The sequence below is a fragment of the Homo sapiens genome, chromosome 18 (assembly GCF_000001405.40).
Source record: "Homo sapiens chromosome 18, GRCh38.p14 Primary Assembly".
NCBI classification, from domain to species: Eukaryota; Metazoa; Chordata; class Mammalia; order Primates; family Hominidae; genus Homo; species Homo sapiens.
The window spans coordinates 43,335,100-43,407,188 of NC_000018.10; positions in this window are offsets into that span (position 1 = coordinate 43,335,100).

Sequence of the window (72,089 nt, forward strand, 5' to 3'; positions counted from 1 at the left end):
TCATTGTTCTACATGTCTATATATGTGTCTGTTAATACCACATAGATTTGAACATGTATATTCTAATACCACATAAATTTGACACATGTAAATTGTGTCAATTTTTAAAATGTTAATTGATATAATCATGTAATATTCTTTTTTAGCTTATTAATATGGTGGATTATATTGATTAAATTTTAAATATAGAGCCAGTCTTGCATTCCTAGAATCCCCATTTGTCATGTTGTAGACTTATTTTTAAATATTGGTGAATTCTACTTTCTAGTGTTTGTATAAAGATTTTGTATCTATATTTACAATAAATATTGTTATTTAATTTTCTTTTTTGTACCATCCTGTACTGGGTTTGGTATCAAAGTAATGTTAACTTTATAAAATAAATTGAGGAGTGTCCCATCCAGTTAGAGATTCTGGAAGAGATTGAATATATTTGTTGTTGTTGTTGTGTTTTTATTTTTCCATAAGTTATTGGGGTACAGGTGGTATTTGGTTAGATGAATAAGTTCTTTAGTGGTGATTTGTGAGATTTTGGTGCACCCATCACCCAAGCAGTATACACTGCACCATATTTGTAGTCTTCTATCCCTTACCCCTCTCCCACTCTTCCCCCCAAGTCCCCAAAGTTCATTGTATCATTCTTATGCCTTTGCGTCCTCATAGCTTAGCTCCCAAATATCAGTGAGAACATATGATGTTTGGTTTTCCATTTCTGAGTTACTTCACTTAGAGTAATAATCTCCAATCTCATCCAGGTCACTGCAAATGCTGTTAATTCATTCCTCTTTATGGCTGCATAGTATTCCATCATTATCTATCTATCTATCTATCTATCTATCTATCTATCTATCTATCTATCACAGTTTCTTTATCCACTGGTTGATTGATGGCCATTTGGGTGGATTCCACACTTTTGCTATTGTGAATTGTGCTGGTATAAACATGCGTGTGCAAGTATCTTTTTTCTAATAATGACTTCTTTTATTCTGGGTAGATACCCAGTAGTGGGATTGCTGGATCAAATTGTAGTTCTACTTTTAGTTAGTTAAGGAATCTCCACACTGTTTTCCATAGCAGCTGTACTAGTTCACATTCCCACCAGCAGAGTGGAAGTGTTCCCTCTTCACTGAATCCATGCCAACATCTACTGTTTTTTTGATTTTTTTTTTTTATTATGGCCATTCTTGCAGGAGTAAGGTGGTTTTCACATTGTGGTTTTGATTCACATTTCCCTGATAATTAGTGATGTTGAGCATTTTTTCATATGTTTGCTGGTCATTTCTATATCTTCTTTTGATAATTTTCTATTCATGTTTTTAGCCTACTTTTTGATGGGATTGTTTGTTTTTTTCTTACTGATTTGTTTGAGTTCATTGTAGATTCTGGATGTTAGTCCTTTGTCAGATATATAGATTGTGAATATTTTCTCCCACTCTGTGGGTTATCTGTTTACTCTGCTGACTGTTCCTTTTGTCATGCAAAAGCTCTTTAGTTTAATTTGGTCCCAGGTTTTTATCTTTGTTTTTATTGCATTTTCTTTTGTGTTCTTGGTCATGAAATCATTGCCTAAGCTAATGTCTAGAAGGGTTTTTCCAATGTTATCTTCTAGAATTTTTATAGTTTCAAGTCTTAGATTTAAATCCTTAATCCATCTTGAGTTGATTTTTATATAAGGTAAGAGATGAGGCTCCAGTTCCATTCTCCTACATGTGGCTAGCCAATTATCCTAGCACCATTTGTTGAAAAAGATATCCTTTCCCCACTTTAAACTTTTGTTTTCTTTGTCAAAGATCAGTTGGCTGTAAGTATTTGGATTTATTTCTAGATTCTCTATTCTGTTCCATTGTGCCTATTTTTATACCAGTACCACACTGTTTTGGTGACTATAGCCTTACAGTATAGTTTGATATCAGGTAGTGTGATGCCTCCAGATTTGTTATTTTTGCTTAGTCTTTATTTCGCTATGTTGGCTCTTTTTTGGTTCCATATAAATTTTAGAATTGTTTTTTCTAATTCTGTGAAGAATGATGGTGGTATTTTGATGAAGATTGCATTTAATTTGTAGACTGCTTTTGGCAGTATGGTCATTTTTCACAATATTGATTCTACCCATCCATGAGCATGTGATGTGTTTCCATTTGTTTGTATCCTCTCTGATTTCTTTCAGCAGTGTTTTGTAGAGGTCTTTTGACTCCTTGGTTAGGTGTATTCTTAACTTTATTGTTATTTTTTTGGCAGCTATTGTAAAAGGAGTTGAGTTCTTGATCTGATTCTCTACTTAGTCATTGTTGGTGTATAGAAGAGCTACTGATTTGTGTACATTGATCTTGTATCTGGAAACTTTGCTGAATTCTTTTATCAGTTCTAGGAGCTTTCTGGAGGAGTCCTTTGGGTTTTCAAGGTAAACGACCATATCGTCAGCAAACAATGATAGTTTCATTTTCTCTTTACTGATTTGGATGCCATTTATTTCTTTCTCTTCTCTGATTTCTCTGGCTAGGACTTCCAGTACTATATTGAAGAGGAGTGGTGAGAGTGGGCATCCTTGTCTACAAAAAAAAAAAAAAAAAATTCCGGGACCAAATGGATTCACAGCAGAATTCTACAAGACATTCAAAGAAGAATTGATACCAATCCTTTTGACACTATTCCACGAGATAGAGAAAGAAGGGACCCTCCCTAATTCAGTCTATGAAGTCAGCATCACCTTAATACCAAAACCAGGAAAAGACATAACCAAAAAAAAAAAAAAAACTACAGACCGTTATCCTTGATGAACATTGATGCTAAAAATCCTTAACAAAATACTAGCTAACCAAATCCAACAACATATCAAAAAGATAATCCACCATGATCAAGTGGGTTTCATACTAGGGATTCAGGGATGGTTTAACATATGCAAGTCAATAAGTGTGATACACCACATAAACAGAATTAAAAACAAACATTATATGATCATTGTAAGAATTAAAGAAAGAGGAAAGAAACACAACAGGTGTCTCAAAAGTCAAGGACAGGTTTATTTTAGAGGAAACAAACCTGAGAGGGGCTTCTGACCAAGTTAGATCAGAGCCCATTCTCTTACAGACTAAGAGTTTTTAAGGATTTCGGGTGGGAGAGTTTATCAGAGGCTTGGACTGCTTCTGTGTCTCTTTGTTGTGCTTATCTGGGAGAGAGAGTTATGTGGCTGTTCCCATACATCTTCCTGCAGCTGAAGGCATACCCCCTGAGTCTGCTTTTAGCTTCTCTCTCTTAATGCACCTGAAGGGAAAGAAATGTGCTTATTAAGGCCCACCATTTTACTGGGGCCCATTGTATGAGGGTGAAGTTTGGCAGTTACCCAAGAGACTTTCTGTCATGTCCCTCTGTGCCAGAGCTGTCTTATCTGTATTTTACTGTCTGCTCCTTACTGGCTGCTTGTAGTTAGAAGAGAAGTGATTTCCTTGAAATGCATAAGGCTAGAAATGGAGCTGGAACTTAAAGTGGCAGTGTTTGTCCGAGATGATGGTGCTCCTGCTCTGTCAATCATCTCAATAGATGCAGAAAAAGCATTCAACAAAATCTAGCATCCTTTTATGATTAAAACTCTCAGAAAAATCGGCATACAAGGGACATAAGCTTAATATAATAAAAGTCATCTATGACAAACCCACAGCCAACATAATACTGAATGGGGAAAAGTTGAAAGCATTCTCTCTGAGATTGTATATATTTGGTCTTAATGCTTCTTTAAATGTTTGGTTGAATTTTCCAGTGAAACTACCTGGGCTTAGATACTTCTCTTCTTTGAAGAATTTTTAAATTATAAATTTAATTTTCTTAATAGTCATAGGGCTATTTAAATTGTCTATTTTATATTGGGTGAGCTGTGGTAGAATTTATTTATTTTGCATAATTGGTCCATTTCAGCTAGGTTGCAAAATGTGTGTGTACATAGTTGTTTGTAGCACTCACTTGTTATTCTTTTGATATCTGCAAAGTCTGTAATAGTATGTCTTGTTTGATTGCTAATATTGGTAATCTGCGGCTCCTTTGTTTTTCTTTGTCGGTCTTATTGGAAGTTTATCAATTTTACTGATACAAACACATTCAAGATAGTATAGTCTTCTCAGTATATTGACTATTTTACTATTATATAATGTACATCTATATCTCTAGTAATTTTATTTGTTCTGAAGTCTACTTTGATTCCAACATAAAACATATAAAACTCCTGCTTTCTTTTTATTAAAGTTTGCATGAGATACCTGTTTTCAACTCTTTATTTTTGAATCTGTCTATAGCATTAAATTTGAAGTATGTTTCTTATAGATAGCATATTATTGGGTTGTGTTTTTAATACACTCTGTCATTCTCTTTTAATACATTTACATTATTTACATTTAATGTGGGTTTACATTTGTCATTTGTTTTTTTTAATTTTCTGTGTATTCTCTGTTTTTTCTTTCTCTGTTTTTCTCTGCCTTCCTGTGGCTTACTTAAGCCCTATTTTAGAATTTCATTTTTAAAAAAGTATTTTTAGTGTACTTCTCTGTACACTATAGACATGTTTTCTAGTGTTTATTGTATGTATTACATTATATACACATTACTTATCATAGTCAACCTGTGTTGTCATTTTGTCAGCTTTAGTGGTATTGAAACCATACCTCTTTATGTTCCTTTATTTTTCTTTTTTAAAATATAATTGTCTTAAAATTTTTCTCTATATTAATTTAGAACTATGTTAGATAATACTATGGTTTTTGCTTCAATCATAAAACTAATTGAGATAACTCAAAAGAAGGGAATCTGATGTATTTCCTCGTATTTGTATGTTTCTCCTTCTTTCTAATATCAGTTATTTTTTTATAATTTTCTTCATATTTACAAAGTGTCTTTTAGCCACTCTTTTGGAATAGGCTTATTGGTATCAAATTCTCTTAGTTGTTCTTCACCTGAGAGAATCCTAATTTTACCTTTATTTCGGAAATAATGTTATCACTAGACATATAATTCTAGATTAATCTTTTCTTTCAGCACTTGAATAATGTTATTCCATCTCTTCTGGCCTTCATAGTTTATGATAACAAATCCATATCATCATAATTTTTTTCTTATAGGTAAGGTATTTGCTCTTTCTAATTGTTTTCAAGACTTTTTTTCTCTGATTTTAGTTTTCAGAAGTTTGGCTATGTTGTGTCTTGATGTAGATCTCCTTAGACAAAACTTTAGGCATTTGCTCAGCCTCTATAGATTTATGTCTTCTGTCAAATATTGGAAGTTTTCAAACATCAAGTTTTTCAAACTTCTTTTCAGTCCTGCCTTTTTTCTCCTCTCTTTCTGAGATGCTAGTGACACCAATGGTACTTACTTATTTTTTCTAATCTCCTGAGTTTCTGCTCTCCCCTACTCCTAACTCATTTTTTTCTGTCATCCAGATTGCATAATTTCTATCATTCTATATTTCAGTTCACTGATTCCTTCTTCTGTTCTCTCCATGCTGGTGTTGGGACCATCCACTGAGCTTTTTATTTCTTATGATAGATTTCAGTTGTAAAAATTTCATTTTATTCTGCCTTATAATTCTATTTATTTGCAGACTCTATTTCTTAATTTTTTTCAACCATTTTTGTAATTGCTAACTGAAACATTTTTATGATGGCTGCTTTAAAAATTTTGTCAGGTAAATTTGACATCTCTATTATCTCGCTGTTGGCATATATTGATTGTCCTTTTTTATTCTGTTTGAGATCTTCCTGTTTCTTGGTATGATAGTGATTTTCATTTGAAACCTGGCTATTTAGTGTATTATGCAGAAGACACTGGATCTTATTAAACTGTCTGTTTTAGTTTGCTCTTTCTGACAATTCTCCAGCAGTGGAAGGGGTGGAAGCTGTCTCTGTATCAGGATTCTCTAGACAGAATAGGATAGATAGATAAATACATACATACATACATATTAGAGGAATGGGCTTACACAATTTTAGAGGCTGAGAAGTCTACAATAGGCCATCTGAAAACTGAAGGTACAGGGATACCAATAGCATGGCTTAGTCCAAGTCTGGAAGCCTCCAAACTAGAGAAGCCAATAGTGTAACTCTCAATCTGAGGCTAAAGGCCTAAGAACCCGGCGTCCACTGGCACAAGTCCCAGAGTCCAAAGGCTGGAGTTTCTAGCATTCGGACATCCAAGGACAGGGGAAGAATGGCATTTTATCTTTAGGATGGAGAGAGGGAGAAGGGGGAAGGAGAGAGACAGAGAGAAAGAGACAGAGACAGAGAGACATATAGTTCACCTTTCCTCTGTCTTTTTGTTTTATCTTGGCCTCCAGCCAATTAGAGGGTCCTGCCCACATCAAGGGAGGATCTTCCTCACACACTAATCTCTAGAAACACTCCGACAGACACACCTAGAAATAATACTTTACCAGCACTCTAGGTATTTTTTAATTTTTTGAATTAACACCTAAAATTAACCACCGGTCTCATTATTACCATGTGAGATAGAAGTCCAGGTTCTCCATCGAGCCTCTGTTGACACCTGAGTGGAGAAGGGGGTCCTGTTATTCATTGTTGAGGGTGAGAGTTGTGGATCCTCACTAGGCTTTCACTCATACATTCTTATGTGGAAGTGCCTCATTACAGCTATCTGCATGACCTCTCTTGACACTCTGGAAGAGGTGGCCTTTTACCACTGGGTAAAAGTTCTGACTCTCCACCCGGCGTCCTTTGACACATCCTCAGCAGAATGGGTGAGAGGTACCTCATTATTACTGGATAGGGACGATACCACTTGGGTGAGGTGGGCGAGTGTTACTTATGGGTAGAAGTGGAAGTCCAGAGACCACCTGACATTGTGGCACAGGGGACCTCATTATTTCCTGGTGAAGATGAAAGTTAAAGACTCCCTATTTGGCATTCTCTAGCAGCACCCCCCAGAAAAGTAGGGCACTTTGTTAAAGCCTGGCAAGAGTGGAGGCCTCAGCTCCCCAGTAAGCCTTTGTTGGTGTTGGGACCACAGTTTGTTTTTGTATTTAAAAAAAATAAAAAAAGAAAAAAAAGGCTGTGAGCAGAGATCATGCCATTGCACTCCAGCCTGGGTGAAAAAAAAAGCACTCTGTGTTGTTTGCCTAAAGTAGAGTGGCCATTGTGTAAATGTTTTCTGTCTTGCTAAGTTGCCCCATTCCTGATCCTTTCTCTGGAGAGAGCAGGCATTCAGGTGCTTTACTTTTCCATGCTTATGATTGTTTTCAGGTTGCGAGCTCCTTCAGCTCCAAGTCTGGTATATATATATGGCAGAAAAAAAATGAATAAAAATAAAGCCAAAAAATGAAAATCCAGAGAATTCACCAGCCATCATAATCCTTGAATTCCAAGGTCTCTAGATGGAAATTTTTGGGTGTTTGTTTTGTATGTAATGTCCAGGATTTTTAGTTGTACTTAGCAGTAAGAATATTAAAAGGCATGTGTATTTCATCTCTCAGAAGTGTTAACTATTTTTACCACAGGATGATGTGGCCAGAATAAACAGGAATTAAACAATCATCGTATAGCCAAATCACTTGTACCTTCATTTTTCTAACATTCATTGGAAAGCCTCTTTCAGCCAATTACTGTAGGTTATACTGGTGATATGGAGATACACACAATACCTGTCTTCAGGGAGTCATATTTTGTGGGAGAAGCACAACAGATGAGCAGAAATTAAACACAATGTAAAATGTGTTGAAGGTGAGATATGCATGGGGCACTCTGGAAAGCAAATTCACTACAAAGGATTGAAGCAAAAAGGAAGAGTTACTTCAGACTCTTAGAGAATCTAAATGAGAATTATAGGACAAATAAATATTAGTTAGGTGGCCCAGGGTCAAGGCCACCAAGATCATGAAGGCTATCTTTCCACATAAAGATAAAGACCTATAAAGCCACAATATCATGAAAGAACACAGTGCAGTTGGGAAATGGAAGTGTTTGCTGTGACATGGGGGAAGGGTATGGAACAATAAAGTAGTGGGGGAGAAGACAGGGCTCTCATAAAACAAGAGCAATTTTTATATATCACGCTATGTGCTTTGGGTGTAAATGACAGCAATAAGAAATGTCTAGACAATCTTAACCATTAGATCAAAAAAAGTATAAAAAATTATGTGTTAATCTAAAAGCACATCTGTATACGAGAGCAACCACTTATATATGCTACTCTCCACTTTTTAAAGTGGAGGTGTCATCTTGTCAGGGAGGCTTTTTCTGACCACCCTCTGTATTATTTCTCACTGTTATCAGTGATTATTGCTTTGTTTGTCTCCTTTTACTACTATTGCAATTCATAAAATTTACTTGTTTGTTGACTTGCAGATGGTTTACTTGTTTACTGTCATATCTCCATGGACTATTACTGTGAATGACATGAATCGGTGCTCAATAAATACTTGTGTTCTGGCATGCAGTTAATTGCTGGCAACCATCATTACACGAATAAAATGCATGGGATCTCTGTGTTATCTTGTTCAGATTTTGATTATCATCTTTCCACTAGGATGACAAATTTTCTGTGTTTCCACCTGAGCAAAGTGGCATATACCTCTCCTTATGGTTATATCATGGTAAGTAAATGTTAATTACAAAAATCATGCATTGGCTTCCTTGCCTCTTTATTGTATTCAGAGGTCCCTGAAGAAAATACCTCTAGCTTATTTGTTGATCTAACAACATGCAATGGTGCAGTACTAAATATTAGTTTTAGTAGTTGAATAATTAAATTGGTTTAGTTGGAAACTACCTGAAGTAACCAAACTGAATGGTACAAGCAAATGTTATGTTATTGTGCCTTTTACTTTATTCCTCTCAGTTCTTCCTCCTTCTACCTACTCATTTTTCACAGTTAGTTCTCACCAAGGAGCAAGCAAACTTTCTGACTTTCACAAATTTTCTACAACTAACAAAGTAACATTTATTCTTTAATTGAATATATCTCCAAAATCCTGATTTTGACTCATAAAAGGGGTCTCACATGGCTGAAGAACAGAACCAGTTTTCCCAGAGATAGAGTGGGCTCCCAGTATTAATAAGAAATGAATCAGTTCCTAAAAACCAACATATAACCCCTCTGGAAAGGTCATGCCTTCAGCTAATATTTTAACATTGGTGCATCTTTTATAAGTGAATAATTCAAAATAACTTCGAATATGTTATCATTCTTCTGGCAAAATATCCTGCTAAATAAGCAGTTCTCAACAAATGGATTAGATCTCAGTTCTTCTCTTTGAGGATGGTTTTCAGGAACGGTGTGTGTAAGCATGTGTGTGAATGTGTGTGTGATTATTCACCTGCCTTTGCCTAAAGTTTAAGTTCTTCCATTATTTATCCTAAGGCCATGATCTGTGAATACTTTTCCCCAAGGGCTAACTATGGACAAGTGCTTAGAAAAGGAAATGAAGAACTTCTTCAGTGAAACTTGAAAACCTAAATGTGAAAAAGAACAAAACAATGGAAAGAAGGAAGGAAGGAAGAAAGAGAGAAAGAAAACAAGAATAATCACTATTCCTTTTAAAAATTCAGAGGCTAAAACAAAATGTTATACCATTTTGAATTTAAAATAGTGGAAAGCATAGTTCTTATTTCATTCCCTGACCTGGCTTGAATCATACAAAGCTGTCAATAGCCTTTTACTTGATTTTCAACCACTGCCACTGGAGGTAAGGACACAGGAAGAGAGAGTGGCTACAGTGGAGAAAATCTATTCTACTCTTAGATGGCAAGGAAGTTTTGTGTTGCTTTAAAAAACTATTTGAGGCTCAGTAATTTATAAAGAAAAAATGTTTATTTGTTTCACAATTCTGATGGCTAGAAAGTTCAAAATACGGCATCTGCATTTGGTGAAGGCCTCAGGTTGCTTCTACTCATGGCAGAAGGGTCAGGGGAGTGGGCTCGTGCAGAGATCACACAGAAAGAGAGAAAGCAAGAGAGAGAGAAAGCAAGAGAGAGAGAAAGCAAGAGAGAGAGAAGGCAGAGCAGGCTTTTCTTAAAAACCAGCTCTTGTGGGAACTAACAGAGTGAGAACTCACTCACCCCCAAAGGGAGAGCATTGATCTGTTCTTGGGGGATCTATTCCCATGACTCAAATGCCTTCCATTAGGATACACTTTCAACACTGGGAATTAGGTTCCAACCTGAGTTTTGGAAGGGCACAAACATCCAAATCAAAGCAGAAAAAAATAAAAAATGGATGAACAAACAGACACCAAAGCCCAAGATATTCCACGTATAATACAAAAACCTTCACATATTTTTAAAAATGATAGCTTACCATCTTCCCTAAGTATGATTCATATCTCCATGTATCAGTGGTTTTCATTGTGTGGTCCCTGGACCAACGTCATTAGCTGCAGCTGGGAAATGGTTAAATATACAAGTTCTCAGTTCCTCGCTCAAATCCACGGAATCAGACACTCATGTGGTGACATCTAGTAATATGTGTTTTAACAAGCCCTCCAAGTGACACCAGTGCATGCTCAAATTTGAGAAACTCTGCTATACAAAAATCAAGATATTTTTTCTTTCTATAGCACTAAATATTTCCATAATAAGGCTTCACTTAAGGTAAATGGTATTTTTCATGACACATTTGGGTGGAAACAGCCAAACATAAAATACTTTAATACCCCGCACTTTGGGAGTCCAAGGAGGGCAGATCATGAGGTCAGGAGATCGAGATCATCCTGGCTAACACGGTGAAACCCAGTTTCTACTAAAAATACAAAAAATTAACCGGGTGTGGTCGTGGGCGCCTATAGTCCCAGCTGCTTGGGAGGCTGAGGCAGGAGAATGGTGTGAACCCAGGAGGCAGAGGTTGCAGTGAGCTGAGATCATGCCACTGCACTCCAGCCTGGGTGACAGAGCGAGAATCTGTCAAAAAAAAAAAAAAAAAAAAAACTTTAACAATAACCATGACAATTTGCATACACGACATTCCAAAACAATCACAACGAGACTAAAAAAAAATTGGCATGATGACAGTTACTAACAGGCCCTGGATCAGAGCAGAGTCCACATGTACAGGCCATATGCAGGCCCCTTGAACATCAGGGTTTTCTGGCCTGTCTTGGCTAATGTGATAAGCCCAATAGTGAGCCATCTTTCTACTGTTCCTATAATTGGACAGCTGCTGCCACTGAGATGAAGGATTTTCCTGGAGGTAACTGGATGAAGCTTTCTAACTCTACCTCTGTACTAAACATGCTAGTCCAATAGACACATCTCTGGCTGTCCTGAAACTATGCTATGCATCACATCAATCTAAGAATCCACAGTGGATTTTGTTGTCTTTAGAAAATGTCATTAGGAAGCTCCTCTTCCTAATGTGATCCTGTTTTCACTGTTCTCACAGCAGTGACGGTCAATGGAAAAATCCAACACTGGAAGTGCAGTTCATCTGAAGAACAAGAAATGTATAACAAACAGTTTTTAACTAGAAAATCTCACACTCCAATTCCTTCATCATGGGTGTCCATTGGTGGTGGAAAGTCAACTACAGTTCTCAAAATTCAACTCGAAAGGTCCTAGTAACCGTTGTTTCCATCTAGGAGATGTTAGCACCAATAGGGAGTTAGCCTGGACACCAAACATTGTCATAATTCACTTTCACCTATTTCAATGTTAGGTTCCTCCCAAAAGGATCATGATGAATTTAAGCTAACAAAATTCTTATTCATTTGTGTTATCAATAGAGAAGTGTTGAAATAATTAGGAAAAGGTCAAAAAAGTACTGAAGGTTGGAGTTTAAGCATTGTTTCAAAGCACGCTCTTATATTTATGTCTGAATTTTATCCCTACAATAACCATCTATGCTATACCATTATTCACCTGTAATAATACATCTCTAATAAATTGGTGCCAAACAGAATTGAATTTCAGCCATTAATACATCCAGAATATTGCCTATTGTTGGCCTAGTATTTTCATTGCAAAGGTGTATGGTCTGAAAAAAGAACTCACTGATCTTTATATGGCGGGGATAAGGGAAATAATTTTCAAATATTTCTGTACTCAGGCATAGTTGCCCTTTCTAGGGAGGAAGAGCTAAACTCACCACTCTGTTGAAGCTTGCCAACTTCAGCAATTTACCTCCATTGCATGTATCTGCTTCTACCAAATGTGCGCTTCTCACTTATTTAGTTAAACATGCAATCCATAAATTTATATTAAGTATCAACTACCTCAAGGAGCTGGGTTAGGTGCTACAGAGATGAATACAGAAAAATAAAATTCACAAAATTTATAGAAAAAAGTACACATCTTCCCAATCAGTGGAGTCCTTTATTTTCTTGGGAATTTATATCCTTTTGACAGTGAATTCCACTGTTATTTTTATATGTCTGCTACTTGATTCTGGAAATAAGTACCTAGGTTTATTAAACTTATTATTTCACTGAAGATTCTCTTATGATATTGCTCACTTGCCCTGGATACCTCATTCCTGTATGTGTTTAGTCCAACCAGCTAGAGAGAAGTTACATAGTGTTTAAATCACACAATGCAAATAAATGCCCACAATATTTTATGAAACTAACTCAATTTCCATTTGTTTACAAATCATTCTTACACATTTTAAGCCAAAGTCTGAGAGGAATACAAAGATAAGTAGGAGTCAGAACTTGTTGTCTAGGAGACTGTAGTCTGAATAAAGATGTAGGCAAGTAATTTGGGAGGTATACAAATAAATACTATTGGAAATCATTGTTTCTTGCTCATTTTGTGGTGGTGGATTTTTTGAGATCCTGAAAGACAGACATCTGGAAAATTGCATGCACACACAAATTTTTAAATATAATCGGACATTTCAAATGAAACATTAAGTCCCAATCATAATCCTGCATTAGAAGAACCAGAGAAGTCCTAAAGGAACATGACAGACAGACACTAATTCTATTGTGGAGACTATGCAAAGATTTTGTACTGTAATATATTTAACGTGATTTAAATGAAATGTTAGGATTTTCTCGGGAAGATATTGGAAATAGAGGAACATACTTGCAACATTTTCAGGGAAAGGTGACTGAACTTCCACAGAACATAATGAACAAGGGGTATTTTATAGGAGCAATTACTGAAATTTTATGTAAACACCGTATCTTATTAGAAGTTGGATACTAGGAGTTGCCATGATTCTAAAGGTATATGGAGACATTTAAGGTTTTCCAGTTGGTGTCTAAGCAAATCTGTAACAGAGGAAACTAGTTATGGAAACAATGTGGAAGAAAGTTTAGAAAATGGAGACTGCAGGTGATTAGGTAGGAAGTTACTTGCAAAAGTAAAAGTGAGCAACAACGATATCCAGAGATCAATAACGAGGAAGTGATAATGACAATGAAAAGGATGCTACTACTACTGAAGACAGTATTAAGAACAACTATATAGGCAGGAGAACATTTCTGAGGTACCAACAAACAAGGGTCATTGTATTGAAAGATATGAAGCAAATCAGAATAAATTGTCCTCATCTGGCTTCCTTGAAAATATAAATGCCCAATGCATGACAGCTATAGCTTCAGTCCATTATAATATTGTCTTTAAGATGAGAGAGATATTTCAATACAAATTATTAATTACTTTAAGTAGCAAATTACAATATATATTCATTAAGTTTAAAGTCTCTCAACTAAAAAATATAAGTCCCGTAACACCATAAAGACAAGTCTTAAAAGACAGACGTAATTAAATTATGTTTTTGCATAATGGATATCTTTGGGCCAAAAGTTCAAGTTGCTTTTCCAGACAAAAAACCACAAATCATTTCCTATAGAAGGTATTTAGAACACTCTTTTTCTTTCTCTAGCTTCTTCAGGTAAATCCAGTTTATTTCAATTAAATACATTATTATTGAGTGTTTAAATATGGAAGGCATTTTGTTTCCTAGAGATAGGGCAGGAAGAAAACAAAATGAGTAAAATGTAGTTTCATTATAAAAAATTAATGGGAAAATTTTTTGACAAAAATCAATTGGTAATAAGACAATGAATTATTTTAATGTGGTTGTTCTCAACTTTATCTACAAATTGGAGTCACCTGGAAGTTTATGAAATACTAATATCTGGTCTCTAGTCTCAGAGATACTGACTTAATTGGCACAGGTTATAGGCAGAATGACAGGACTTTTAAAAGTCTTCCCTGATGTTTTAAACGTACAAACAAGGCTGAGATCTGCTGCTTTTTTATATAGTTGATATTTGAGATTAAACCTTGACAGATGGATAGTACCTTGACAGGCAGAGATAGGAGTGGAGATGGGAAGGCATTTGGAAAGAAAGAAATGCAAGGAAGCCTTACATAGCAAGTGAGTGGGAGATAAACTGAAAAAAAAAAAGCGAAGTAAGGCTATACTCTGGAATGGCCTGTAGAACAGACAATACAGAACCAGAGCGAACACAAGAAAACCTAGGACACCCAGATTCAAGTCCTTAATGTGCCCCTTACTCGTTGGGTAAATTTAGACTCCAACTAACTTCTGAATACAGTTTTCTTCATTTGTAAAATGGAAATAATAGCTATTTCTCAAGTTATATAGAGCTATTAAACAGTTTTGTTAGTTAGAGTCCTCCAGAGAAGTACAACCAGTAAGATATACACATGATTTATTGTAAGAATTTGGCGTATGTAACTTACATATTGTATGTTACCTTATGTATGGAAGCTTCTCAGCCTCAGTAGCTGAGAAGTCCCATGATTTGCTCTCTGTGTGCAAGCTGGAGACTCAGGAAAGCTGGTGGTGTAGTTCTGAGAACCAGAGGGACAAAGGTGTAAGTCCCTGTTGAGAGCAGGAAAAGGTTAATGTTCTAGCTGAAGTAGTCAAGCAGAGAGAAGTGATTTTTCCTTCCTCTACCTTTTTGTCTTTTTATCTTTTTAGATCTTACTGGTCCCCCTACTTTCCCTGGAATAGGCATGAAAAATCAACGTTTTATCTTTCCTTGATATCAGAGAGTCTCCCAACTCTTATCTAACCTAAGTATCACTGGAAAGTGAAGAATTTGGAAATATTATCTGAAAGGGTGAGTGATGTAGGTAGAATGTCAGTGTTTAGGTGGATGGAAGATTTCCTCTTCTTTCATCCCTTCTAAAAGGAATGGCCCAGAGTCAAGGATTTTAACATAATCAATAAGAAAGAGAAATTTTGCCCTATGCCATGTGCATTTTATTGACCACCGTGTTTCAAATGTAAGGAACAAAGAAGTCAAGGACAGATGGATGTGGCTTCTCTTCTCCTGACACTTGTTGTTCTCTTGGGATTCCTGCCAAAGTAAGGATCAGCAGATGCTCTTATGCTCTAGGCTGATTCTCCTGAAAATATCTGTCATAACCAAGATGCTCTGAAGTGGGGGCACAGGAAAATCCACTGAAGAGTTGAAAGCAAAAACTAGAGCTTCTATTTACTTTGATTTTATGTCATTTTAAAATATTTCTAGTTTTTGGAGATCTTTCAAAAATGTTTATACTACACAATATTTCATGTGACTAATGTCAAATTAAATAAGATAGATATATTAAAATGTAGGATCCACCCCCCACTCCCATTTCAAGTGACATTGGTGCATGCTAAAAACAATACAACATTTTCTCATCTGAACCAATCCTTCTTTGGGCTTTGGGATCAACATGTTTTTATTCCTTCTCTTTACTTCTTCTTGCTGGCTGACATATTCTGGACTGGCTTTCCCTAACCCAAGAGGTTCAAATCTGATTCTTTTGTGAAAGCTCAGATAGAATGAGCACAAAGGAAGTCTTTCAGCTTGCTCTTGGTGTGCGTTTATCACGCTTACCAGAATGAGACCAAAAGGTTCCTCCACTAGAGATGTATTTTGGAATTGAAGTTAAGTCTTTAAAGCAGTTAAGATCTATTTCTGCTTGATCATTGTTTTCATCCAGGGCCTTGAAGGAAGACAGTGGTTTACTCAAACTGAAGCAGCCTCGTTCATCTGGGGTGATACCCAGAAGATTCATTGTCTCATGGCCATGGAAAACTAGGATGCAGATACACAAAGAGTGAGCTTAAGAGCAGAAGTTTAATAAGCAAAAGAAAGATAAGAGCTCTCTGTAGAAGAGAGGGGTCCCATAGAAATGGGTTGCCAGTTCCGTGGTGAAATGCAAAGGATTTTATAGATAAGCTTGAGGAAGCAGTGTCTGATTTACATAGGGTACAAAAGATTGGTTGGACCAGGTGTGCCATTTGCATAGGACACAAAAAAATGATTAGGACTAGGTGTGCCATTTGCATAGGGCTTGAAAAGCTGGCTGCCCCCACCCTAATCTTTTATTATGTAGATGGGTTCTCTGCCTGGCTGGTACCATGTTGCCCATTCCTTTAATGTACACATGGTAACAAAAAAAAGGAAGATGGAGCCTTCACGTTGGATATGCTTGGTCCCCAGGTAACACTTTTTTGTTGGCACAGCTCCTGGCATTCACCCGTGCAAGCTTTCAGCTTGCTTATCTATGTTTGTAGCTCAATTTTTCAGGCTCCTCTTTGTTAGGAAAGAAACTATTTTGGGGCTGCTTTTTGTTAGAAAGAAAGCCCTGCCGACAACTCTTTTACCCTCACTATCTGCCTAAATAATTTCTTTCTACCTCCTGTATTAAAAGTGAAATAGAGTTTAATGAGGACCTATTTCTAGATATGGGTTAAGGGAATCAAGAGAGCTTGTGAATCACCCAGGGATGAAGAAACATGAGAAGCTGGTATAAACTAATTGAGGGTACACATGCATGTTCAGGATTCTGCTCTCTTGACCAGAAACCTTCTTCAGCTCATGAAGAAGTTTGACACGAAGCACAAGGGAACTCACCATGTTTTGCCCCTCTAGGTCCTACTTTACTGTGAATAGAGAGACTAATCTCTAAACTCTTAGAAACTCATCTTTATTACATTATTAATTTTGCTATAAGCAGCACCTAAAACTTTGATTAATGTACACACTAGGAAAGAGTTGCATTTTCCCTAAATAAAATATGAAAGTTATGCATGTTTCTTGCATCCTAGTGATTTATTTTTCCTTGATCTAGATGAAAAGATTCCTAGGGCTATTTAAAAAGTTGTACATTAGTGATACGAACACCTTGAGCCTTTATATTAATGACAACATTTTAATTAATCACATATGGATTTTATATTCCATCTTGAGGAACCCTCCATCTTAAGACAACAATGTCTTAGATTAATCCAAATTGGTTAGTCCAAATTGCCTCACAGTTGTCTCAGCTCAGGCCAAATTGATTTTACACATAACTGTTCTGAGGCCAATAAAAGGTTATAATGGACCCCATTTTATTAACATCGTAGGTATGTCTTTCTATGGTTTAAGCTAAGGTATACCAGGAAACCCTTGTCCCCATCTTAGCAAATAATTCTTCCGTTAATCTGTGTCTTAGGCATACCAATACACACTTAACAATTAATTGTTTCAAGTCAGACTAACTCTTATTAAAACAGAAAGTTTTTCAAAGAGAATAGCATGATACTCTTTCCTTTAGCTACTGGCAGAAATCAGAGCCCCTTGAGAGATTGAGAAAATCAAAACAGTATATTTAGAGTGAAGGTACTGAGGAAAAAACTTTGGGGCACCAAGAGCTGGAGAGGAAAAAACAAAAAGAAGCAACAAAAAAGGAACAAAGGAGAAGGAGAAATTGGGAGAGGTTAGGGATAGCACCCAACCCCAATACCCCCATTTCCCATATGTGCTAACCTCAAGATCCTGTGTCACTGAGCTAAGAAGCTAAGATAAACAATATTTCACCATAAATCATCCCCAAGCCAGGTAATCCTATGACCCACATGTGCATGAGACTCTGGAATGACTGCTAGGCAGCTTTCTGGGGGTGGTGGTAGTGAGCAACTCCATCATCTTGAACCCACTGAGGATAACCAAGACTTTAACCTGGGCTAGGCATGTTTGGACATCATAACAAGGAAGAATGGAAAGATCACTTCCAGAGGCAGAGATCCCTGACATCAAACCCCTTACACAGTTCAATAAAAGGCCCAGGCCAGCCTCTTTTGGAGAGCCAGCTGGAGAACTCTTCCTTCTGTGCTGTCTCCCTTGTGCTCAAGCATAAGTCCCAATACATTTTGTGTGAAAAAATATGCATGGCCTCATGTCAATTTCCATTGCATGAAAAGCCTAAGAACCTGTGTACAGTAACATATTTCCAGGTGACCACAAAGGGACCAGGGTAATATCTCCCTTCCCCTCAGGGACTTAAGGGCCATCAGGGTGGCTGAACACAACCTCTCTTATTGCTGATGAGTGGCTTCTTGAACCTTTCATTCAACATCACCATGAGTGGTGTGTCTTCCTCTAGCCTCCCAGGGCTCCTGGCTTCACCTTGGCAAGAAACATTTTTCTTTCTTTTCTATTTTTTTTTCCTTCTGGTGCACCTTTTCTTTTTCTTTTTCTCACTTTACCTTAGTTTTACTGGTTTGAGTCACCTTAATAGACATCCATGGAAAATGGGTTGAAATGATTGACTCCCCCGGATTGATTAACCCAGCAGGCAGCAAATGGGTGGCACCCCTCCCCTGGCTTAAGTGGTCTGGTGGAGAAACTCTGGCACTCTGGCTCTGGATTTTTCAACTCTGTTTAAAACTCCTTACTACTTGGCTTCCCTTTGCAGCTCCTTGTAGGGAAGGGAGGCTTGTGAGCTTTTCATTATTTTTCTTTTTGAATGTGTAGTCCTCTCAGTTCTGTGTGTTGTCTTTATGAGAGAAAAAACAGTATGTGGGTCTAATCTTTGAGTAATTATGTCCTAAACCATGTTTTCTTTTTACTTGTATGATAACCAATCGCATCTACTGTCATTTGGTCACCACTGAGTACAGGCTCCAAATTAACAGGACTTGGACCTGGTGTAAGGTAAAGGAGGTAGAGGGAACTATCTAAGCCTGCATTCAATTTCAAAAGGGGATTGGCTCTCTCTCTCTTCTCTTGCCACATTGATTGGTCCTCTTGTGTGATTTATACTACCACACTGTGTGGGACCAACAGACTTCCTATCTCCTTATTGATGCCTAGTCTCAGGGTCTACATCCAGCCCATGTTCCTTTGACTGAAGGAGACAAATGTATAGTAATGGTCACTGCTCTCAGCATACTCTAAGGTTCTATGCTGAAATGCATCATCTCTAATTGGGGCAAATTTATGCTAGATGGCTTGAATAAAAAGAAGTTAATTTTCTTTTGCAGCATGACCTGGTCCCAGTACACCCTAGAGACCATGAGAAGTGGCCACTGAATGGATTCCTTAATTTTAATATCATTTTGCATGTGCACCTGTTTGGCAAAATGTTCCAAAAATTGGGGAAGTACCCTATGTACAGGCTTTTATAAAACTATATCAGGATCCAAAATAGTGGGATTCCTGTCAGGTATGTGTGGCCTCCATGCCTTGGCCATCTCCAGATAAATCTAAACAATACTTGCTGACAGATCTGCTCTTTCAGTCTCTGATCAGTCCACCCAGTGAATCCCAACTCCACCATCCCATTTGGTTCCTGAACTGACACCATACCGTAATCAGACCTCTGCACGTATGCAGGCTCCAGCACATAATCAGTGGGGTTCTAATCAGGTTCCAAGTTGGCACCTACTTTTACCCTGCCACAAGCCCAGGAATATTCTCCCCTTAAAGAAGCGACAGAGGAGAGAAGGTAAATTACAAGAATGCATTTTCCCTTTTTGATGGTAGATTGGGGCTATGCAAATAAAAGTTTGGCAGATTTTCAGAAGATTCTAACAAATTTAGAGATGAGTTTGTGACATCAAACCTAATTTTCTCATTGCCATGGCAGGATGTCACTTATTTTGACACATTGCTGACCTTTGATAAAAAAGACCACATACTAAGAAAGGCCAGAGAGTATTCAGATTGCCCAGTGGCCATGAACGACCACAAGGCTGTCATCTGAGTGGGCTGAGATGTAGTCCCAGAGCAAAACCCCCAGTGGGATTATGAAGATGCTACTGACAAAGCTAGATGGGTCATTTTATTACTTTGCTAAGGCAATGGACAAGTGCATAGTAAATCTCATGAACTATCATAAGGTTAGAGATATTACTCAGGAAAAAGAGGAGAAAATTCCAGCAGTCTTCCTCAACTGGGTCATGACAGCTTTCTGAAAATACACCAATGCTGTCCCAGAGTAAACAGAAGGGAGGGCACCGCTTGCCACACATTTCATTACTCAGTCTGTTCCAGACATCAGGAGAAAGCTGAATATAGACAGAACCCCAGATCCTACTGTTGACCCTGGTAACAGAGACTTATAAGGTTTTCAATAATAGGGACAGGAGAGAGAAAGCTAATAAAGAAAGGAGATTAACCAAGAAAGAGTAGCTTTTGGCTTCCCCAATTCATCTGCCATCTAAGGGTGACCCTAGGGGACCCAGAAGACCAGACAACTGAATGCACCCAGCCAGCATTGAACAGAACCAATGTGCATATTTCAGGAAGGAATATTGAAAGAGGGAATGACCTAACCATTCTAAATCAGGATGGCTAGCTGCAACCCTGGCCAACCCCACCCTCTTTGTTAACCTCTCAGATGAGAGGTCTATTTTCACTGAGTAATGTGACCCAAGATCCTGCCTGGATCTGACTTTAACATGCTCCATCATCATCTCTTTAGCAGAGCCTTAAGTCACCTTCTACATGGCAGTAGAAGAACTGAGTTCCTTGTGGATATGCGAGCCACCTACTCTTTCTTGACTCAGTCTGTCGACCCACTTTCCAATTGTAACTGCATAGTAACAGGGATAGACAGGTGGTCTAAAGTAAGGCAACTTACTTTCCTTCTTGCTTGTGAGGCAGGGTCTAGTATTACTACTCATTCATTCCTGAATGTCCCTAAATGTCCTAATTTATTGTTAGGTAGAGACTTATTAAGTAAAATTGGAGCAACCATTTCCTTGGAAGGGATCAAATTTCAATTAGAAATGGAACCAGAACAAAGAATCCACTTATTGGCACTCTTGAACTGTCACAGTTTGAAACAAATACATTCCTGAAGAGAACAAGAACCAAATGGACCCCTCAGTATGGGAAACTGTTGTCTTGGGATTGGCCAATAAAAATAGGCCTGAAACCTGGTGCATACTGTCCATGGAGAATACCATTGTGTATGGAACTTGTGGGTTGTTATTGAGACAGTCATTCCAATCCATCCAATGGTTCCAAACTCATACATTCTGCTCAACTGGATACACAGGGATGTTCAGTATCACACTGTGCTAGACTTAAAAGATGCCTTCTTTTGTGTGCTTCTATACCCAGAATTCCAATATTCTTTTGCCTTTGAATGGAAGAAACCCAATACCCAGAAAACCACCCAATATACATGAACAGTACTTCCTCAAGGTTTTTGAGACAGTTTTCATCTCTTTGGAAATGTGTTGGCAAAGGAGTTAAGCGAATTAAACTTGAGAAATGTGATTTTATGTCAATATGCTGATGATCTGTTAATTGCCAGTCAGACATGTCATGACTCAAATTTTAACATCGTTAAAACCCTACATGTTCTGGCTGAACAGGATACAAGGCATTCCCAACCAAGACCTGGATTTCCTTACAAAAGATTCAATATCTGGGATTTGCTCTGACCCCAGAAGCTTGCATACTGGCCACAGATCAAAAAAGGGCAATCATTTTATTGCTGATTCCACAAACCAAACAGCAACTCTGGGGCTTCTTGGGAATGGCAGTTTTCTGCCACATCTGGATTCCAAATTATGACCTAATGTCCGAGCTGCTGAGTCCATAAAAGGGAAAGAAAGATTCCCCAAGCACTGGGATAAAGAGTGCCAACAAGCTTTTGAAGCATTAAAATCTGAGTTAGGTCAAGCCCCAGCTCCAAGGCTACCAAATTTAGAAAAACCATTTACCTTCTATCTTTGTGAAAGACTGGTAATAGCTCTGAGAGTCTTAACCCAGAAGTTAGGATCTTCCCAGGGGTCAGTGGCCTATTTCTTAAAACAATTAGATCCAGTCACAAAGGGATGGCCTATTTGCCTGAGGGTGGTAGCAGCCTCTGTCCTATTGGTTAACAAGGCATCGAAGTTGACATTGGGGCAATATATGGAAGTCATCACTTGTCATCAGGTTCAGACTGTGTTGGAAGTCAAAGGACACCATTTTGGAAGGAGGCTGACCAAATACCAAGCTCTTTTATTAGACACCCCTGACATCTCTCTGAGGGTATAACAGACTTTGACCCAGGGGACACTATTCCCATCTGTAGATGATGAGGCTTTATAGCATCAATGCGTAAAAGCCATAGAACAAAAATATTCCAGTAGACCCAACTTACAGGATAAGCCCCTTAATAATCCAGAGGCAGAATACTATATTTATGGTACTAGTTTTATGGGAGAAGGGACTAGGAAAGCAGGGTATGCAACAGTGAGTCTAAATGAGGTTATAAAGGCCAAAGCCCTTTCTTCTCATACCTCAGCATAGAAAGCAGCACCAACTGCCTTAATTAGAGCCTTAAAATTGGGAGAAAGCAAAAGGTTAAACTTATATACTGATTCAAAGTATGAGTTTTTCATGCTGCACACCCACACAGCCATATGGAAGGAGAGGGGAGTATTAACAGCCAAAAACTCCCCAATCAAGCATCAATATCTAATCTTGCTTCTCTTGGAAGCAGTACAGATTCCTCACCAAATGGCAGTCATTCACTGTAAGGGCCACCAGAGAGATGGGTCCCTCATTAGCCAAGGGAACAATAGGACCAGTAGGGCTGCAAAGCAGGTAGATCAGTCTCAAGAACCTAAGAGGGTCCTGGCCGTAACAATAATCCCCTCTAAACTCCCCAGTTGCCCACTATCTTCACAACAAGAATGGAAGAATGCTGAGAGATGGAGATAGAGGGAGATAATATTGGATGGCTCACAGACAATGGTAAGATCCTCGGAGTTGAACAATGGAAGCTCATCAAGCATCTCCATGATGCCACTCATTATGAGAGGGGTAGTCTATGAGACATAGTCCATAGAATAATTACCAGAAAAGAACTTAGAAACACTGTAAAATAGGTGACCTTTGCCTGTGAGTTGGGTGCCCCGATTAACCCCTAAACTCATCCTATCCCTCCCTCTTTAAGTTGGTTCAGCATAGAGGAACATATTCAGGAGAGGACTGACAAGTAGATTTCACTCAACTGCCCTCGAAGTCAGGGTATAGGTACCTCCTAGTGTTAATGTTGAGCCAAGCTTTTTTCACCCCTATAGAGGAAGCAGTGGAAGGCTGTAAACTCCTGTTAAAGGAGATAGTATACCAGTTCAGACTTCCCAGGTCTCTCCAGAGTGATAGCTGGCCTTCCTTTGTTGCTAAGATTACTCAGGGCCTCACAACAGCCTTAGGGATAGACTACAAACTTCATGCATCTTGACATTCCCAATCATCAGAGATAGTTAAAAAGATGAATCATACCCTTAAAAGGATCCTAGCAAAGCTTTTTCAAGATACCCATAAACTGTGGATTAAATGCTTCAGTCACACTTCTCAGAATCTGCACAGTCCCTTATGGCAACCTGAATTTCAGTCCTTCTGAAATAATTTAGGGGATGCCCTTTCTCACTACTAATCTTCTGTTAGATGGAGAATTGGATCAAAACCTACAACATCTAATGTTTTCAGGGCAGGCCCAGAAGGCAATCTTAGAATAGGGGAACAATATTCTGCCATCCCCTGCCAGGAGTGGGGCATCCTCTATCCAGATTAACCCAGGAGATCAGGTCCTCCTTAAGACTTGGAAGGTGGGCTCCCTGAAGGACCAACTATTACTTAAATGGAAAGGTCTTTACTGAGTGATCCTGGCCACTCCAACTACAGTCAATTGACAAGGAATGCCTAGGTGGGCACAACTTTCCAGATTAAAGCTCTTTTCTGCTGAACATTTTCAGGCATGCTTGAAAAGCCCATCTTATTCCTGTGAGACAGTGGAGGGTCGTAAGTACCTGTTCAACAGGGCCATCTCACAAAGAGATAAGTAATATGGTAGCTGGGCCTCAGTCTGATAGCTTCTTTTATCATACTGGTTATTTTGCTGCTGCTGTTTTATCACTTTGCTTAGCCCCCTCCCCTGGTAAATATCTCTTTTGTCCTTGCTGAATATAAGGAACTGACCTTGCTACTTCTTGTCCTGGTGCTTATGTTTTCCCCGATGGTAATACAGAATAAACAAAGCTTGGGAAAATGGGAGGGAAATTCTTCGTTCCAACTTACTCAAACATTGTCTCAGCCCACACCAAACAGTTATTGGACTATTGCATATGTCATTAACAAGTCAATGGGGAGGCATATAAAAATGTCTGGTGGGAGCACCCAGCAGAATGGTCCCTGGTCCAAAAGCACCCTATTTACAGAGCCAATAAATCTCTTATGAACCTAGTCCATCTCATCCACTCAACGTCCATTAACCTGAGAATGATAACATGTTTTAATCCATCAGCCATGACCTGGTATGCCAATGTAGATCCCAAGCTACCCTAATGTAACACCTCTTGTGCTCTTTACAGGATCCCCATCTTTAACTATACTACCAGAGGGAGCTACATACTCAGTGCCCTTAAATGCACCTGCTCATCAAAAGATGTGATTAACCTCACCCCTGAGCTCTGTCCCTTTTTATGTGCATGATTTCCAACTGCAATTGGGACATGGCATGAGTTCCAGAGAGTACAGCCTTGGTGGCACAGCTACCTGGGTTGTGTTAGGCTATTCTTACATTGCTTTAAAGAAATAACTGAGATTGAGTAATTTATAAAGAAAACAGGTTTAATTGGCTCATGGTTCTGCAGACTGTACAGGAAGCGTGGCACCAGCATCTGCTTGGCTTCTGGTGAGGCCTCAGAGAGGTTTTGCTCATAGCAGAAGGTGAAGGGAAGCAGGCACATCACATGGTTAGAGCAGTAGCAAGGGAACTGGAGGTACCACAAACTTTTAAGCAACCAGAACTTGTGAGAACTCACCCAGTATTATGAGGGAAAGCCGTGAGAGATTTGCCCCCATGACCCAAACATCTTCCACCAGGCTCCATCTCCAACATTGGGGATTATGTTTCTTTTTTTATAATTTAAATTTATTTTTTTTAAAGAGATGGGGTCTCACTGTGTTGGCCAGGGTGGTCTTGAACTCCTGTCCTCAAGCTATCCTTCCTACCTCAGCTTCCCAAAATGCTGAGATTACAGGCATGAGTCACCATGTCTGGCCAGGGATGATATTTCAACCTGAGATTTGGCAGGAACAAATATCCAAACTATATAATGGGCTGTAACATGGAATCACAGATATCCTTGGCTTCTGACACTGAAAACCAGGGAGACAATGACAAGTACTTCTTATGGCTGCCTTCTAATCACCCATCATTGGGTCCCTTCCTACCCAGGACTCTTATGCTTAGCTAATGGACTGATGTTCTTGGGAATGGTAAATGGGAAAGGGATAGAAGTTCAATGTCTTGATACCAATCATATAAGTAGCAATTGGACTGTGGAAAAGGTCACACTTCTCTTCCTCCTAAGAATATCAAAGTATTCTCCAATAACCCCTATAGCACTCAGCTGTCACCAAGAAGGTCCAGATGAGCAATGGGGCTGCTGATTGTCAGAATAGTCACCTTGGTTGGTTCGCTGATGGGACCAGCCAGGAGAATAATTTACAACAATGTCATCATATAATATGTCACAGCCATGTCTCCATGGTGGCAGCCACAACGGGACAGGATTTTAAACTCATACAAAAGTCACTAGGCTATCTGGCTTTGATGGTCTTAGATGACTGATTATCCTTGGATTACCTACTGGCTGAAAAGTAGAAGTATGTGCTGTTGCAAATACCTCCTGTTGTTTCTTCATTAATGTTTCTGGAGAGATGGAACAAACAGCTGATGTCATCCTCCAACAGGTTACATGGCTGCATAACTTTAATAATCCCACTGCTCAAACCGTCTGGGACTCCACTGAAGGGTACCTACCACATGTTACTTCGTTCTTGCCTTTCTTTAGATCCTTAGTGAACATTTTGTTGTGGTTATGTGGTTATGTGGGTCCTTTTAACCTTTTGGTAAAGTTTGTGTTTGCCAGGATTCAACAGTTCCAAGTCAAGCTAATGGTGACACAAGAATTCTAACCCATACTATCCCAGGAAAACTTGAGTCCTTAATAATCTAAATTGGTAGGTCAGTCAGCAGGGGATTTTTACACCTCCAAAGGTAGGTGGAGATGATGACTCTTTTCAGCAGAAAGCAGCTTGGAAAATGAGACCTCTGACCTCCCTCCCACCCCTTCTCCTTAAGAATAAGGAGGGTAGGCCGGGCACAGTGGCTCACGCCTGTAATCACAGCACTTTGGGAGGCCAAGACGGGCAGATCACGAGGTCATGAGATCGAGACCATCCTGGCTAACACGGTGAAACCTCGTCTCTACTAAAAATACAAAAAAATTAGCCAGGCATGGTGGCAGGCACCTGTAGTCCCAGCTACTCGGGAGGCTGAGGCAGGAGAATGGCATGAACCTGGGAGGTGGAGCTTGCAGTGAGCCGAGATCGTGCCACTGCACCCCAGCCTGGGTGACAGAGTGAGACTCCATAAAATAAAATAAAATAAAATAAAATAAAATAAAATAAAATAAAATAAAATAAAAAGAAGAAGAATAAGGAGGGTAAAATCTCTCAGAGGGAAATGAGACATAGTGGGGGAAATGAGACTAGCTCCCACCCTCTGCCCCCCATATTAGTCAGGGTTCTCCAGATAGAGAACCCTGTCTTATGTCCTATTGGTCAGAACCAATAGAACATATGTATATATAAAAGGGAGTTTATTATGGAGAATTAGCTCATGTGATTACAAAGTGAAGTCCCACAATTGGCTGACCACAGCTGGGGAAAGGGAGAAGCTGGTAGTGGCTCAGTACATGTCCGAAAGCCTCAAAACCAGGGAAGCTGACAGTGCAGCCTTAAGTCTGCAGCCGAAGGCCCAAGGGCCCCAGGGAAGATGCTGGCACAAGTTTCAGAGCCAGCGTCTGAAGATCCTGGAGTCTGATGTCCAAGGGCAGGAAGAGTGGAAAGAAGCAAACATCCTGCACGTGAAGAAGAAAGAGCCAGAAGACTCAGCATGCAAACTTATCTCATCTTCTCCTGCTTTCTTTGTTCCAGCTGCATTGGTAGCCAATTGGATGATGCCCACCCACATTGAGGGTAGGTCTTTCTCTCACAATACATGAACTCAAATGTCAATCTCCTCTGGCAGCACCTTCACAAACACATCCAGAAACCATATCAGCCATCTAGACATCCCTCAATCCAATCAAGTTGAACCCAATATTAACCATCACACACCCCCTGACATATTTTCCATACTTGTTAACCACAAGATCCTGCACTCCCAGCTAAGAAGCTAAGATAAGCAACATTTCAACAAAAGTTTCCCCCAAGACAGTTGACTCTACCACTGACATGTGCGTGAGACCCAAAAATTACCCTTATACAACCTTCCTGGCAGTAATGAGCAACACTGTTATCTTGAATCCACTGAGCATGCACTGAGAATTCAATACCACATCCAGGAAGAAGGGAAAGGTCACCCCAGGAGGCAGATCCTTGACATCAAGCTCCTTACTCTATCCAATAAAAGGCCCTGGGTGGCCCCCTTTAGACAGCCAGCTAGAGAACCCTTTCTCCTGTGCTGTTTCCTTTGTGCTCTAGCATAAGCCCCAGTGAACCTTGTTCGGGAAAGCTTGCTTGGCCTCATGTCATATTTCCATTGCATGAAGAGTCTGAGAGCCAGTGGTCAGTAACAAAATATCAAAGAGGGTATAGAGGCTGATCTCCCTCATTGCAATGGTCTCCTTGAAGAGAGGGTATGTGACCCTTCCAGCTTTAGGACTCCAGCAGCAGTAGAGGGCTCAGCAAGTAGCCCTCCTGTCAGTGCTTATCAGATTAATGTAGAAACTAGGTATTGCTAACATTTCACGTAAATACTTATTTCTGTCTTCTTATTTAAAATAGCACTGCATCTTGGAATGTTCAGAAGTAAACTTGTTCTTTGTGTTCATTACCTTCTAATGAACATTAGAACAAACACTGAGAATTCTATATGCCATTCTCCTCCCACCATGCCTCCTACCACATCTATTTCCTATGATTGTAATTACCTTCTTTATATGTGATAAATTCTGATCTATTTCTATTTTCTATTCTATTCTATTCTTTGTGTTCTATTCTGTTCCATTCCATCCAATTGCATTACTCTTCAGTAAAAAAGCAATACTGTTTTAATTCACAAATTGATTTCATGTGGTCTTCCAATGGGTCATGGGTCACTCAAACTCTGCCTTGCGGATCATTCAAATCTGCAGTTTGAGACGGATTGCTCTAAAAATCTCAGTGTGCCCTTTGGTTGGAAGCATTTGTTCTCTGAGAAGCTTTGATTCTTTACCTCAGAAATGTTTACTAACTGAAAGTAAAATCATGATTTTTTTCCTCATAAAAGAAGCATAGTTATAAATGTTAATAAAATTGGAGCATTCTGGACTCTGAGCTTCACCAGAGGGCTTTTAAAACTAAATCTGATGTTCATATGAAAGATCTGTTACTATTTAACTATTTCACCTAGCATGATGAGAGGACTTTCAATAAACCTAAGTATGTCAAAGAAAATCAGCTGCTTCTCTTTAAAAATGTGGCTGATTCCTCTAAAATGAGATTTTTCTGCATCTTACTGGAGTAAAATGAAGAACTGATAGGAAAGTATTAATATTCTATATGCTGTACTTGTGAAAAGCCTCAAGTACTTTGCTCAAGTTTCAAGAGAAGAAATTTTCCTTGAAACATAGATCAATCATTTTATAGAAAGTATTTCATATTGCCACGTTAGAAAGTCACAGTTGGATATCCTATTCTTTTGAATGGTTATTGAAATTTTAGCCCAGAGCAGAGCTTGTTCATGTTCTCTCTTGCTTGGGCTATGTACAGTGATGTATTCCCAGCCAGTCCAGTCGCACGGAACCTTAGGATATTCTAATTTAGTAAAGTGTTGGCATAACATAACCAAAACGGCATAATTTACTTTAAATGAAAACTTCCTCTTTGAGTAAAAAGAATTTTTGCTTTGGTGGAGGTTTTGTGTTTTACTGTCTGAACTAAACAGGTTGAGGCAAAATATACTTTTATCTCTCATTTATCCACAAACTTTAGGGTTTGATTAACCAAAACTTACTATGTGTGCCATCCCATTTGCAGAGTGCCATTATTCAAGGAATTCAAAAAGGACACAATATAGCTATGAAGAATATTTTTTATATCATTAATTATGGTTCATTGTCTCAAAAAAGGAATAGAGCATTAATCTACCATCTTTTTTTCTAACAAAATAACACCCTCCTCATCTCCTGCTCACATGCCCTAATGTCTTTTGCTCTAGAGAGGTAACAGCCTTGTTGCAAAAAATGCAGTTGTGCTGCACATTCCTGCCTGACCATCTCATTCCCATGCAGTGATGACACTAACTGGCTGTACCTGAAGTGTGGATACTGGCTAGTACTTCTCACTGCTGTTCTGCTTCTGTCAGGTCCCACCTCAAGGTGTTTTTTTTATTTATTTATTTATTTATTTATTTATTTATTTATTTATTTATGTGTGTGTGTGTGTGTGTGCATGTAATGTGAAAGAATATCAGATTGTTTGTTTTCTAAGCAAATAGCATCCTTTAAAGGTAGTCCTATTTTCTAAGGTAGTCCTGTTTCCAAGGACCCAGACCCCAGGACCACAGTCAGAAAACAGGACTACCTTAGAGTTTACTTATTTATACAATGTATTCTGCATTTCTCTTCCAGACTATAAGCACAACATGGGTATGGATCTTTGTCTATTTTATTTATTTATATATTCCACAGATGTAAAATAATCCTAATATTTATTTCTAAATTATTGATATTATTTCTTTGTGTATATAAGTAATATTTATAATTATTTGTCTTATATGTAGTTAATTTTTCTGTACATAATTTGACTTAATTATTATTATTTTGGGGTAGACTACTTTTTAATTTTCATAAAATTAAATCTGTCAATCTTTCCTCTTATGGTCTCCTTAACTTTTAATTGTCTATAGGATCCCCAAAGAAGCATAAAATCATGGCTCAGCATTTCTTGTTTTATTTCCTCCTGAGTGAGTGTCACTAATGTGTGAACCCAGTAAGCTTCATAGAGTCATTCAATTATCTTAGGCCATAAGCACGTATTAGGTGTTGCAACGTTGGTGTTGCACTAAGCATTGTGGGACATGTAGTATATGTACCAAAAAGAAACACATTAAAGTTTTCTGTTACATAAATAAGGAATGAATATGGAAAATGATAATATAAAAAGACTTAAAATTGACAACCCTGATAGCTGATGATGGGTTGCCAAATATAGATTCTCAGATTCTGTGAGTTCAGCATACAAAAATGGATAACAGTGACCTAGAATGAGATGCAAAGTTTAAATTAAATCTTAAAATTGTCTGAAAGGCTAACTTAGCAAAGAAAAATAGTAATTTCAGTGCACAAAAGCAATAAACTTATAGTCCTTAAATTCCTAGAAGAAAAGTTCATAAAGCATGGTGCTCAATGTCAGTGTCTGAACATTTATGTGCTTATTACCCTTTCAGGAAAGGAGGGAGAGAAGAAGGGAGAGAGAAAGGTAGGAAGGAGGGAAGAAGAGAACAAAGAAAAAAGAAGGGAAGCAGAAAGGGAGAAAGAAAGAAAGGGAGAGAGTGAGGGAGGAGGGAGGGAAGGAAAGGAAAGACAGCAGGAAGGAATGAAAGGAAGAAAGAAGGATGGGAGAGGGAGGGAGGGAGGGGACCTGGGATGGAGGAAGAAAGGTAGGAGGAAAGAAAAGAGGGGAAAAGAAGGGAAGCAGGGAAGGATGGAAGAAAGGAAGGGAGGGAAGGAGAGAGGGAGGAAGACAGCATCCAGAAAAGCCCACTAGATTTGTGCTAATTTCAGGTATGATTTCCTGAATGGCCCTCGTTGTGCTGCATATTCTAGCATAAGCAATGCATACTATCTGGTAATAATTATATTTTCCTTGCTTGCAATCCTTGATTTGAAAGTATCATCCATGGTTGTAAAGAATCACACATCATGCTCACTTATCCTCAGAAATCTGAGTAGTTACGCTGGGGAATGAAGTTGTTCTATCTGGGTCAGAATCAGTAAGAATGTCTGAGGATCCAAATTATTATGGTCTACATCTTAAAGGACAAATGAGTATCGGTCAATTAGCTTTTTTAGTCTTCCTGCAATGGTTCTTAAATGCTTGCTTGAAACAGTTGCTAACTTACAGAAATTGTCTAGTCTTACTATGCACATTTAAGGTAATAGCTTCTAGCGCTTACAAACAACATAAATGATGCAATTGATAGAGTACAGGCAAGATTTTTGTGTAATTTTACATCTTAATGCTTTGCTAAGTGTGTAAGTCCTATTACGGTGATTAGCATAGAGTTTAGTGATTGACATTTTAAGCAAGGGACAACCAAAATGAAGTTAATATTTCTCACTGCAAGTTTATTTAGCAAATAGAGAGAAAGAGTGTAAAAGTGAGAAAAAAAGAGAAAATAGGAGTGAGCAGGGGTATGCTCTATTGCTGAAGTTGTGCCTATTGAAACCAGCAGGTGCAAGATGGCTCCCTGTGCTCTTTGAAGGGGTCTACAATATGAGCATGAGCTCTTTAACCCTATTTAGCTGGGAATCTCTCCAGCTCTGAGGATCTAGGTGGAGGTCCTGCTTGGTGGACTGTGTAACCTCTACACTTTCTATCCTAGCTCACACCATTGCCTTAACCTCCTGCCTGGCTCCCCACCCTACCAGAGCATGTCTGACTACCTGCCCCTTCTTTGTGGCTTATTCATGCAACAAATTTAAACCTTAAAGTTGACTTATCTCCTTCTCTCCAGTTGACACAACAAACATCTGTATGACATCCATAGAGGAAATGGAGCAAATCAGGAACCTGCATTGTTATCACTAGCTGTCTGGGTTCCACATATTAAGCAAGCTAAGAAGCAGTTGCAGTGACTATATTACTCATCTGAAGATCTTATGCTGATTAGCTATAACTGAAAATTCATAAAAAGATTCTTAATATAAATCCCAAAAGCTCTTCTGAGAAATAGTGGTGAATTGAATGTGAATTGTATCCTTTTAGGAGCAACTTGGGAGCAGAAAGCACAGACCGCAGTCACTTAAATTGAATATCCTTTTTATGTCCTCCTACAGCTACTGGAGAACTGTAAGATAAAATGGACCACTCATCTCTCTATCCTGCTGAAATTCTGGAGGAAATTTGTCTCACACATGCCATTTTGATATTGTTGATTCACCTGTTTGCATGAAGGGAATATGCTTTACTAGTTACTGCTCAAACTTTGCTGTTATGTTGTCCCCAAAAGTTAAAGATTTAATTAATTTATTTATTATTTTATATATTCACCATTTATTTACTTATTATAAATTACCAGATATTGTTCTAGGCAACAGAGAAATAAAGAAAAGAATGTCATATGCTGTCAAGCAACTTACATACTTGTAAAAAAAATTAAAAGAAATATTTTCCTTATTTTTCTATGAATATAAACAAATATCACATACATTTCTGTGTAGTAACTCATGTTAATTTGTATATGTAGCAGAAAGTTACAAATCAATTTTTGGAAAATTTTTGAGACTCACTCGGGTTTTTTTTATGCAGAATTTTTTCAATCCCTGACTGATGTTTCTTTGGTTGTTATAACAAAAATTCAATTCTTATTTTTTTTTAATATCACAACTGTTGAAGCTCATCTTTTAAAATTACTCATCTAATTAGTTTTGACTCTGCATGACTGGTCTTCTTTGGCATAGTTAAGAAGCTGCTCATTTCTAGAAACATTGATTTTGATGTAACAAAGCAAGAATGGAGGACTACCTTGCTGTTGGTTTCTTTCTGTTTCTACAGAAACAGGAAAAAGCAAGAGCTACTGGGCAAGGTGTAGTACAAAGGTATACATGAAAGCTAAGAGTCAACAAGAAACTACGTTTTTCACTAGAAGGCCTTCTAATGTGAAGTTACACCAACTGCTGACATGCCTTCTCTTCCAAATGCGTACCAATGGGTTTATTTCCTATTCAAGTTGCAGCAAGCATTAAAGGTAATATTTTCTAATTGAGGATTAATGTATATGCCCTACCTTCTTATAAGAACCCGTACTCAATTTTGTGTGTTTATTTACTCTTTCTTAATTATTTTCCAGCTATTCTTTAATTGTAGCTTTGATTTTGTATTTGGCTCTAAGAGTGAAATTTAGGAAAGTGACATAGATAAGTAGTTGCTTTTGTTTTCTATTTTGATTAATTTCTTATTTATTCCTTTGTGACCAAAGAATATGGTCCATATTATATTCTCTCTCTCTTTAGATGTGTTCTTTCTGCCTAACACATAGTGAGCTCTTTTGAGTGTTCTGTGGGCATGCTGAAGACGATATAGTTCATGTGTGGAGTATGAAATTTAATAGGTACTGTGTAATTACGAGATAACCTAATTAATATATTACTTAGATGTTCTTTATCCTTATTAAGTTGGCCCTTCTTGATCTGATCAAGAGCAGAAGAGATGTACTAAAGCCTCCACTGCTTATGTCCTCTCAGTTTTTCTTGATTTACAGGAGTTTTCACTTAACACATTTTAATACTTTGCCAGTTTGTGACATTCATATCATCATTGTAGATTTTACATTTTACCAATAAAACATGACCTTCTTTGTCCTATTTAGCTCATTTTACCTTGAATTCTACCTTGCCTCTTATTAATATTGCAGACCTGCTTAGTTTTTGTTTGCATATGCAAGAACTACCTTGGCTCATCCTTGTGTTTTAAAAATTTCCAAGGTTTTTTAGGTTTAAACTTTCTTTGGTGCCATATATTTAGACTGTTTTTGTTTAAATAAATCTGAGAGATTTTTCTAGGTGAGAATTTAAGGACTTTCCAACTATAAAATACTCAATAGCTCTCAAGTCAAATTTTATATATATATATATAAAATTTTATATATATATATATAAAATTTTATATATATATATATATCATTTTGCCAATACTGTTTACATTTGTGGATGCAATTACTTGTTCAATTTATGTAATTTATATATATAATATAAAATTTTATATATATATATATATATATATCATTTTGCCAATACTGTTTACATTTGTGGATGCAATTACTTGTTCAATTTATGTAATTTACTATAACTGTAATTTTATTAAACCATTTTTGGGCCAAGGATACAATGAAAATAGATTGTCTAATAAGATTATGTGTTTATAGGTAACTGGGGATTTTTTAATTATTTATTTATTTATTTATTTATTTATTTATTTATTTTCAGACAGGGTCTCACTCTTTTGCCCAGGCTGGAGTGCAATGGCACGATCTCACCTCACTTCAACCTTTGCCTCCCGGGTTCAAGCAATTCTCATGCCTCAGCCTACAGAATAGCTGGGATTACAGGCATGCGGCACCATGCCCGGCTAATTTTTGTATTTTTAGTAGAGACAGTGTTTCGCCATGTTGCCCAGGCTGGTCTCAAACTCCTGACCTCAAGTGATCCACCTGCCTGGGCCTCCCAAAGAGCTGAGATTACAGGAGTGAGCCACCACGCCCAGCCAGTAACTGGGGATTTTTAAAGTGTCTTCTCATTCTCTCACAACCTTGTCCAGACAATGTGGCAAATAGTGATTAGGCTTTATTTAGTTTAAGTTTCTTACTTATGTGTATGTTTGTATTAGTGTAAGAAGGAAAATAAAGAACCAGAGAATAACTGGTATTTAAAGAGCATTATAGGTAAATAAGTGATTGTTTTAGTTAGTGTATTTCATTTGACAGTATCAGGAACATTGGAAATTATCTATCCATTAGTCTGCCTGGAGTGAACAGACACTGGCTTATCCTGGGCTGTATGTTTAAGTGTGCTCATATGCATGCAAGGCATAGCATGTAGGCATTGTTCTTTAACATAATAAGGACATTTTTGGTAATTTAGAACGTGTTTACATCAAATAGGTAGTTTTTTTATAAGGTGTCCCACAAAATGAAATTAATAAACTAATGTTTTAGACTATCAAAGAAAAAAGGAAATAGGAAACAATTCGGATAAACAAGAACAAGCTACATCTTAAGAAGGCCAAATAAAGATTTGAAAAGGGAGGTTTTCCTCTCTATCATTTTCACTGGGACTACACTGAAAGGATGGGAACTGTGTCCACTATTTCCTGAGTATTATCCTGACACACCTAATGGGAGTATTTAGTGTCTGAGCGAAGCCATGAAAACTACACTGCATACGAATTAAGAAAACTTTTGTTCCGCAGAATGTCTGACCATTACATTTTCTCTGCATCAACTAAAGAGTACCAAATACAGGATCCTGTGTAGAAATTAAGCCTTTATTTTTACCTTTAATCGTAAATAGGAAGAAGTCACACGTGAGCCAGGCCATGGAATACCTCACCCAGTGTAGGGCCATTTTAACTACTTCTTCTTTAGCCCACTGAAAGGGAGAGATTTCTGCTCTAGGTTTCTGGGGATGGCTGAATATGTGACACCTGACGCTGAAAAAATGAGAACAGCATCAGTTTATTGGTCACATATACCAAATTTTGGGTAGAAGACACTGCATACCATTTGGGGCCACACAGTGGTTGTACTTGGAAACAGAGTGAACAAGCAGGGGCTGTGGGAGACAGGCTTTGTAGTATCAAGAGGGTAAGGTGACCTCTTGTTCCTGCTGGAGGATGTGATTGGCTTGTTTGAATAATTTCATGGGCTGGCAAGGAACTAAAATTTGCTACTTGGCGATAAGCAGGAACTGTGCCTGGTCCAGGGTTGATTTGTGCAGAGACTGTATCCTTGGGAATAGAGTGGGAAGGGCAGCTGTGGTGAGGCCTTTTGATGCCCTCCTTGTTTCAAATGTCAAAGGATCACATAATAGTGAGTAATTTTAGGACTTACACCACAGGGACTGAATGATAAACTCTCTGATGACCACATTTACTCGGAATTGGTTTTCACTACAATGCCTGGGATAAACAGAGATCATATTCATATGGAAAGCTGCCTATATTTCTAGGTTCTACATTTTGTGAGGAATCCTTTGTCTATGTTTGGACTTTCTTCACTTTCGGCCTGGCTACCTTGCTCCCTGGCTAGGCTCTGCTTTCATTTGTTGAAATAACACAACCTGCTCATGGCCTAAATTTGAGGCACATCTCCTTGAGTTCTTTGCCTTCCTGGCTTCTGGCCACTATGATAAACTTCAGGCTTAAATACTATTATGCATTAACTTCAGCCTTTAAAACTACCATCTTCCAGCCACAGCTGCTAAAAGAGAGCATGACTACAGTCATGCTCACAGTTCCCTGTGAAGGGACTTCTCTTAGTGACTTTTGTCCCCTTTACACACACTCTTATACTTACCCAATTAAGACCCTGTCCTTAGGGGAGAAGGAACAGCTGGCAAAAGTCAGTCTCAGATCTTCTAGATCCAAGTTCCTCAGAATGAAGACAAATCTCGGGTGAGTTTGAATTTTGGGAGTCAGGTAGAACATCTAGGGAAAAGGCACTTACATTTGAACAGGGATGTTAGGCAGACAGTGGCTCACCTCTCCACTATCTGAACTTTCAGAGTATATGGTATCTGTGATCCATTCATTTTCTCAAAAATACTTTATCTTATGCAAATGAGTAAATCAAATTTAGAAACATAATTATAACCAATACACACAGAGTCAACTCATTATTAATGAAAGGAGAAAGCTACACAGGGGACAGAAAAAATATTAAACAATTTAAAATTAGTATGTATGCCCTTTCAGAAATGATTTTCATAACTATAGATATGGCTGAAGACACAGAATAGACATCTCTCAGAATTCTGACACAAATAAAGTTTGGAGTCTTTTTTTGGTAACTGAAGCATGGTAATTTGACCACATATCATAGAAAATCTTTTGGAAAAGGCTGAAACGAAAAGAGCTTCCAGTGTCCTCTGTAAACTACAAAATGTAATCATTCAGTGATAACCTTCTTATTCACTAATCAACTTGCTTTATCGTGACTTCACTGTAGCCCACCCTTTGCTAAGATCTTACTGTTTTATTTCTCAGTCTTCAAACAGCTACTGTGTATGCCTTATTGGTGTTTGTATAAAGACATGGGGTTTTGCTCTAGTCCTTCAAGATGATGAGGAGTTAAGTACGTAACTTCAATTGTACCTCTTTTAAACAAGGCTTGAAGAACAGAAAAGAGGAGCATTTCCTAGGACCCTGAAAAATTTCTAAAGAAGGCTAGTGGATATAGGCATGTCGAAAAAGAAACCAAATTCTCCACCCAATCTCAGTGTCCTACAGTCCAACTTCAGGTTGCCACTTGTTAGTGGTTAGGCATGTTCATTCCAATAAATTATATACAAATCCCCCCGAATTTCAATTTTTGTGCAAAACTCTTATCTTGCTGAGATAGGAGATAGGACTTGACTCTGGAGGTGGGACTGAAACATGGATCAAATTGTGGACTATCTAAAACAGAAATGGAGTAGAAGCAGCTTTCCATAAAACATGCCCACCAGTGCATCATGTCAGTTTACTATTGTCATGGCAACACCTGGGAGTTACCATGCTTTCATGGTAATGACTTGACAACCCCAAAGTGACTACCCTTTCTCTAGAAATTTATGCATAAACCACCCCTTAATATACATGTAATTAAAATTAGGTATCAATATGACTGAAAAATTGCCCTGAGTTGCTACTGTCAGCACACTGCCTATGGGGTAACCCTGCTCAGGCAGGAGCAGTCACAGAGCTGTAACACTGCCAGAGCTGTAACACTGCTGCTTCGATAAAGCTGTTTTCTTCTACCCTACCACTGGCTTGCCCTTGAACTCTTTCCTGGAAAAGCCAAGAACCCTTCCTTGCAGGCTAAGCTCCACTCTGGGGCTCACATGCCCTGCATTATTACTACATGGTTTTGCAGTCTTCTGTCTATGCATCTGTCTCCTTGCTGAAGTTAAGAGTTCTAGACATCAGAATCTATGTAACTAATGCTTAGCATTCAGGAGGTATATGCTCAAATGTTTAATTAATGGGTTAATAAAATAGTGAAAAAATCTCTGATGATAAGGGCATTGAAATCTCATTAAGAACAGTCTGTGCTGAGGTATTTTCTGCTTTATTGATTTTAATATGTGCCTACCAAATTAAAAATAATAATTTTATTTCTCTACTCCCAATTAAACCTTGAAGTGCTATGAAACCACTGCTCAAAAATGAGTCTAACACTTGAAATGACTGTGGTTCTCCAGACACTTGCTTTTTATTCACATTTCTTAAAAATTTCCATAATCAGAACAAATAAGACAGCAAGCAACACAAATAATTACCTAAACAAAGCAAAAAATATGCATTGATGAATCTAAGACTTTGCTATTCAACCAGTTGTTCTCCAACAAGCAACATCAGCATCTTGCTTAAAAACTTGGAAATGCAGCCTCTCAAGTCTCATTTATACCTACTATATCAGAATTGCATTTAACAAGATCCCTAGGTGATTCAAATGCATATTAAAGTTTGAGAAACACTAGTCTAGGATTCTTCTCAATTTCATAAATACATCTTAAAAAATGGAGAAAAGTATATTTTTCAAATTTTGTTAAGTGGATTGTGAAGGAAGTAGCCAAGGACAAATTTTTTAAATAATAGAGTGTGACAAAAGGACGATTATCTACGTTGGAGCCTAAATGAAAGAGTCACCAGAAATGAATTATCAGAGTGCCTTGAGCATTTTACAGCAAAGTATGTAATGCTTAAATTAACATAACAATTATTATAATCAATACTAAATAATTATAGATATCACTATGTAAAAAAATACTCATAGCATGTAGGCTACCACATCAAGCTAGTCTATTTCAAGGAAGTAATTCTTTGATTAAAAAATCCCTTGGTTTACTTAAATCTTATAAAACAAATTCTTTTCCTTAAGTTTGTCGTTTGAATTGTTAATATGGAAATTTCCTGTTATTTCCCAGAGTTAATTCTATTAATCATGTGATTTCGATCAGTGTGACTAATTTCCTCAGAGCCCAGTGAACATAGATTGATCTGATGGTAACTCTTTTCCGAACCTACAAAACAAATTCTGGTCTGGAGTTTTCTTCTTAAGCTCTACCTCCATTGTCAAAGATCCTCGGCAACCCCCAACCTCATCAGCACCAGGCCACAGCTAAGCTCCATATAAGGTGGCTAATCAGTGGGTTATTCTTTTTTTTATTTTAAATAATAACCATAGTAAGCTTCCTTTTTTGTTTTCATTTTTGTTTTTATTTATTTATTTTTTAAACAAGGTATCACACTCTGTCTCCCAGGCTGGAGTTCAGTGGCTCACTGCAGCCTCAAACTGTCGAGCTGAAGCCATCCTTCCACCCCAGCCTCCTGAGTAGCTGGGACTATAGGCACGCACCATCACACCCAGCTGTTATTTTCCTTTTTAATTTTTAGTAAGATGGGGTTTCACGATGTTATTCAGGCTGGACTCCAACTCCTCAGCTCAAACAATCCTTTTGACACAGCCTCCCAAATTGCTAAGATTATAGGCTTCAGCCATGGTACCCAGCCAGTAAGTTTCCTTATGATATTTAATTTTATATTTGATTTCCAGGAGCCTGTTTTTCTTTGCTTCACCTAGATCAGGGTTTTCAAATGGTAAGTCATGATTTATTGGGGATGAACCAAAAAAAATAATAGGTTGTGACTAACATATTAGAATAGAATAGGATAGATCATTGTGTATTGTTATATAGTAAGGATATATTCATTACTATTTTAGAATACTTTTGTTTCATTGTGCATCTATTTAATGGGTCATCATAAAATATGTCTTCTATGTTAGGTCTTGTAGTCTGAAAGCCACTGACTTATAAAATCCTGCATGGTTGGCATGCCTCTGTATTGTATAAAAATTACCTCAAAGTTTTTCCCTTCTGGCTTACCTTGTGCAGTGGATACCATTGTTTCATCTGCTCCACCTTCCTCCCTTCTTATGGAATTGGTGGCTGTATTCTCCCCACTCTATCCACACTGTTACTAAGTTGTCCAGTTAGAAAATCATAACCTTCACCCTTACCACAAATCCGTAGCTCCAGAAATTGGCATATAATCCAAGTGAAACCAATCAGGGTTCTTTGCAGAAATTTTTAATTGGGAAATGAGATCCAGCACACTATAGCTGCTTCTCCAGAAAATATCATAAACTACAGAGCTGTTTAAAGTAACATTCTGTCATAAGACTATGGAAGAGAAAGGTAATTGGTAGAGAGAAAGAAGAAAATGATATCAAGAGAGAAGAAGAAAAATGTAACAATAAAGATTCAGGGTAGCATTTGAGCCCCTGCTTGGTTTATATTGTTCTCCAAGTGACAGGTCGTTGGGTGTCATAAAACATCCCAGTATACCCCCTTATGGTCAAGTGTTCATTTTACTTAAGTTAGTGTAAGGACATTAGAATAAGCAAAGTAATATATACATAGTAGACATAGTGTATATATATGTATATATATAAAAAATATACATATATAGTAGAGATGTGTGTGATATACTGATATATTTTTGATATATGTGTATGATATATATGTGTATATATGTCACACACACATATATACGTGTGTGTATATATATACACACATACTACTGGTGCCTTCAGTTAAAAAGTATATATTGTTTGGCACTCATTCTCCTGGGCTCTTTTGGGGCTTTCATTTTCTTTGAACTATCTAATAACTCTGAAAGTTGTAGGTAACTAATAGTAATGCAGATAAATTTTTGAAAATTAAATGTTGTTTGGCGGAGGATCAACCACTGGCCCCCCAAAAAGCTACTTTTGTGTCCATTTGCAAGCTAATTTAAATATTTCTGATATATAATAGTGTTTGTTTTTTGAACTTTCCTTTTACCAGTTTCCTCATTAATAATGAGTTAAATAAAATCTTAACAGCTGTTTATTTACTTGTTTTTAAGCATTATATATTTACTGTTAATAACAAAGTATATTTTTAGTTTTTCTAACTTTTTAATTGTATATGATATGGTTTGCCTGTGTCCCCATCCAAATTTCATCTTGAATTGTAGTTCCCATAATCCCCATGTGCCACGGGAGGGATCTGGTGGGAGGTAATTAAATCATGGGGGTGGTTACCCCCATACTGCTGTTTGCATGATAGTGAGTGAGTTCTCATGAGAGCTTACGGTTTTTTAAGGGGCTTTTCCCCCTTTTGTTCATTCTTCTCCTTGTTGCTGCCATGTGAAGTAGGATGTGTTTGCTTCCCCTCCCGCCATGATTGTAAGTTTCCTGAAGCCTCTCCAGTCATGATGAACTGTGAGTCAATTAAATCTCTTTGCTTAACAGATTACCCAGTCTAGGGTACATATTTATTAGCAGCATGAGAACGGACTAATACAGTACATATTTAAGGGGCAGAACATAATATTTTGATATGCATATACATTGTGAAATAATTTCTACAGTCAAGCAAATTTACATATTCATCACTTCATATAGTTACTTTGTGTATGTGTGTACATCCTGTGTGTGTCTGTGTTTGTGTATGGTAAAAGCACCTAAAGTCAACTCTCCTAGAAAATTTCCGGTATTTACTGTAGACTTCATGCTATTCACTAGTTTTTTAGACTTACTCATTCTACATAAGTACAGGGTTGTACTCTTTGACCTACATCTTCCCATTCCTCCCCACTCCCAACCCAGGTAATCATTATTCTATTTTCTGTTTCTATGTATTTGACATTTTTAGATTCCATATATAAGTGAGATCATGCAGTATTTTTGTTCTACATCGGGGTTAGTTCAGTTACCGTAATGTCCTCCAGTTTCATCCATGTTGTCACTAATCGCAGTATCCTCTCTAATAATATTCTATTATGTGTATATGTGTATTATATGTCAGTGGACACTTAGGTTGCTTCCAAATCTTGGATATGTCATGAATAATGCTGAAATGAACAAAGGATTGAAAATATCTCTTTAAGGTACAAATTTAATTTTCTTGGGATATATACCCAAAGCAGGATAGCTGGGTCATATGATAGTTCTATTTTTAATACTTTGAGGATCCTTCACAATATACACTGTTTTTCAGTGTATACCAAAAATAAAATTCTAAGACCACCCCTGCCCCCAGCTGACTGAATGAGCCTCCTCCTGGCCAAGGGGATCCAACTAAATCTGAAAATCTAGTACAGACAATGACAGGAAATGGAGGGAGATGTCAGATGGGCCTCATTACACTCTCCTCCCTTTGGAGTTCAAGCACACAACTGACTAACATTGACGTTAAAACAGAGGTCCTAAGACTGACATAACATACTCTTTGTAGCAATAAGATACAAAATTCCAACCAGACTCTAGTATTGAGTCACTTGACAGTTTGCAGGGGCCTGAAAGAAACCAAAGTAGCTCACCCAAGATATATGTGTATAGATAGATAGATAGATAGATAGATAGATAGATAGATAGTTAGATATATATAGATAGATATAGATAGATACATATATAGATATCTATCTATATACATATATAGATATAGATATATAGATATATATAGATATATAGATACAGATATAGATAGATATATAGATATATATAGATAGATATATAGATATATCTATAGATATCTATAGATATATATATGGATATCTATAGATATCTATATATATCTTTAACATATTTTGAAATGGCCCTGCAAAGCTGTATCTTGTTGGTGAAATTTGCATTCTATAGAGAATCCCCTTCCCTTTCCATGTTGTGTTTTGTTTTGGATCTTGAAGAGAGGCTGAGAGTGTAGCACCTTTTAAGGGTCTCAATATGAAACACCTGCCATCTATGGCCTCTGGGGGTGGCTCCCTATGAGATTTCATCTACATAATAAGATCCGTGGTCTCCACAATCCCTTATCTTAACCAGACACTCTTTTCTATTGACTCCAGGTCTTTAGATAATAACTTAACTCTTTCAACCCATTGCCAATCAGAATATCTTTGAATTAATCCATGACCTGCAAGAATCCCCTGCCATGTCACACTTCAAGTTGTCCTGGTTTTCTGGATCAAACCAATGTATACCTCACATGTATTGATTGATGGCCTATGTCTCCCTAAAACATATAAAACCAAGCCATAACCCAATAACCTTGGACGCATGCTCTCAGGACCTCCTGAGGCTGAATCATGGGTCATGATTCATAATATTGGCAAAATAAACCTCGAAATTGATTGAGACTTGTCTCAGGTGCTTTTTGGTTTGTACCACAATGGCTGCACCAATTTACATTTCTACCAACAGTGTGCAAAGTTTCTCTTTTCTTTATAATCTCACATTATCTCTTGTTTTCTGATCATTGCCATCCTAATAGGTATAAAATGAAATCTCACTGTGGTTTTGATTTGCATTTCCCTGGCGATATTGAGCATTATTTACATACCTGTTGGCCATTTTGGTGATATTGAGCATCATTTTAGATACTTGTTGGCCATTTTTATGTCTTCTTTTAAGAAATGTGTATTTAAGTCCTTTGCCCATTGTTTAATTAGGTTATTTGTTCTTTTTAAAATTCCTCCTGAGTTGTGTGAGTTACTTATCAGGAAAAAGCTCCTTGACATTGGCGTTAACAATTTTTTTTTGGATATCACACTAAAAGCTCAGACAAAAAAAGCAAAAATAAACAAGTGAAACTGGCCCAATTTCCCTAAATAACTAATATTTATAGATTTTTCAAAATAAACACAGAAATTGACTTCCAGGTCTTAAAACTTGAAACTTGCTTTTGTCTTATCTGAGTTCTTCCTCAAGAAGCCAAACCTCATTTAGATCACCACACCCAGTCAATGAGATGCCAGACCCTTCCTAATTCCTGTTTACCATTTTCTCTTTTTAGCCCCTCCCCATTTCCTGTTTTTCTGCATGTAGTTACATTTCTTCCCTGCTACATACACCCCCAATTTTAGTTGGTTGGAAGAAATGAATTTGGGTTTTGGCTCCCATCTCTCCAGTTGATGTCACCCAAATAAAAAGCCTTCTTCTCTGGCAATATTTGTATTGGTGATTGGCCTATTGTGAACAAAAAAAAGAGCCTAGACTAAATCCCTGGTGTTCTGGTAACACAAGTGGGACTACATCAAACTAAAAGGCTTCTATACAGCAAAAGAAACAATCAACAAAATGAAAAGGCAGCCCATGGATTGGGAGACAATATTTGGAAACCATGAGTCTGATAAGAAATTAACATCCCAAAAATTTATTTTAAATCTCAATGAGAGTCATGATTTTACCTCTTGTTAAGAAAAGAAGTGTCCTTTAACATTAGAGCTGGCTTTTCACTTTGGTCATTTGGAAAAAGATTCAAATTAGTGAGAAAACTCTTGGGCCAGGTGTGTTGGTTCACACCTGTAATCCCAGCACTTTGGGAGCCTGAGGCTGGCAGAACATGAGGTCAAGAGATGGAGATCATCCTGGCCAACATGCTGAAACCCTGTCTCTATTAAAGATACAAAAATTAGCTGGGCGTGGTGACACTCACCTGTAGTCCCAGCTACTTGGGAGGCTGAGGCAGGAGAATTGCTTGAACTGGGGCCACTGCACTCCAGCCTGGTGACAGAGCGAGACTCTGTCTCAAAAAAATAAATAAATAAAAAATAAAAAATAATAATAATAATTCAAATTAGTGAGAAAACCCTTCACCTTAAAATATCTGTGGAATTAAAACTACAGGTCAACTAAGGACTGTATCTGCATGAAGCCCACCATAAGAAAGAGAATAGCAAAAAATGCAGGGGATAGATTTTTGGATCTGGTACATTTGCTTTTTTTTTGAGATGGGTTCTTGCTCTGTCACCCAGGCTCAAGTGATTCTCCTGCCTCAGCCTCCCAAGTTGCTGGGATTACAGGCACACACAATCACTCCCAGCTAATTTTTGTATTTTCAGTAGAGACGGGGTTTCCCCATTTTGGCCAGGCTAGTATTGAACTCCTGACCTCAAATGATCCACCCTCCTTGGCCTCTCAAAGTGCTGGGATTACAGGAGTCAGCCACGGCTGGGTACGTTTGCATTTTATTCTTGGCTTCACACCAGCTTCTTCATGATAGGCAACTTTGAGAGTCTCAAAAATCTTGAGCAATCTTGAGGATATGAAAGCTTCTCAATTTTCTCCATACAAACAGAAATAATTCAAAACAAACCTCATGTGTTACTATGGCAATTGCTAATACTGTACATATTGTAGCTTCTTGTATTACCCGGAATAAAAGGGGAACTCAGTTACTGTTAGTGGTTGTTTTCTTAACCTGTGGGATGGTAAGAGTCTCTGCTTCCACCTCCTTCTTGCCTCTGTCAGATCTATCATTATCTAAAATGCATGCCATTGTCCAATCAGTCTGTCCTTCTTCCTGTCCTCAACACAGACTACAACCATTCCTGGCTCAGCAGAGCCTTACACAAATCTCCTCATTAAAAGGATTTTCGTCTTTCTTCTGTAATTATTCAATCCTACCTGCAACCACAAAATTATAAGATTTTCAACAATCATGACTAAGACTTATTTATCTCAGCATACAACAAGAATCTTTCAGTTATTCCAACTTTCAGCAAAGATGATTAGCACAGATTCATTTTAGCCACACACACTGGCCTCATCCACTCCTTCTCGATCCACATTATCAATGTATCTTATCAAGCACCATCAAGGGTGTTTCTCCTATTAGCTTTGCCTTATTTCACTAGGCTGTTTCTCTAAAGACTGACCTTACAAAGACAATAATCTTAGGCTTGTGTTGTCAAAGGTCAGGTGTGTTGATGTAAGTTGATTTTAGATCTCAACTTCAATACCTCCTAAAAAATGCTAGTGCAGTGTCTCACGCTTATGTGGATTCTTCTATTCTGATCTTTGGCTCCCTTTTCTCACTCCTGCCTTAGTTTCTTTTATTTATTTCCCACATTTTATTGAGTAGAAAAATGTATACTATTTACTATGTGCTGGGTCACAGAAATGTAATTCTAAAAAGAATCAGTTTTCACCAAAGGGCCAAAGTATGGTGAGGGGGATAGGAATACAGACAAAAATCACAATTTAATGTTTCAATATATCTAAGACATCCTCAGCAGGCTGAATTAAATTAACTCTAAATAAAGAGTGATGAAGTACAATCAAAATATTCCACAGGAAAATGAAATTTTGAGCTGAGTTTGAAAAATAAGTAAGCTTTTACCAAGTGAGAAAGGAGGTACCAAACATTTCAGGATAGGAAATCAAGCCATAAATATGTGCTTTGAGAATGGCCATATATCTCTTTTGGCTGAACAGTTAATGTGAAGAGAATTTAAAGTTTACGTGCCTCGTTAGCACAGTAGTTAGTGCTTCAGTCTCATAAACTCAGTGGGACAGACAATTAGAAAGATAGATTAAAGAGGGACATAAAGCTTGGAGGTTTGGTTCACTCAATTACTTTGAGCAGTAATTTTCATTTTAAGAGAACTCTGTACATTGTCCTGACTGATCTTCCGCTTTATGCATATCACTATTGTCGCTGGCCATCACCCCCTTTCTTTGGAACACATGTCTCCATGTTGCACCTCAAGAGCCCAGTGGTGCTCACACAACACACTTTCCCCAAATCATCTTACCCGTCTCTATTCAAGGCATAAATTGCATGCATTTCACCTTTATTTAGATATGACTAGCTTATTTCTGGTCACACTTGAAAGCATAAGTAACTATTGTAATCTTTGTGCAGGAAGCAATAGAGATTCCTGGCCAGATTCCTGGCTCATGCCTGTAATCCCAACATTTTGGGAGGACAAGGCAAGTAGATCCCTTGAGCCCTGGAGTTGGAGACCAGCCTGGGCAGCATGGTGAAACCCCATATATATTAAAAATCCAAAAAATAGCCAAACATGGTGGTACATGTCTGTACTGCAGCTACTTGGGAGGCTGAGGTGGGATAATCAGGAAGTTGAGGCTATAGTGAGCTGTGATTGCACCACTTCACTCCATCCTGGGCAACAGTGCAAGACTCTGTCTCAAAACAACAACTACAACAACAACCAAAACAACAAAAAGAAGCAATAGGCACTCCTGAAGACAGAATGGAAATTCAAATCCATGGTATGGTTGAAGGATGTAAGGAATATCAATAGACAAAAACGTCTTGCTATTCATGCATACCTTTCTATGACAATGGGGTCTTTTGTTAAAAAATCCACTCTTTTTAATGCAAAGTAACTCTTGGCGGGTATCTGTGGTAAAATAACTTACCTGACAATTTCCCCACTGATCAGTAAATTTCTGCACAAATGGAAACCAACCTTCATACATTGTTCATGCTTTTCCATCTACCTGGTATGCTCCCTCTGCCATATTTCTTCATGTTAAAAGCTTACCACTCCTCAGGCTTAGGCACCACATCTTCACTGGGGACTCTACATGGAAATGGGGCTTTCTCTTCTTTAGAGAACTTCTCTTATATTTAGGTACTTAATTATATCCTGCTCTGGGTTGTAAGTTCCTTCAAGTCACAGACTGTTTTCCTAAACACCTCACTATATCTGTGGCATCTGGCACTGGGCCTTGAAGAGTCAAATAACTCAAATGAAATTGAATTTGGTCTTAGTAGGGAAAAAACGGCAAACAATTCCATATTGAAGGAGAAAAAAATATTCCTAATTCGCCAATTATAAAGTCCCACGCTGAGATTTAACATTCCTGTTGCACTCAAAAATATACATTTCCTCTTATGGTCTAAATCTTTTTGTGCTTAATGACTTGAGAATGATTCAGAAACAAGCTTCATGTTTTTTAACCACTAAACATGGTGGCCACGTGGTTATTATGCCCCTCAAGCCCATCAGTAGCAATAAAAGTAAACACAGATGCTCAATAAAAAGAATTCCCAAGCCAAGCCATCTGGGCTTAGAGATCTTAGATCACAAATTAATGTTTTGCATGAAGATTTTTTTTCTATAGTGAAAGGCACAGTTTGTATTTTTAAAGGTTAATAACTCTTCACCAAGATTCCCATGTCAACCTCAGAGCAGGCTAGACAAAGAACAAAGCTGAGCACAAATTCAGATCACAATACAGGGTCATGAATTCAGTTCTTTTATGCCTTCTGCATTTCAAAGACATGCTAAGCATTAGTATATTTCTGCACTAGGCAGTGAGACTGGTATGCTACAATGTTTTTCTACCAATAGGTAAGAAAAGTGAACTTTAACCAGCAATAAACTTTTAAATGAGAATACAGCATTCCTTTAACTTAAATAGCCAGCTAGCAGATTGAACTATCTTAAAATTGGTCATTATATTCCCATCTGATAGAGTTTAGAGTCTGTTTCCAATATATGTAAAATAATTACACGATATGCAGTGACGCTTATAAAAAAGGAATGCCTAGTTTTCCTTATACTTTCACATTTCAGGATTCTTCATTTTTTTCAGTCTTGTTTTTAATTCCTTGTTTGCATGCATTATTATATTTTATCTGTATCATAAATATGATGGGGCTCTTATAGTTAAAAATATTGAGCTTTTGTGGTTTAAAATGTTCAGTTTGCTTGCATACTTGTATTTATTAGAGAAAGATGATGATTACACAGTGATTTACTCAATTATAGTGGATACATAATAAAAGAAGAAGTGATGAGAGTTTGTCTATCTTCAAAGCTGCATCATCAGCTGAGGTCATGGAAAACAAAATTATTGAGAAGGACAAGGACAGGATAGAATAATTTAGATTAGTGAAAGTTTTCTTGGCAACAACTCCAGGATAACTTTGAGCATAAAAAGTAGCATTACAAATAACATTAGCTTCTGTTAATATTTTTTTGGGGGGATGGATGTTATAGACTAGATGTTTGTGCCCCATCTCCCAACCAAATTCATATGTTGAAGTCCAAGTCCCAATGTGTTTGTATTTGGATATGGGGCCTCTAAGGAAATAATTAAGGTTAAATGAGGTCCTAAGGGTGAGACCTTGATCCAATAGAATTAATATCCTCATAAAAAAGGACACCAGGAGCCTATGAAGTCTCTGTCTGTTTCTCCAAGCATACACAACGAAGTTATGTGAGCATATACTGAGATGGTGGCTACCTACAAGTCAAAAGAAGAGGCCTCAGAGTGAGAGCTATTTTGCTGGCCGCTTGATGTTGGCCTTCCCAGCATCCAGAACTACGAGAATAAAAATCTCTGTTGTTTAAGCTACACAGTATGTAGTATTTTGCGATGGCAGCCTGAGCAGACTAAGATGGTGGTGAGGGTGGGTTCAGGGAGAGGTTAAAGAATAATTTCCATATGTACACAATATCAAAAATTTGTGCAGGGTAAAATTAGCCAGGCATGGTGGAGGGCGCCTGTAGTCCCTGCTGCTTGGGAGGCTGAGGCAGGAGAATTGCTTAAATTCGGGAGGCAGAGGTTGCAGTGAGCCAAGATTGCGCCACTGCACTGTAGCCTGGGTGACAGAGTGAGACTCAGTCTCAAAAAAAACAAAGTAATTTATTTTATTTCAGCACATAAAGTTCAAAAAGAAGCAGCATTTATCTCACAGGGAGGCATACCCAAAATAAACCCCATAAATAAAGGAAGTAAATAACCATATGTAATCGAAAATAGTGGTTACATATAAGGCAAAAAAAAATTCCTAATCAGATAGATGGCATGACTTTATTTCTCTGGACTCAGTTTCCTCATCAGTTGACTAGATTAGATTAACTCCAAAATCTGCTTATAATAATGTGAATTCTGATAATGTCAGCTGTATCTTCTCATCCTTGTGACAGATTATACTTTCTAAAAATGGTTGCAGCCATGTCTCTCATCCCACATGCTTTATTTAAAATGTAACTTTGACACTTTTCCATCAAGAAATAGCATCTATGTTCCCTTCCCATGGTTCTAAGAAAGCTTTTATTTTAGCCAAAATGATCCTATATGATTTTCAAGGTGAGATCATAATAGTTAATACAGTTTCCATCAGATTCTCTTAATATATTATTTTAGAATCCAACTGCCATGCTGTGACGAAGCTCAAATAGTCACACAGTGAGGCTACACATAGGTGTTAGGACCAACAGGCTCAGCTCAAGTCCTAGTCAACAAGTATCATTTAGCGACATTTGAGGGAATGTACCATCAGATGGCTCAAGCCTATTGCCATTAATTGTCTTCTGCTGCAAGTCTTCCTAGTTGAGTTCTCAGATATTGTGAAAAGAAAAGTCATCTCTTCTGTGACCTTTCCTAATTCCTAAACCAAAGAATCCAGGAGAGTTGCTTCTCTACAGCACTGCATTTGGGGTGGTTTGTTATGCAGTGATAAAAACTGAAATATTCATAAACTTCAGACATGATAGAATGTTGTTTGTTTGTCTCATTGTTATTGCTGTTGTAACTACTGAGGTGAACAGAATTTGAAAATTTAAAGTAAAATCTGTCCAGTAATGAATTATGATGCTGATTTATGAAGTTGTAAGTGTTTATCACTAGAAAATTTCAGGTTGGATCCAAATGTCTGTCTTGGATGCTGCAGAAGGCTCTCCTGCATAGAGAAGGTGACTTGGCTTGCCATTGGTTTCATCATTTGTGTATTTATGGTGTCTAGACATGTGTCTGGCACTGTGGTCCTTATTTGCCTACTGAATGAATGCTTGACTCTAAAGATATCTCCACACTGAATGAGTTCATGATGGAAGAGATGGCAAAAAGTGGATTTATTTATAACAGCAATAATGACAGTAATAATTGTTATTATAAGTAATGTTTCCTGAGTGACTCCTGTGTGCCAGGCACTAGCTAAGTGTTTTAGACAAATTTCCTATTCAATCCTGACAATGATCCCTCTGGGATAGCTACTATTTATTCTTCCGGATTTATAGATGATAAAAATTTCCCCTAGATTAATGATTTTTCCACCACCACTGATAGAACAAGTAGTAGCTGGATTTGGAACCCAGGCTATCTGACTCCAGAGACCCTGCTGAATCTCAAGGTAATATGCTGTCCACTAACTAGTGAAATTGAGTCATAAGGTGAGAATGCCAAACTGTACCCTGCCAATTTTAAATTGCAATAGTGTGTCACCTATTCCATTTGTTATGTATATACCCTAAGAAGCAGCTCTTACTTATGACCCCTTGGACACAAAAGCATGGATTTCCAAGATGGTGACATCAGTCTAGAGTTTCAGTGCTTCGTGACCATGAAAAATGGTGAGATTAACCAGAGGTCCACAAGAAGATTAAATCCATTGCCTCAGTCAGCTGGGAAACTTGTAAAAGAAACTCAGTTAATAATCACCCAGCATAAAAGTAGTAATATTTTATACTCATATGTTAATTTTCCCCTCAGCCTTCAGCCGTTCTGAAATACAGTCTACCCATAATCTGCATAGCATCCTATGAAGAACTGTAGGTAAAACAGAAAAATAATCACTTGTGAATTACCAAATAAATGCCATGTCATTGCAGTGGCTAATTTAATCACATCTCTTATTTAGTTTCTCTAATAAAAATGAATAATTTCTGTCAATTATGATTTACATTGATTGAAATGGAAAAGTTGAATTTTGAAGACGAAAAGCATTACTGGATTAAAACAAACAAGTAACAATCAAGATATAATGACAATCTTCTAAACAATATCATTATGAATCTGAGGAATAACTGGTCAAAATAACAACAGAAAAAAAATAAACTTATTGGAAACAAAGAGAAAAATAAGTTCCAAGAATTTTACTGCATTAGCAATGGGGGAATAAGAGACAGGAAAGTGAACAATGACATAAAAACCATTTGATGCAGGTCATATGCCTAGCTATGAACCCAGCTTCCTAATTATTGATGAAAAAGTCACTTATCATTTTCGGGTTTCAGTTTTTTCATTTGCAGAGTGTAATGGGGAGATTTCTCAATGTTTTTCTCAATTTTTGTAAATGAATAAGTTTATTATATTTAAAATACTAAATCTTTATGATCTAGGTCATATTCACAACTAATTGTGTTTTAGGATAACAACTTTTGCAGCGTAATTCCTTTTCTACTTGACTTGATGAGTTAAGATAATGCTAATGCTTATCCATTGGTCAGTAAGAATCTTAAAGCAGGGCTTAGGAAACAAAAGTTTTTGCTATTTGGAGACAGTATACTAGAAAAGAGTTTTTCTGAAAGAAAACTATTAAAGTTTCACTTTTTGCCTTCTGAAAATATTTTGAGAAATTAGAGATAATAAGTTATGGAGCACTCACTCTATTGAACAATGACCTAAGCACTTCACAGGTAATAGTTAATTAATAATCGTAACACACACATGAAGCTAATTATATTATTGTTCCCAATAATAGCTAAGAATATTAAGGCTTCAAGATGGCAAGTCATACAGCTAGCAGGTAGAAAACGTAATATATCAGAAAAACATTCCTGAAGAAACAGTTTCTTCTGTCTTTGAGTTTATGTGTTTTGGGTTCAACTATTTTTATCGTACCTAGAAATTCTGTGCTATGTATCTTGTATCTGACTGTTCGTCTGTACCCTTTCTAATAGTTTTTATTAATATACTTACAAACAGAAGTAAAATGTTTTCCTGAGTTGTGTGAACTGCTCTTGCAAATTAATGAAACCTGAGGAGAGGGTCTTGGGCACTGCAATTTAGAGCCAGTCATTCAGAAATATAGGTGACAACCTACTGCTTCCTGTTGGCATGTGAAGTGAGGGGCAGTTTTGTGGGACTGAGCTCTCAGCCTGTGAGATCTGACACTATACCAAGGTAGATAGCATTAGGGTTGAATTGAATCAGAGGACACCAGCTGGTATCCACTGGAGAACCTGATAGAGAATTTCTTGGTTTGTGGGGAGATATCTCCACACATCTAGGTTCAGAAGTATTGAATGAGTGAGAGTAGGAAAAAAGCACTTCAGTTGATTTTTTATATATCTTAGAGTTTCATATAATTTTACTTACAAAAACAGTCGCTTACTCCTTTGGGCCTGCAGGTTGTAGTTAGTCGGACTCCTGACTTAAACTGTGTCTTTCCCTCCAGACTTAATAATGTTGTTCTTCCTTTGATAATTTTGTCTAAAAGTAAAATAATAGAATTGTTGCCTGCAATTTAAGCAAGATGAGACTAATTTACTTTAAGAATGTGAAATATACAAAAATAAAATATATATTCCAGTTTTTGGTGGCCTGAGTAGATTTTTAATGACTCCCCATTGTGTTGCCTCTTTCATGCTTTTGTTGACAGATTACCCGTGGAGCATCCCAAGCGGGAAGCCAAGAAAAGGATCTCTGAAGTTTTTGCTTTCATGGAAGGTGACACAGTGATCCATAAATCTTGATCTCATATTTTTTGGGTCTATTTTATATTTTTTCATTGAATTTAATGATTTTAACAAAAATGGCTTCTGATTGCTCATTCATCAGTGAGTCCAAAGGTATTTTTTATTCTGCTCCTTTCATTATTAGCAAGAAAGAAGACAGAGTTAGAGTCAATTATTGGCTAAAATGTAGGTTGTAGAAAAAATTACATTTGTGTCTTTCATCACATTGATTGCAATGAAAAGTGATAATTTATGATAAAATTACCATACAAATAATTCATGGGATTTAGAGGAACACTGTATCCTTATTCTTGGCAGTTTTGCTGAGACATTTTTTAATATGTTCAGAAATTTAACAGGGCCATATTCTTGTCAACTAATGTTACTCTTATAAAACAAGAGAGATTTCTGTTTCTGTCTATAACACAGTAGCTGATATTGGACTAAGTATCCCACTGAGAACAATTATAAAAGCTGGATATTATACATAAAACAGCTGCTCAGAAGCACTGGAGAACAACCAAGGCAGTCAGGACTGGGGAAATTAAGATTCCGGGGAGAAGGAAAATGCACTGAAGTGAAACCAATATTCTCTGCTGCTTCTCCTCGGGACATTTGCCCATTTCCTGCAGGTTAGAGGATGAACAGAGCAGTTGCACACAAAAATGAAGTTCAGGGCTACTAAACCTACCAAACTGAAGGGGCCAAGATGGGGAAAAGAGAGCTGCAGAACCCAACATCTGTGCATACTGTTCTCTCAAGGCATTTGCTGACTCCTAAGCAAAACATGCAGAAGGAAACACAGTGAAACCAAACAGCAAGCAGCTACTAAGCAACTAAAGACCTAAGTAAAGAATGCTGGCATCTCATGGTTCTAGGAAGATATGAAATGGATTCAGGTTTTCATCGAGTAAAAGCAGGTCAGGTAAGGACTTAGACTTTTAATTGTCAGCCTAGAGTAGCTAAACCCAAGGAACAGGAAAGACTGAAAGTGGATCACCCTCTTCTTGATAAAGCACATACTCTGTCATTACAGGATGATGAAAGAGAGAAAACAGAAAATGAGCAGGGTCAACATTTAAAGTGATATTGGATGTACATTTTCCAAAACTGAGAAAAAAGTTCAGATCATAGCGTTGAGAATTTTATCAAATTGCATGAAGTATACAAACTCACAACAACAACAATCACAACCACAAAACCATACCCCTAGGCATGTCAGAGAAAAATCTACTGAACTAAAAACAAAAAAGAAATCTGGAAAGCTGCCAGAAAATAGTGCACTACATTCAAAGCAGAAATAAGATAACGAAAGCTGACTTTTCAACACAAAGGGAGTAAGTCAGAAATAAGGATGAAATATATAGTGTGGAAACGTAAAAAAAAAAAAAAAGAATTTTCTAACCTTCTAATATTTCACTAAAATATAAAAATAAAATAATGACAATTTTTTCTCTAGGAGATGAGCACTGAAATTGCTACTGTAGGAGTGTTATAGGCAGATTGATAATGATCATAAATGAAGCATGGTTATAAGAGTTAATGAAGAACAGTGATATGGTAAATATAGGGGAAAGCTTCAATGAATATTTACTGCTTTTAAAATTGTGTAGGATTTAAAATGTATATGGAATCAAAATATATGACAACAGTTTGTAGAAAGAGTAAATGAATTTAAAGTGTTGTGGGGTCTTTGTATTATTTATGAAATGCTTAAGGGCTAACTTAAGGCTCCAATAAGTTAAAATGCATGTTAGGAGCTCTAAAAGAAACTTGAAATAATAACCAAAGATGAAAATTAAACACCTATTAAGTTAAATAATATAATACTAGCCAAATAAGCTAAATTTATACATATAAATGGCCAAACGAAGGTAGGAACAAGAAACAAAGAAACAAAGACTAGATGGCATAATAAAAGGAAATGAATAGCAAGATGTCAGATTTAATCCCAGATATAACAGCAATTAAATTTAGTATAAATAAACTAAATACTCCAATTAAAGCGGAAAGATCAGATTGTATAAAAATAAAGATATTCATAAACAGGGAAAAATAAACAATCATTTGACACTTCACGGAAGTATAATGACACAAAAGGTTGAAATTAAAAGGATCAAAAAGATACACTATGCAAACAAGAGAGTTCCATATAGCTAGATTCATTGACTGAGTAGAATTTAAATCAAGAAGTATTACTGAGTTAAAAATAAACATTTCATAATAGCAATTCCATAATTGCTACTTTAGTGAAAAAAAACTATCATAAATCTGTATGTTCCCAATAGACTCAAAATATAAAATTATCAGTGAAAAAAAAGAATAAAAGAAAAGTCTACATTACAGTGAAAGGCTTAAAAATAGCTGTCTTACAAACTCACAGACAAGTTGACAAAAAATTAGTAGATGTACAGAGAAATTGAGAAACATTACAATCAAAACTGTTCAATTTGAAATATATATATGTGTGTATATATGTATATGTGCATGTGTATATATGTACATATATATATATATAAAGTACCCACAAATCAATAAGAAAAATACTGTAAAGACAATTTCTCCAAAATGGATGTTCTGAATAAGTATTTCCCAAAAAACAACAGTGAAATATAATGAACTTTCAAACAGGTGGTGAACTTCAGTAGTAATTTTAGAAATGCAAATGAAGACCAAAATGTGATACAATACACAATCAACAGAATAACAAAAATTAAAAGACATCAATACCCTGGAAACATTAAGCATATATATATATATGCTCATAAACCTTTACTACTAGGTATATACCCCCCAAAATGTGAATATGTGCTCAATATACATGTCCAAGAAGATTGGTAGCAGAAGAATTCATAACAGCCTCAATCTAGGACTAACCCTAAAGTTCATCAACACAAGAACAGATAAATGTAGTATCTTCATAGAACTGAATATGACAGAGCAATGAAAAAGGACAAATGACAGCTATGTGAAACAGCATGCACAGATATCAAAGACACAATGTTGAAGAAAGTAGATACAAAAGAGGTACATTTCACAAAACCTCATTTATAGAAGTTTAAATGCCATCAAAACCAATCTATGAAGAATATAGATGCAGAATATATGAGGGTGGAGTGACTAGTGGAGGCAATTCATTAGAGAGTCTTTCATTAGGTTTCTGGAAATGTTCTGAATCTTTATGTCAGTGGTGATTGCACAGGTGGTGCAACTTTTCAAAAATGTATTGAACTGTACACTTTGGATTTGAGTCTTTTACTGTAGATATGTTATACCTCATTAAAAATAGTTTGGAGTCAAACACACACACACAAACAACAACAACAAAAGGAAAGGTAAGTACAGAAGCCTTTAGTTTTCAACTTCAGTGCAGGTCGATTACTGCATATCTGGTATCTTATTCTGCACATTGTCTTTTATTTCTTCTTTCCTGTTTTCTTTGTACCATTCCTGGCTTCTCCCTCTCTACTTATACCGCTATTGAATTCCTGTTTGTTGCTTTCATATTTTTTCCATTATCTCATTTTACTTCTCAAGTTATTTATTTTCCTTATTCTTCAAAAGGATCTTGTAATTTGTGACCTGTCTTGCCCAGTTCACAGCAGCCCCAACAAAAGATTCTTCTCAATATATATGCTATAAAATCTTTAACATCCCTGTTCACTTAACCCAAGTTTTTATGGGACTGTTAGCATAGGAAGTATAATAGAAGCCCACAGTATGATTAACCTCCATTTATTTCTCTGGTTATGTGGATTTCACGTTGTAGTCATTTTAAAAGCTTGGAGGAGCCTCATTAACTTTACAAGGCAAGACTGGATTTACAGATCCAATATCTATGTGGAGAAAGCAACGCTGCAAGTTCTGTTTTTATTGGAGGTTCTCTGTTGTCTTTTCTCCCTAATATAGATGTCTTTTATAAGATTACTTTTTATAGAACAAAAGCAACAGGCAATTTCCAATTAAACGCAGATGGTAAGGTTTTTCTTTCTACAGGCACTCAGGTGCAAGGATCTGCCTCAAAGCCTTTGAATTTTATGAGGGGTTAATGCAGTTAATGTTTTTTACATTATTTTGAATATTAATTACAGTATAAACATTGCCCCAAGCCCATGTTTTAGTTAGCATATTTTCAAAACAAATTCACATCTTATATTAAGTAACCTTTCAAAACAAGTATAGGAAGATTATTACCAGCTCTCATTTATTTTTCTTTTCTGCTTTAACTAGCTCGCTTTTCTGGGACTAGACAGTGAAATAATTAAATTCAGTGCTTCTTATTGGTATTCAGCTTTGACTAGTGCTTATCTATAAGGCTTAACTATTTGCAGCATATGATGAAGAAACAACCTGGATCTATGATGCAGTCATCCTTCAGTATTAGCAAGCCTAATAAATATTTGATTAGTAGAAGGAGCAAAACATACTTAACGTAGAATTAAATGCCAGTTGATTGAAAATATACAAGATGTTTCAATACTACCCACTGTAATGTGCAACATTTATAACTGATATGGTAAAGAGATAATTGGGTTATGTGGCGAGGTTTCCTTTTTCTCAAGTTGAGGTAGTGTGTGAAACATATACCTCTGTTGCATCCTATCTGCTCGCTTTACCAAATATTTCCATTTATCTTTTGGCGTTGATGGTAGAATTGCACAACTCTACAATTTTCTTGTAAGTTTTGACCATTTGATTTGTTTTGCCAGTAAAATGTGAACAGAAGTACTGCATATCACTTCCAGGTGGAATGCATTAAGAGTCAATGTGAAACTTGCCAACTTTTCTCTCTGCCAAGAATGAAGCCCTGTTCCAGACAGCAGCTGCTCTAGAAGCCTGGGTCTGGGAGTGAGCAGTTTACCCAGACACCCTGTGATAATCAACTTGCTTCTGTGAGATAGAAACTTTTGTGGCTTTAAGCTGCTGAGATTTGCAGGTATGTGTGACCAAATTATAACCCAGTACATCCTGATGATGACACACTTTGAAGCTCTAATGATGCCTGCTTTCAGGGATCAACAAACCTTAACTGAACAGTTACTGATAAAATTGGAAATATACAAAGAGGTAGCATGAATTTGAGAAAAGCCTACAGAAAGTTAAATGACAATACAAAAGCACAAGTCAAGAGATGCTACCGGGGGTGCTTGCATGGTCACCAAATAAATGGCACATGTAATAAATGGCACATATAATAAAAGCTAGAATCTCAAAGACGTGAGAAATGACTAGACACAAGCCCCACAAGGCTCACTGGGAACAGAAGGGCTTCAATTTGGTCCTTAAACGTTGGTAGATTTTGAAGAAACAAATATGCTATTCTCAGTGAAAGATGAACTTGAAGAAACAAGAAGGTCATTAAGTTTAAGTAGATTCAAAGAGTAAGAAATAGATATATTTGAAATAAACCAACAATACATAAATTCAGGAGATTACAGGGAGGTAGAACTGGAAAAAAATATTTTAGGACCAGTGGTGGCAACTCTTTAATGAGGTTCAAGGAATTTGAATTTAATGCTCTAAGTAGCAGTCACTGATGTTTACTATCATGAGAACAAGAGATAGAATTGGTGGCTAGTTTGTCAGACTGATGAAAGCTTGAAGAGGGGGTATATAGGGAAAGTAGAATAAAAGTAAGGTGTTTGGGAGACATTTCCCAAAGCACTATGAAGATGATGCTCTTTTGTACAGCGGCCTTTTAGCTAAAGTTTGGTGATGAGGAAAGGGAAATACAGAACAGTGAAAAAAAAAAAAAGCAGGACTTCATACTAAATATTAGCTAACAGGCTGCCAAATAAAACAAATGCCAATAAATATATATATATATATATATATATATATATAACAAAAATACAGCTAAAAATTCCACAGCCGAGTCAACTTTAATTGTGCCAAGGGAGGAAATACACATCAACGATTAAATTCACTAAGTACTTCCATGAGGGGAAAGCTCAAACATCTTAAAGAACTGAAAAGGAGTTCACAGGCATTATGATAATTGGGAACTGAAACTAGTATAATGGAGAGGACAGAATGAGTTCATTGGTCTGTATACAGTTGGTTAAAAGAATTTCTTTGATCCTTGCTCAGGAAAATCTTGTTAGTTCCAGTAAGAGTCTGGTGTCTTAGGGTCAAAATTTATGACCCAATGTAAACTTCAGCAGATTATAATTGGTTGGGATGAAATCCATAAGAAACTTTTGATATCTCAGGTAAAAGCTTCTGTAAGAGAAACATTTTCCTTTTGAAGTGTTCATACTGTCTTGACACAGAGTTTGTGGTTTTTTAACTGACATTTTTTTCCTAAGTTTCTACTATCGCCATGTAATGAAAAACTAGAAATACCATTTGACCCAGCCGTCCCATTACTGGCTATATACCCAAAGGATTATAAATCATGCTGCTATAAAGACACATGCACATGTATGTTTACTGCAGTACTATTCACAATAGCAAAGACTTGGAACCAACCCAAATGTCCATCAGTGATAGACTGGATTAAGAAAAGGTGGCACATATGCACTATTGAATACTATGCAGCCATAAAAAAGGATGAGTTCATGTCCTTTGTAGGGACATGGATGAAGCTGGAAATCATCATTCTGAGCAAACTATCGCAAGGACAGAAAACCAAACACCGCATGTTCTCACTCATAGGTGGGAATTGAACAATGAGAACACTTGGACACAGGAAGGGGAACATCACACACTGGGGCCTGTTGTGGGGTGGGGGGAGGGGGGAAGGATAGCATTAGGAGATATACCTAATGTAAATGAGGAGTTAATGTGTGCAGCACACCAACATGGCACATGTATACATATGTAACAAACCTGTATGTTGTGCACATGTACCCTAGAACTTAAAGTATAACAAAAAATAAATTAATTAAATTAAATTAAAAAAAGAAAATAAAAACTAGTCCCCTTCTTTGCAAGAGGTTTCTCCCAACTTCCTTCTTATTTGAGGTCTGGGCTCCTGAAACTCTGTCTCCTAGATTGCCCATGGAAAACTAAAATTATATTAATTTATTATATATTTCTTGATCATTGTTTTTCCCCTGCCAAGAAAGTATAATTTATTATATATTTCTAATCTTTATATTTTCTTCCTGATAAACTAGTTCCAGACTTCACCTTTTATTAGCAAGAAAATTATTTTTCCTTAAGAAAAAGGTTTATAGGTTTGAAATAAATTTTATTTTTTCTCCCAACCCCTTTCTTTAGGAAAATTACCAGCAAAGAAATTTGTCTTATTAGCTTTTAAAACTACAAATATTTTCATCCTGCCTTATATATTCACAATTGTGGAAATTATTTTTGGTACAGAATACCAAACAAGAAAGGAAAGGAGGTGTTGAGAAAATGGTGGAAGAAGTGAGAAGTAAGGAGAAAAATTCAGCAGAGGGAAGAATAGAAGTAAGTAGAAGAGGGCAAGATAACAAATTTAATGCATCCTCCAGCTCTAAGCTTATAGATACGATACCTATCCTGTCCATTAAATATTAAATTACTAAAGAAAATGTTTATTCAACTACAATCAACTTCTTTAAAAAATACGAGTAGGATTTTTATGGTACAATTTCAGGTATACATGGTCCACAAGGAGAGAATATATTTGCATTCTCTAGTACCTTCCTTTTTTGCCTAAAATAAAATATTAGACGAGGAAGAAGACATAGACAGTTGAGTTGCTACAATTTTGTTGTGGCTATTAGCTCTCTATTACATTATCCAATTGGTTTAAAACAATCCAAAGATTGTTTGTGCAGTTAAGAAATTCTAATGTCTCTTAGACATGAAAAAGAGAAAGTTGTTTTTCAAAAATGATTTTGTCTTAGAATTTCCTTGGGCATTTGCAGACATTCTCTCCTAAACAAGTTTTCAGACTGCTGCTGCCACCTAGAGAACTAATTTGATATTTCTCTACAGCCAATAAAGAAAACAACAACCAGACATTGTTTTTGTTATTGCAATGTGCTGTGTGTTGGAGAGAAAAGTAATAATCTATTGTGTCACCCCTTGCAAGGTTCATGGTTGAGACCTCTATAACAAAAGACGGATTAATAATAAAAAATCATGTAAACTTATTTTACATAACACAGGAGGGTTTGGAAATGAAGACCTAAAGAAACAGGGGAATATGTGCATTTTTATGGAAAGTCTTGTAACAGAAGGATTGAAGGACAAAAGAGTGTAATCTAATGGTATTAAACTGATGGGAACTTATCAAAGCCTGTTTGTTCAGATACTTCTCTGTGTTTCTGTGTCTTCAGAGATAAAAATGTTCCCTTTTTCCTGGTATAGGGAGGGCACATGTGGCTTGAGAATCTTATGACATACTTCAAGGGAAGGTCAGCTAGGTTTTATCCCACCCTTTGGGAAAGAAGTGAGAGGAGGTCAGAGAGACCTTCCTGCTTTTGCTGTTTTCTCAAATGCCGAGGTGCCATATTTTGAGGCAGGTGTCCTAAACCTGGTCACATGCATTCTTATCATTTCACATTAAGTATTAACCTCCTCATATTTTTATTGTAACATTGTGTCCTAAAGTTAAATCATTTATATCTTAATGTGTCTTAGTGTTAAATCACTTATTTGTTACCTGGGTCCTTTATATGATGTAGAGAATTGAAACCTGGCTTTCTGGGTAAATTGCTGCATAGAATTTCTACAAATGAAAAGTAGTCTTACTCATTCCATCTAACAGTAAAAGTAGCCCATTCAAATAAATAATAAATATTAATAGTTATTTGCATGATAATATTTTCAGAATAATGTAATTCAAATGCGTTAGTATTTTCCAGTGTTTATATCTTCTTGGACTCACTTTACTGGTACTCATGTGTCTTGCAAAGGAGGTATTTAATAGACTTCATATGTAACCCAAAGCAAAATATTATTTGCATTAAAGATATTCAAAATCAAATCTTATAGGCAATGATATCTATCTAAATTTGTCAGTCACAGTAAATAATAGTGAATTTATTTTTGAATTGTTAGTGAAGTTAGCTACTAATATGGAATATCTTCTTGAGCTCCATTTCTGTAGTTTAAAAAAAGGTGATATCTTTTTGTTAATAAGCATCCTCTTATTGAGAGACTTCTGTTATTCACAGAATTCTATGCCAATCAACAGCTGGATTAGTCAGGGTTCTCTAGAGGGACAGAGCTAATAGGATATATATATATATATGTGTGTGTGTGTATATATGTGTGTGTGTGTGTGTGTGTGTGTGTGTATATAAAGTTAATAAGCTCCCATATATATATATATATATATCTCCATATCTCCTGAGATCATACACAATCTTCAAATAAAGACAATAATAAGTTCATTATATATATATACACATATATATATACATATATATATACACATATATATATACATATATATATACACATATATATATACATATATATATACACATATATATACATATATATATACATATATATGTATGTATATATATATATATATATATATATAGGAGTATATTAAGTATTAACTCATGCTATCACAATGTCCCACAATAGGCTATCTGCAAGCTGAGGAGCAAGGAGAGCCAGTCGGAGTCCCAAAACTGAAGAACTTGGAGTCCAGTGTTCAGTGGCGGGAAGCATCCAGCACAATGGAAAGGTGTAGGCTGGGAGGTTAGGCCAGTCTAGTCTTTTCACATTTTTCTGCCTGCTTTATTTTTAGCTGCACAGGCAGCTGATTAGATGGTGCCCACCCAGATTAACGGTGGGTTTGCCTTTCCCAGCCCACTGACTCAAATGTTAATCTCCTTTGGCAACACCCTCACAGACACACCCCAGGGTCAATACAGTGCATCCTTCAATCCAATCAAATTGACACTCAGTGTTAACCATCACAAGCCCACCCCTTGTCAACTTGAACCTATAGAACATCTCCTGAGATCATACATAATCTTCAAATAAAGACAATAATAAGTTCATAATTACACCTAACATAATACAACTATCCTTCATACAACCAGCAATGCACCAATACTGAACTGAAATATTATAACAAAATGTTAACAATACTTAAGTGTTATTACAAAGTCAATAAATTTTATGTCACATGATAAAAGAAAAAGGAAATGAGATGAAGATATGTTCTTAGTACAAGTGTATACATGCACAAACATGTTTTTAACAAAAGAAGGAGGAAATATGCATGACAATTATAGTCCTGGTTTCTGTAGCTGGTCACATGGTCATAGTTGGTATTGATGACTACCTTCTTCTACTACGCATTCTGTATTCTCTTTGCCTTCAGCAAGCACTTCAGCAAGTCTTGGTTTTTTCCTGGTAAAGTGACATAAACCTTCATTCCTGAAGAGTTTAGGCCATTTGTAGTCCTGCCTGGATTTGGTTGTTGTAGTTTCCCATTGACCTTAATCACAGGGTATGGTAATACTAAGAGACACCCTAATGGATCTCCTGTATTCCATGCATTCTCTTCCTTACCTCCGTTGTGGACTAGTAGACTGACTTAATCTTGACAGTCCAGGTCAATCACCCCAGCCAACACTGTAACTCCTTCACCTGTTGACCTAAAGGTAGGAGGAGCCCAAAGTGTCCAGGTGGCAATCTTAACTTCCAGTTTAATGGAATTGTTGTTATGTCTCCTGGTGGCAGCATTCCTCCCTCTGGAACTAAGACATCTAGGCCAGCAGAATGTAATGTCACAGAAACAAGAAGTAAAAATTTTGTTCGTGGATCACTAGGGGTGATGGTGAGTGGTGCAACTTCCACTTCCACCCCTTGATTCCTGGACCCATGAATCCTGGCTATGGGAGAAACCGTATCATACATTGGATGCTGATTCAGAGCATACATGGCCTTCTGGAGAACTTTGCCCCACTCCTGCAAAGTATTGTCACCTAGTTGACATTGTAATTGGGACTTCAAAAGGCCATTTCACTGTTCTATCAATGCAGCTGCTTCAGGATAATGGGGAACATGGTAAGATCAGTGAATTCTATGAGCATGAGCCCACTGCCACACTTCTTTAGCTGTAAAGTGAGTGCCTTGGTCAGAGGCAATGCTGTGTGGAATACCATGATAAGGCATTCCGTGAGTCCACAGATGGTAGTCTTGGTGGAAGCATTCCGTGCAGGATAGGCAAACCCATATCAAGAGTAAGTGTCTATTCCTGTGAGGACAAACCTTTGCCTTTTCCATGATGGAAGAGGTCCAATATAATCAACCTGCCACGAGGTAGCTGTCTGATCACCTCTAGGAATTGTGCTGTATCAAGGGCTCAGTGTTGATCTCTGTATCTGGCAAATTGGACACTCAGCAGTGGCCATAGCCAGGTCAGTTTGGTGAGTGAAAGTCCATGTTGCTGAGCCCATGTGTAACCTCCATCCCTGCCACCATGGCCACTTGGTTCATGGGCCCACTGGGCGATGACAGGGGTGGCTGTGGAAAGAGACTGAGTGTTGTCCACAGAATGGTCCATCCTATCCACTTGATTATTACAATCCTCCTCTGCTGAGGTCACCCTGTTGGCTAGCACTCACATCGGATACAAATGTCTTCAGTTTTTGACCATGCAGAGAGGTTCATCCACATAACTTTTCCCCAAATTTCTTTGTCACCAATTTTCCAATCATGCTTCTTCCATGTCCCTGACCATCCAGCCAAACAATTGGCTACAGCCCACGAATCACTATATAATCACACATCTGGCCATTTCTCTTCCCATGCAAAGTGTACAACCAGGTGTACTGCTCAAAGTTCTGCCCACTGGGAAGATTTCCCTTCACTGCTGTCCTTCAGGGATGTCTTAGAAAGGGGCTGTAGCGCTGCAGCTGTCCAGTTTCAGGTGGTGCCTTCATATCATGCAGAATCATCTATGAACCAGCCCCTAGTCTTCTCTTCCTCTGTCAACTGTTCATAGGGAACTCCTCATGTGCCCATCGGTGTAGGCTGGGGGAGAGAAGGCAGGGTGACCAAAGTGGAGACCATAGATATTTGAGCCACTTCCTCATGTGACTTACTTGTGCCTTCAGGACCTGCTTGAGCCCAATCACATATATACCATTTCCATTTGATGATGGAATGCTGCTGTGTGTGACCCATTTTATGGCTAGATGGGTCAGAAAGCACCAAGTTCATCATAGGCTGCTCAGGTCACATGGTGAATAGATGACCCATAGTCAAACATTCAATTTCCACCAACGCCCAGTAATAGCCCAAGAGCCATCTCTCAAAAAGAGAGTAGTTATCTGCAGAAGACGGCAGGGCCTTGCTCCAAAATCCTAGAGGCCTCCACTGTGATTCACCTATGGGAGCCTGCCAAAGGCTCCACACAGCATCCCTATCTGCCACTGACACCTGAAGCACCATTGGATCTGCTGGGTGGGTCATATGGCCCAAGTGGCAAAGCAGCTTGCACAGCAGCATGGACCTGTTGCAGAGTCTTATGCTGTTCTGGGCCCCACAGAAAACTGACAGCCTTTGAGGTCACTTGATAAATGGGCCAGAGTAACACACCCAGATGAGGAATGTATTGACTCCAAAATCCAAGGAGGTCCACTAGGTCTTGTGCCTCTTTCTCGGTTGTAGGAGGAGCCAAATGGAGTAACTTAGCCTTCACCTCAGAAGGAATATTTCAACAGGCCCCACACCACTGGACCCCTAGAAATTTTACTGAGGTAGAAGGTTCCTGAATTTTAGTCAAATTCATTTCCCATCCTCTGGCACACAAATGTCTCACCAATAAGTCCAGTGTGTTTGCTACTTCTTGCTCACTGGATCTAATCAGAATAATGTCATCCATGTAATTGAGCAGTGTGATATCTTGCAGAAGAAGCAAAAAGTGACCAAGATCTCTCTGAATAAGATTATGACACAAAGCGGGAGAGTTGATATACCCCTGAGGTAGGAGAGTAAAGGTATATTGCTGGCTTTGCCAGCTGAAGGCAAGTTGCTTCTGGTGGGCCTTATGGACAGGAATTACAAAAAAGGCATTTGCCAAGTCAATGGCTGCATACCAGGTACTGGGAAATGTGATAATTTGCTCAAGCAATAAACCACATCTGGTACAGTAACTGCAATTGGAGTCACCACTTTGTTAAGCTTATGATAATCTACTGTCATTCTCCAAGATCCATCTGTCTTCTGCACAGGCCAAATGGGAGAGTTGAATGGGGATGTGGTGGGAATCACCACTACTGCATCTTTCAAGTCCTTGATGGCGGCACTAATCTCCACAATCCCTCCAGGGTTGTGATCGTGTCTTTTATTTGGTATTTTTCTAGGTAGAGGCAGTTCTAATGGCTTCTGTTTGGCCTTTCCCACCATAGTAGCCCTCACCCTACCAGTCTTATACTGGACCCACTGTAAGTTGTACCTGAGCAAAACTCCATTAATTACCTGACCCTTCATAAGTCCCTATTTTAAGTGGAAGACCACAATGACATTTTGGGTCCCCTGAACTCAATGTCAGCTCAGAGCCAGTATCCAGTAGTCCTGAAATGTCTGATCATTTCCCTCTCCCCAGTGCACAGTTATCCTACTAAAAAGCTGGAGTTCCCTTTGGGGAAGTGTGAGAGAAAGATTAAGAGCATAAATTGTCAGTAGTGCAGTGGGGTCCTTCCTCAAGGGGACCCAGCCTCCCCTTCATTCAAGGGGTTCTGGGTATGCAAACTGGTTCAAGTCTCGAAAATGATTGAGGGGCCATGATTTTTCTGTCTTTATAATTCAAATTAGTCTTTTGTCCAGTTTACTGCTTATATAAATTAAGTAGGGTTAAGTAGGAATCTGGTAGGCTTCCTATCAATTTCACTTCTAGAAACACTGTGAGTAATTAGCCAGTGCCAGAGCTCTACATGAGTCAGACTATTCTGATTGATGTTTTGCCTCTGCTGTCCATTACTGTAGCTAAGCACACCTTGCCTTTGATGGTTGGGTGCCACCACTTTGCCCCTGACACCTCGGGATCCAATTGTTCACATTGTATTTAAATTTTGTAGTTGAGTGACTGTGATTCCCTCTGTTAGATCTGACATACAGAGAAGAACAATTACAGGGCTCTTCAAAGATGCAGGTGCTGCCCTCACAAATCTATTTCACAAGGCTTTGGTCAAATGTATGTCTTCTGGACCCTCCCAGCTGGGATAAGTAGGTCTAAAGTGACTAATCCACTCCACCATCCCAATCTCCCTAAGCCTTTGGGTCCCTTCCTCTACATTAAACCAAGGGAGATCAGGCATTTCCAGCTGGCTGTCAGGGAGCCATCTTTTAATCCATATTTCAGCTAACCAAGCAAATAAACTATTAGAACTTTTTAAACTCCCTGAGCTGCAACATTAAATGCAGAGTCCTACTTAGAGGGCCCAAATTAATAAATTCAGTCTGATCCAACTCTGTGTTCCTTCCACCATTATCCCATGCCCTTAATATCCATTCCCATGCCTGTTCTCCCAATTTTTGCTTATATAAATTAGAAAACTCAAGCAGTTATTTTCAAGTGTAGCACACCTCCTCATGAGTCACACTCTCAACCTCACCTCTAGGGGCCTGCTGGGACTTTAATGTAGTAATAGGTCTAGAAACAAACAGGGGTGTTAGCAGAGGCTCCTGGGGAGAATCAACATTATCTTGCCTGGCAACTACCTCAGGGGAGGAGGCCATCACTGTTGCTTAAGGCAGTGCCATGTTTATCTCCTCAGACAAAGGTGGAAAGGCTGATGGCAGCATGGATTGGGGAGGGGATGTTGCCACTACTGGGGATGGGAAGCTGTTTCTTCTGGTAAACACATTTCATCAGAGTTTACAAACTTGGTGTCCCCGGCTTCAACAGGGTCCTCTCACACATCCCCATTCTAAGTTGCAAGGTCCCATTCCATTCCAATCAACAACCTCACTTTAACAGTAGACACCTGGCAAGACTGTGCATGCACCTTTCGTTGCAGGTCACCCGCTCACATGATAAGAGCTTGTGGCTGTTTTTCCACAATTTCAACTCTTTCTTTACAGGAGATAAGACTCACTCAGGGCAATCTTAGCAGATTTGAGGCTCAATATCTGCTTCTGAAGCTGGGAAATATAATCCCTGAGTTCATCATTTTCTTTCATCACTTTGTCCACTGGACTTAGGAACAACCAACCAGCTTCATTATGTTCCTTGGTTCCCCACATATGGTCAAAGGTGTTATGTATAGAGTCACTAAACTTCTTGCCTCTCATAAGAAAGGAATCAGGAGTGTTAAATTCATTTATTCTGCATAACGCTGTAAACAGTTCACACCAAGGATTATCAGTGTTCTCCATACTATTGGAAGTACAGTCCTTAGCATTTTGGAGTTTAATCATATTAATCAACCAACTCCAGAAATTCAAAAGGCAATGAAAGAACTCCATCCTTAATATTCTGTTTCTATAGAACCACTCCTGGTACCAAAATCTGTATTAGTCAGGGTTCTCTAGAGGAACAGATCTAATAGTGTGTGTGTGTGTGTATACACACATATATATATACACACATATATATACATACACATATATATCATTTAAATATATATCCATATATGTGAATGTGTGTGTGTGTGTGTGTGTGTGTATATATATATATATATATATATATATATATATATATATATATATAAAGGGGAGTTTATTAAGTATTAACTCATGTGATCACAAGGTCCCACAATAGGCCATCTGCAAGTTGAGGAGAAAGGAAAGCCAGTCAGAGTCCCAAAACTGAAGAGACTGGAGTCTGATGTTCAAAGGCAGGAAGCACCCAGCACAAGAGAAAGATGTAGGCTGGGAGGGTAGGACAATCTAGTCTTTTCACATTTTTCTGCCTGCTTCATATTCTAGCCACATTGGCAGCTGATTAGATGGTGCCCACCCAGATTAAGGGTGGGTCTGCCTTTCTCAGCCCATTGACTCAAATGTTAATCTTCTTTGGCAACACCCTCAAGACACACCCAGGATCAATCCTTTGCATCCTTCAATCCAATCAAGTTGACACTCAGTATTAACCATCACAACAGCCTAGGAGTGTAAATGGAGAATCCATGACATTACATGGAGGGCTTGTAATTCATGAAGTGTGGGAGAGCTAGCCAGGATGTAAGCTCTACAATCCTGAAATGCAGAGTCTGCTTCTTACCAAAAAGCTGCTTGATACTGGTGAGAAGCTAATGCTTCTTAAATCACCATACTCATGGTGAAGAACAAGTTTATTTATTTTCTCCATCTGTTTTGATGGCTACTTATGAAAAGTGCAATAAAAAACAATATAGAAAAATGAAATGCAAAGACAACGGACCTGCAAAAGGAAATCAAGCATCCATTTTTAATTACTATATTTGCTAGTAACAAATTTAATCTTAAAAAGTGATCCAAATATTACTGCTCACTCTCAATTCCATTGGTCATTGCCAACTGATATCAAACAGTTCCTGAACTGATGTAGGCCCATGGACCTCTGAGGAGCTTTGCTCTTGACCTTCCTGTTTCTGAACCCAATTTCATGGTGTGATGGCTTTGGAAAAAATAAATCAATTCCATGAGAGCAGGGGCTGTTATCACTCTTGCTCAGACTTAAAAGCTATGGAATCAAGTCATCCTCTCTTTTAATCTAGATTCCTAATTTTGTATTTAGCCCCAGATCTTTTACAGTCTGAAGAGGATGCCAGTCCAAAGGCTGTCAGGCATAGTACAACAGGAGGCAAGTGTGTACCACAGCAGTGACAGGAAATGATTCATACAGCAGTTGTAATGTAGGGTAAGAAAAAAAGCAATCCTGTTCAGCTCCTAGAAAATAACAGCACACCCTGCTGCTAACTCATTTTTCTCCCAAGTCTTAGCCTTTAGACTTCTAATATTTGCACTTAGGCTTTATTGTCCCTACACTCACGCTCTCACTCCCACACCACTGCCTCTGCTGTCTACTCAATATTTCAGATCCCTTGCCACACCTCTGTTATTCTTGTAAAATCCCCTTTAGACTTTCGTTTATTCATTCTTTTTTGTTGTTCTTGTTCACCTAGACTAAAATATAGGCATTTTTCCATTGACTACCCTATCTCTTTGGAAGCTTCCATTTCTCTCTTCCTATTGATACCCTCTGAATAAAACATGTTTAAACATCTACCACATTTATAAGTCCCCATCAATCTTATGATTAATTTCATTCTTCCAACCAGATTTGTTCTTCCTTTAGTATATTAGTCTCCTCCTGATAGAGTAGTCTTCACTGTCTTCTCTCTCTCATGTCTCATTTATTCCCTAGCCAATATGCAATTTAACTTTGGTCTGTAATTTTAAACTGAAATTGTAAATATCACCAGTGAGCTTATGAGTTCCCCACATGATGGAACTATGTCATATATTATCTTTCTTGATGTTGATGCTTTGTCTGCCTGTTTGTCTTAATGCCTACATTGTGCTATATCAATGTGTAGTGATTGGTGTCACACTTCCACCAAGTAGAATCTGACTCCATCTTGGATGATGTAGCATGCACATCACAAAAATTAGCTTCTTTATACCATGAACTCTTCAGTTTAGATAATTTCATATTTTTCTTACATTTTTTCTATATCTAACATTTCCAAAAAAGGGACATATCCTTCTAGAAATAATCAAGGCATAAATTTGAAAGTTGTCTCTTGCCTGCCTGGTCTGGTCCCTGCTTGCCTCCCCAGAGCCTGTTTTTCCTATTGTTCACTCTGATCCAATCCCACTGGTCTTCTTGCAGTTCAGGCATGCATCAGGTGCTTTTTCTTCTTTCCTCTGTTTGAAATTGTGTTCCCCTGTAGTTGACCTTTTATCATTATTAGTTTTCTTTTATTTCTTTTCTCTTTTTTTTTTTTTTTTTGAGACAGTGTCTCACTCCGTCACTCAGACTGGAGTGCAGTGGCATGAACTCAGTTCACTGCAACCTCTGCCCCCCCTGGGGTTTAAGCGATTCTCATGCCTCAGACTCCTGAGTAGCTGGGATTACAGTCTTGTGCTACCCTGCCCAGTATTTTTAGTAAAGATGGGCTTTCACCAGGTTGCCCAGACTGGTCTCAAACTCCTAACCTCAAGTGATCTGCCAGTCTTGGCCTCCCAAAGTGCTGGGATTATAGGTGTTAGCCACCTCTCTTGGCCTTATTATGAATTTTCTTTGTAGCATTTATAACTATCTGAAATTATATTACTTTTTACCTATGTGTTGCCTTTAATAACCAGAACATAAGCTCTGCGAGGGAAAGGGTTTGCCTTCTTCATAAGTGAGGGGCCTGAGCCCTGTCTATATTTTCAGAGGTCAATTAATCCAGCCTCCTTATTTGACAGGTGAAGAAGCTATAGTCAACAATAATGAAAGTATTTATGCTAGGTTTTACTCTTGGTAGCAGTGCTAAAAATGATTCCTAGACATTTTTCTACTACAAGTACTTCTACGTATTTCCAGTGAAATATCATTAAAGGCAGGGGGGAGTGAATGTATATACAGGAGGATTTAGAATCAAAGTCCAAAGTAACTCCTGTAGGAAAAAAAAAAAAATTTGAATTTGTCCTAAGAATTAGAGCATATTTGGCGTTTTAGTTCATAATATATCTGCGCTAGATATAATTGAAACATTAATCATTGAGTAATGAT